Source organism: Suncus etruscus, chromosome 13 (assembly GCF_024139225.1).
Source record: "Suncus etruscus isolate mSunEtr1 chromosome 13, mSunEtr1.pri.cur, whole genome shotgun sequence".
Lineage (NCBI taxonomy): Eukaryota > Metazoa > Chordata > Mammalia > Eulipotyphla > Soricidae > Suncus > Suncus etruscus.
The window spans coordinates 50,177,387-50,249,475 of NC_064860.1; the positions used below are offsets into that span (position 1 = coordinate 50,177,387).

A 72,089-nucleotide genomic window follows, 5' to 3' on the forward strand; every position below is an offset into this window, starting at 1 on the left:
CCTATGGGAATTGCTTCTTAGTAAACTTTATAAAACTCCATAAAAAATGACCAATTTCAGATCCTATCAAGAAAAATTTTGAAGTTGAGTCTATCAACACGCATCAAGGGTATAAAATAAATCCCCACATTCTAAATTCACCCCACACAGACAGTTCTGAAGAGAGGTGGTGGTAAAAAATTAATAAGCCAAGCCAGTAAGGAGAGAGTAATAGAGTTAGTTTTTCTTTTGTTAATATTCTACTCATGGTCTCGCATGGAGTCAAAGCCAGACTGACCTTTCTTTATTCTTCCAGTACAAATTACACAAAGTAGGGGAGGGTAGAGTGATCCAGGTGGGCTTTTACATATAAAAGGGATAGGTTTGAAGAAAGAAGGAAGTTGAGGGAATTTCTTTGTTTTCTTGGTGACAACTTACAATTACACCCTCTGTTCAAAACAAAAATTGAAAAAGGCTACAAAAGTTTTGTTCTACTATTCTCTACCAGAGACAGGGACCCCAGAACAGAACTTAGAAAAGTGGTTTTTATTTTGCACAAACCAGTAAAATCTGGCTGTAAAAGCACCAAATGTTAAATTAATTCTCAAAACAATCAGCTTTTTCCACATATTTGTTACACAGACATATATGAACAAAAACATTAGAACCTTTCTTCAGATATACTTAATTTGAAAAATTCTTAAACATTCTTACACCAAGCACTGTAATATGAGTCTAGAACATCCAAGTTTCTTTTCCATAAACTTCCCTAAACAAAATCACTAGAATATTTCTGCAGATAAATATACAATTTGAAAATAAGTTTGCTAGAACATTCTTATAATGAGAATTGTAATAAGAGTCTATAGTATCCAAGTTTCCCAATGACTCCTGTGGACAAAGACATTAAATTATCTTTGCAGATATAATTTGATAATAAATTGCTAAATTTATTAAACCACTAAAGTTGAATTTACAATTATCTGTTTGCAGTGGGACATAGAAAAAAGAGAGTAGCTATAAATATCTATACAGGTTGAACAACAGTTTAACTAGAAATAAAATGACAAATGCAAATGAAAATGAGAGATAATTTAGAAGAAAGTTGCAGGAGGTTCTGAAAGCATTTTCACTCCAGTTGGGCTTCGGCTGGGCTTGGATTCTTCATCTTTTCCTCCATCTTCACCTTCTGTGGCAGTCTGCTGAATCATTTGAGACAAAAAGGTCTTCAGTACCCGGGCTAGAATCCGGCTGGTGGGGGACTCACTCATCTTCCTGCTGCTGTTCTCCCTCCAATCCAGCTTTCTCTTTGGCTTCTATGCCATCAGTGACCTGCAGGTTAGAGACATAGGTCCTCACACAAAGCACCTTTGGTAGAAGAAAGGTGGTGGGCATCAGCCTCTGGGACATTGTTCAGAGTCTTCAGCTCTCTTTTCTTCATTGCCTGCTTCTGTCCCTCCTGAGAAAGTCTCTGCCACATTCAGAACAGGGGCCATGTGCACCAATGTTCCGGTAAAGGGCACTGCACACTCAGTCCAGTTCAAAGAGTTCATGGTAATAAATCACCAGAGGTTCAAATAACTCACCATGGTTGGGGTCTTCTAGGGTCCTTGGGTTCCAGTTTGGGCACCAGATGGAATGAAAGTTTCATGCCCCAATTCCAGAGGATTAAGGAGACACAAGTCTGAAAGCAAACGCAGACACAGGAAATAATCCACACACGGCTAAGGAGATAATACAGGTTCAGCATTTTACACTGCAAATTTTTCTCTCCTACAAGGCCAACAAGTAGATAGCTCAGTTACGGAAAACCAAAACTGCAAGCAGCTTCTTCCTGTGACCCTGATCTTTATTGAGAAACCAAAGACCACCAGTTGGGGTGGAGAACTGGTAGGCTAAGGGACTAATTCAAAAGGAGCTTCATTCCAAACACTGTTTCCATCCAGTGTTGATAAGCACCAGCAGAGAAGAATTATCCTGAATAGAAGAAAGACTGGTTATTTCAACAAAGGGTACAATTTTCAGGTATTTTCTTGTAAGTTATCCTGTTTTCTTTACCAAAAACTAAAACTAAAACAAAGATGCTACTCTGTGGTTTGTTTGTTTTTTTTTTTTGGTTTGTTACAAATCAAATTCAGAAAACTTGTGCATCCTTCAAATTTATATTTGTTGTTGACACAGAGCTGAATTCTGAATTCAGATCTACTAATTTGGCATTTTTCTAATTATTTGGCCAAAAAAAAAATCTTCGTTTCAAAAATCACTAGTAAACATCATGCAAGACCTGTTTCATACAGACAACAATTTGGAAAACATTATTTCATTTCAAAACCAATCAACTTTCCATTACACCACAGATGTCTTTAACAAGCCATGATTAAACTATATTTAAAACAGTACAGTAATTCAGGCTAGAAAAATTAAATTAGCCTTCACATTCCATACTATTACTTTAGGTGAAGGACACAGTTAAAAGGATTATCTCAGAAATAACCGTATTTTAATATATTTAGCTATTTTTTTCTAAACATATTAGTTTTCATAATTTGATTCAGAAGTTACTAGTTCTTATATATCTAATTTATAAAAATGTCAAAAAAAAAAAAGAAAGTCATCATCTCAAAATTACATCTTTGTTTCCTTAACCATTAAAATCAGATGTTAGGGCTGGCAGCCAAGATGAATATGCATCCTTACAAATGTACACAAGATGGGAAGGAGACAATAGTCAATACTGTAATCTTAGAATAATAGTGTCAGAAAATTAGTTCACAGGGAATATATAAGGAAAACATGAGCACAAATGACTGCTTTTCCATAATAATGACAACACTTATGTAGAGCTAACTACATTTAAGTGCATGCCATTTAGTAATTTATTTAATATCGCCAAGCATTAGGGTAGATTCTATTACTATCACTGCCTTTTTTGAGAACTGAAGTTATTGAGATATGGTATGTTATTACCATGACATGAATGCATTGTAACCAGGAGATTCCTGGTTTGAAAAAAAGCTACCTGAACTCAGAAACTGCTCTGTTGTTTATATGCCACCACATTGCCTTATGGGACCTTCTTTCACACCTTTCTAGTTTAATCACTTCCCTTGCAGTACTAAAGTAGATGGTTTTTGTTCTCAGTCACTCTATTTGCCTTTTTAGGCAGAGAGAAGACTGATCAGCCTAGTTTGGGAAATTTAAATTTGGTATTACTTTTTATGTCACTGATTCTAAATGGCTAAAAGAGTGAACAGAATACAAATAATTTCTCTTTAGCTCCCTGAGGTTTATAGGCAGTGTTTTTACACAGTAAATTCAAAGAATAAGCTGAGATGAAAATACAAACAACAACAATTTATCAAGTTACTTCAGTTTATTTAAATTTCATGTCCTATGTTCCACGAAATGAACTGAAATAATGATTATTACAATCAAAGACACATATTGAAACAATTATTTTAGCAAATTCAGCATTCCTTTTCTGGATAGCATTATCTTAAGGCATATTTGTCATTTATAGTCTAAAGATTAATTTGTTCTTTAGAGAAGCCAAATATTCAATAATCAACTAATTAAATCTAGAAACAGAGGCAGAGAAGGAAAAATTCTTGCTGCAATTTGTGTCAAGATTTTAATGTTATGCTTTTATTTCTTGGTGACTTCAGTTAGAAAGACATGCAGACAAATACACAGTAAAATATTCTCTTCCCCTGAACAATGAATTATGTTCTCTTTATCTCTGAATAATAATAATAATAATAATAATAATAATAATAATAATAATAGGCCACCATCTTGACATCCTTCCCTAATCATGTCTTTTGTTTGTTTGTTGTTTTGGAGTCAGACCCTTCGGTGCTCAGGGCTTACACCTGGCTCTGCTCTCAAAATACGCTCCTGGAAGGCAAGGGGGTCCATATGGGATACTGGGATTTAATTCACTATTTGTCCTGGGTTGGCTGCATGCCAGGCAAACACACTACCATTGTGCTATCTCTCTGGCCCCATCCCAACCATGTCTTTAACATGCTCAATACATTTCTGCTATTATCCATCAAGTACATTGTGCAAACATAAGATTTGTAACAGCAACCAGTAATCACATTCTTCAATTTTTAATTAGATAATTTTTATTTTGACCAAAGTGAATTACAAATCTTCAACAGCAATATTTTAGGTACATAGGGACATTGAATCAGGGGCATACCCACCACCAGTGATGTCCTCCCTCCACCCCCGTTCCCAGCATGCATCCCATATCTCCCTCCTTTGACCCCCAGCTGCTAGTATAAGTGGTCCCCTCTGTCTCTAGCTTGTTATAGATTGGGCTTTGATTCTGTTGTTGTTGGCTTTGGATTTGGTGTTTAAATATGATCATTTTTTATTTCTACTCAATGTACATACAACTGTTTGGTCTTGGTACCCTCCATTATTTTCCCCTCAGTTTATAAGGCAGAACAAGATGGTTCAAGTTACGTGGTTCTGTTTGGAGGGAAACAAAAAGAAAGAGAAAAAAGAAAAAGAAATTGAAAAGAGGGGGGGTAAAAGTCAAATAAGAAAGAAACGGGAGGAATTCTTCTAGAGGTTATACATATCAATTTAAGAAAAAAGGGAAAAAGAAACAAAAACATAAAAACTATTAAAAAAGCAAACAAAAGAACCCGAAAAGCATCACAGCAATAAAGACAACAACCAAACAATAACCACGGTCTTGAAATATTTTGGTACTCTCTGTTTCTGTGCTCTGTTATCTAAATAGATGAGGGCAGATATTTTTAAACTTACTAGCTTGCCTCAGCTCCATGAAAATAAATGATATTATTTCATAAATTGAGAGAAAAAGATTTTTTATTCAAAATGTTTTAAGATGGAATTTATTGGCATTTTGATAATGGATGCTTTGAATATAGAAACTCAATCATCTTAAGTATGAACAACAAATTCATATTACTTTGGTTTTTGTTTCAAGCACCCAAACAAAACAGATAGATCCTTAAAAGACAAGATTTAAAAAAAGCCACACATTTTAAATATGATCACTAATTCAATTCATATGTGATGTCCAAGATTCAGGTCAAATACATTCAGGTATAAATATGTATAATTTTTATAAAAAAAAGCTTGATTTTGAAATAATAAATAATTTCTCCAAAGTCTAATAGCTGCTATTGAACTACTCAGATTCTGAATCTAACATCTTACCACCATCCTTCATTCTCCAAACACTCCTATATGAGATTGAGAACCACCCAGGCTTTCCCTCTGGATGCTCTCTGGAAGCTTGAAATGAGTTTTCATTCACTCTGCTGTCAACTACTCCTCAGTGCCAGGTCAATCTTGTTGCTCTCACGACTTGTGTTATGACTACAACTCCTGCTGCCACCCCAGCAGCCATTCCTGCCAGAGCTCCACAGTGGAAAGAATGTTTCCCTCTGAATGATTTCAGGTCTATACTTACGACTGCCCACATTCCCCACATGTTCATCTAAGGGATATGGATTTCGCAACCACCGTTCTTATAAAAAAAAAAAAAAAAAACATGACTGGCTTCTCAGGGCAAAAAAAAAAAAAATCATAATATTTTTATTGAGTGCTTGCCATATGACATTAGTATGTTTAATCTTCTCAGCAACCCTGTTAAGTTATTTTATAAACCAGAAACAGAGGGTTAAGAAAGAAAGGCAGAGGTGGAATATAACCTTTTTTCATACTCATAAAAGCACCTTTCCACTGACTACAGCCTGGCAGTTTCTGTTAAGAATAACATTCCCGTTTTTCCCTGGGAGGTCAAGTGGTGATGGGAAGAGAGGACCTGGTAATTAAGACATGCCTTCCCAAAATTCTTGTGCTTATTATAAGTTGATCATAGGTTACTTTCTTTATGAATATTAATCTGTATGTCTTAGTAGTCTCCTAAACTTGCCAATAAAATACTTTATAAAATCATCTCTTGGTAATAAAAAAGACAATTAGTCTAATACCCCAGACTATATAAAAGACTACATTTTTCCAGATTGAATGTCCAATTTCTATAAGTCCTTGATAAGACAGAAATTAGAAGCCCAAGTGAAAGTACAATGGGTTAAGTGTTTGTTTTGCACACAGTCAACCCAAGTTTGATTTTGGGTAGAGCCCTGCCAAGAGTGATGCCTAAGTACAGAGCCAGGGGTGAGTCTGGAGTTCTTCCAGGTGCGCCCAAACCACTCACTGCACACACACAAATATACATAGGCCCATACACAGTTTTTGTCTGTTTCATTAAATAACCAAATGCCTTTGCTTTTGTAACTGTATTTACTAACCAATTTTCTGATTTTCAGTTTAATTTTGCAGATACCTTAACTAGGAGAGAAACACTTATATGGTAATTATGAGCACATCAATTACTGAAGATATCTTATCTCATTGGAATTCTATTTTAGAGTTTCCAAAAGCAATTCACTACACATTATGTCCACATATTTTGTCAAATTCATCACTCTTTATTATGTACTTGACATTTCAGTTAAGATTCATTATCACATTTTTAATTTACATAAAGATGAAAAACAACAAAATAAATTCTGGTCAACTACTAAATCATAGTTTATGTAGTAGTTACATTTTCTCATTCATTTTGAATAACTTAATAAAATCTTTTACGTATTTCCTTGTATAAAATCTGAAACCATTTTAGAAATCAATTGACTGCAAATATAGATTACAAGATTGGGTTAAAACCTATGCTTTTCACTAGTCCCTTATGTACTGACTTAATATTAATGCACATTAAGTAGTTAGTGAATTAGAATTACCAAATAACCTCAAATTAATATGGATTTCTTGCTAAAATTGAGTTTAGGATTTCAAATTTTTTGAGATATATTCCTAATGTCAAATCCAATCCTTAAAAAAAGTATTTTTAGGGGCTGGAGGGATGGTGCAAGGGGTAAGGCATCTGTTTTGCCTGTGCTAGCTTAGGATCGATCCCCAGATGTCCCATATGGTCCCCCAAGCTAGGAGTGGTTTCTGAGTGCATAGACAGGAATAACCCCTTAGCGTCACTGGGTGTGGCACAAAAAGCAAAAAAATAAAAATGATCTTTTTCTTCTTAATTTCCTTGACATTTTTTAAAATTTAATTTAAAATTTATAAATGTTTATTAATGTCTCTATTGGAAGAAAAAGTCATCTAACTCTGCTGGAAGTAAAAGTCTTCTAAGCTAACTTGACTTTTTCTTTTCATTTTTAGCCTATCATGTTTTGCATTTTATCTTATAATGTCCAATGACTTACTAGTTAATTAAATCACATATCTATTTTTATAGTCAGTGGAATGTCAATCATTATGTTCAAGATCATCATCTTTAGAAAGGATGTACAATTCAATTATATATAATTACTTAGATTATTATTTAACAAACTATGTCTATACTTAAATTTCATTAACCTAAAGTTATTTCTTTGCAGCATTTAAAATAGTGTGCCTGGCTAGGGAGATAGTTTAAAGGCTATAAAAAGGTTTTACACAGCAGATTCCTAGGTGTAACCCTAAAGCACCACCTGAACATCACCTCAGCACTGATTCAGGAGTAACTTCAGAGCAGCACCAGTTGTGACTTCAAAATAAAATCAAATAAATAAAAGAAGTATGACTTTCTCAATGAAGGCTAGGGACAAGAAAAATACTAGAGGGATTGAGATGTTTGTTTTGCATATAGCTTGTCCTATTAGTACTAATCCTTGAGTACAGAGCCAGAGTAATTCCTGATCATTTCAGGACTATTATTAACACCGATATAAATATTTAAAAGCTTTTATTCCAATTTAATGTATGAGTTTATATGTCAATAATATACCAGTAGTAGATAAATCATAATAATCCCAGATGTTTATATGTGTGTGCGAGAATGTAAATTTAGAACTGAGAATTAAAATCTAGAGTTCATAATATTCCCTTGCCATTTCCCATAACAACACAAGTTTATATAATATTTTCAAGAGTATTTAATTGGCAATCATCATAATTATTCCTGGAACATGTATTCCACATGATTCCCCATTGATATGCTATTGGACATACCTCCAGCTTAATAGATTTTGGGGAAGAAAACAAAATGCTGTAAAAAAAATAGCAGGATCATCATTTTACATGTGGAAAGGATTTTCACCTTTCCTGTTGAGTCACTAAAGCAGATTAATTGAAAACAGAGAACATGTTTTTCAATTCCTAGGAAAATTGAGGGTTGCCATGCTGGTGTTAGAAACCCTAAAGTCAATATCTGATATGAAATACATGCAGTAAGCAGAAATTAAAAGCTATAATATAGACATATGAATCAAATTACCCAATTATAGTCTTTTATGGAGATTTTATAATATCTGACACTGGAGGAGGTTAGTCTTTTTATTTTTGGAAAAATCCCATGATAAGACCTTTGACTACAACATCTTAGTTTAGTAAATATATTTTGAAATTTGTATGACAATCCTTCTAGGGCTCTCCTTCATTCCCAAGAGAATAGACTAGGCTGTGTACTATGAAACTCAAAGGAATCTTTTATATATGAGACCATACTTTTTCTCCATCATCAGACCTACTTCAAATTGTGGACTAGTCAAATCTATATGTTGTATTTTGAGAGGAGTATCTCATAGAGAAACCTAGAAAAGTGGAGATTTTTAAGTAGTTGTAATTGTAAGACATCGAAATAGGCACTGTTTCATTGAAATATCTCTGTTGCTTGGGTTTAAAATAGTTTTGCCTGCCATCAGTCCTTATTTTGCCATTATTCTCTCACTGTTTCATGGGTCATATTAAGAATTTTGATGTTTCATTTGAAATCCAAATGGTTGCCACTCCACCCAGTAGTCTGCTCCCTCTGAACTGCATTACTGTGTTGATAGCCTATTCATGTGATGGGAAACCAATGTGTAAGTATATAATTTTGCTTTGACTTTCCATATGCCACCCACGGACCCAGTTCATGCCTACTCAACCTTCTGGTTGGCTTTCTTTTCTTGCATAGACAGACCTCCCAGAATCCTGACCTCATGCAGACGGGCAAAATTCCTGGATACAAGACCCACCCACAGAACTGGTTGACTTACCCAGTTATGTTTTTTCTTGGAATCTAAAATTCTTGTGCACCCTCTGAAAATCACCCAACACCACAATCTTCAATTCTAAACAATTGTCTCTGGCTAAAATAGGTTTTCTAATCCCAAAGACTCATACCATCCAATCAAAAATGTTTAAAAAATTTTTCATCATCATCATGCAAAGTATTTAGTTTATGTTTAGTGCCAAAAGAATAGAAAAACACATAAAACACACACTCATAAATATAATTCACACAGATCACATTTCTGATCAGTTTTCAGAGGTTCCACATTAAAAGATAATTTCTAGGAAATATGTCTTATTTATTTTTTTAATTTTTATTTTTATTATAAGAACAAAGATGCAAAGAAAGAGGACAAGGTAAAGTTACAGTGGAAGGACAATCACCCAGAAGTCCCCTTGCTGATATCTTAACTTTGAACTTTCAACCAAAGAACATTAAGAAAAATAAAATAGAACCCATTACAATTACTTTGTCCCTCAAGTCCCCAGATTGTAATACATAATATTTCTTAGCAGCACACAAAGCAATGGAAAGCCATAAAACTTATGTAACTCCTTAAACATTGAAGGCAAAGTACTTTTTTACATTTCTATGCACATGCATATTAGTATAAGTTAACCTCAGAAGTTTAAGTGGGTTGTTTTTCTTAAAGATTAGAGTCTAAGGAGTACATTAAAAACGGTGTTAGAGTGGCAATTATTGTTTGCATAGACCCACCAATATATGAGGGACATGGGAAGGAAAAGCCTTGGCCTAAATACAAGGAGACCTTACCCCTGAAGTTTTCTGGCATAAGACCAACTCTAGGCTCCAGGCAAACTAGTTTTTCCAATCCAAGTTATTGTCTATAGTGCCAATACAGTTTTATTTTTCACACAGTGTCTGTTGTTGGTATCATGTTTCTGTATTAAAGATCCTGGAATCTGCATATCCTATATTGCAGTCAGAATGGTGCTGAGTGTCCTCTCATTTCATCTCACAATTAAAGGGCAATGCAGAGAGCCCTGTCCTGTAAGCAGGTCGTTGTTGTTAAGTCTTCTTAGTGCTAAGGGAAGTCTCTTTTGAGCAGGTCGATGTCAGAGCAGTGGTAGGGTCTTCCCTGGTAGAGGATTGATTCCAGGTGTTGTTATAAAAAACCTTGGATGATTCATAGATAGCTTCCCTGGCTCAGGGGTGAATGGAGGATGCCCATTCTTCTGAGGCCTGTGCCAGGTCATTATATCAATGTTCAAAGTGTAAGGTCTCATTGCACTACAAGATTTGTGTGTTCCAATCTCTATTAGATAAGAATTTATTTGTATGTATAGTATTTTTCCAAATGTGCCTGAGCGATTTTGAAAATGAATACTAGTAAGAAAAGAACCCCTGAATGGGGTTCAGTATGCATATGAGAGGAGTTTCTCTCCTTCCCCCTCTCCCCCAGAGCCCGATTTACCAGGCCTGGTCCTGAAGACCAGTCCCCTGGACTAAGTGGTCAGCCCAGGGGTCCTATGGCTAGCTGTCCTGCCCAGAGCCCCCAACATACCAGTCGAAGAGAATCAGAAATGCTGGCATGTTGAGCCCAGCCCCTGCCTCTGTAGTTTGTGTATGCATTGGGGAGGAGTTTCTCTCCCACACCCTCCCCTCAGGGCCTGATTTACCAGGCCTGGCCCTGAAGATCAGTCTTGCGTGGGGGGATCTCAGTCCCCTGGAATAAGTGGTCAGCCCAGGGGTCCTATGGCTAGCTGTCCTACCCAGTCCCCCCAAAATACCAGTCGAAGAGAATAAGAAGTCCTGGCATGTTGGGTCTTCTGAGCCCCTGCCTCTGTAGTTATACATATATATCTTTTAACATCATCCAAAAAATGTTCTTAATTCTTGACTATTTCTAAGGAAAAAAAATGGAATGCCCTAGATTTGAAGGATAACATTATAATAGGTCTCTAAAATCAGTGTATATGTAGACGTGTATATGTGTATATGTGACTTCCTATACAGTGGTCCTCTGTGACTGCCAAGCCTAATCCATAAACAATTCATTTATACAATGTATGTCTTATTTATTTATTTATGTTAATTGAAATAGCTACCCTACAAATTATAAAAATGTTACTTACATTAATATATTGTACTGTATTTCATCTGTATACATAATATGTAATCAATAAATGCAATATAATTATTTTAAATGATTCATATAAAATACTTCAATAGATTAAATAAAATACTACAATGGTTTTAATTTATGAAAAAAAAGGAAATAAAATATGTGATTAACATGTGTGAGTTCTCCTGAGAGTATAATCAATTAAACAGCTTGGGATGTTTGTAACTCCATATAAAACAGTAGATTATGTAGGAGTCATTGCAACTTTTCTGTAAAGGGACAAAGAGCAAATGTTTTAAATTCATTGAATCATAAGGTGTTGGCTACAATGAATGATGTTGTTGCAGTGTAAATAAAGTCATGCAAGGTAAATAAGCAAATGATTTTGGTAATGATTCAATAAAATGACTATGAAAAAGGAATAGACGAGATAGGACAGAGTTTGCTCAATTAAAGCATATACTAAGAAATATTTTATTCTCTTAGCAAAAATATATAAATAAAATGTATTCTATATGTTCCTAATTATATGTTAATTAATTACTAAAATGCATAAAAACCCTTATCAAATGAGAGGTACACATACTTTTCCTAAAATAGATATAATTAAAATGTAGAATTAACTATGAAGCAATGAAGAAAATACATTCTAGAAGCAGTCTGAATAAGCACAATAAGCATTATACTCTTCTAAGTTTTGGAGATTTATTGTTCTATCTCAATGGTAAGAGCCATTAAATTCAAGCCAGTTTCTTCCAAAATGAATAAATAAGTAAATTAATAGGCCATTTCATTAAAATTCAGTGTGCAGTTTCCTTTTCCTTTCTATCTTAAACATTTAAATGGGCTATATGATCTAATTAGCAAATTAAACAAATAATAAAGGCACTCTTCCACTTTTGATTTTAATGGCCCATTTACTGATTTAATTTACTTTTTTCCTTTTATAACTAAGAATAAATTAAATAAGCAGAGCTCAATGGACCAAGTATGAACATGAAGTATGTAATGTGACCATTACATAATACAATTGAAACACTACTACAGCTTGAAGCTTCACATTTGTTGCTTAATATCCCACAGTTTCCATGGTCCTTTCACTCAAGTGTCTGTGCTCCTTAGATTCATTTAGATGTCTTTGAGAAAACCCAAAATGAGATGATAAAGGCAAACTTTTAGTCTCCGTGAAAGACTTGATTATTCCTTTTGTAAATACCTTGATAATATGCAGTGACATGACTCATGGATCAGGAAAACTTTCAATGCACAGAAAATCAGACAAATATGATATATGTATATATATAATTGTGTATATTAGTCTGTGACCCGCTAGGATAGTTCAATTACCTATAAAATCATTAATATTCACAGTAAATTGTGAAAGCTAAATATTAATATTAAGTTTTAGAGTCATGAATCACAATGAGTCACTTTTATTTTTATAAGTCAATATTTTGACTTACCTAATGGGAAGGGAGAGTAGATGCAGCTTGATTATTCTTTCTTATCTAAAATTATTCTCAGAGGATACTGAGGACATTTTTGGATAAAGAAAATGCTCTATAACTTTGTCTTCATTTGTTTGGTAAAATAATAAAAAAGACTGATGAAAGATCAACAAAATTTAGTCAGGAATTTTAACGAATAGAATATAAATAATTGGTTTAGGAATTATCTAATGTGAATAATTATATCTATTAATAATTCTACCTAATAATTATGTCTATAATACCCAATATCAATAATGATCTAATATGAATAATTGGTTTAGGAATAATTACTTTTCCTTGCTGTAAGTTCTTTCCATAAATCTTTGATGTACTTTTTGTTTGAAAACAAGACTATTTCTCACTAAGGCCTGTAATATTGCCTACTTATAGCAATTACTGAGTTATGAAGAAAATATTAAAATGTAATCATCAGCTCTTCATCAGTCATCCCAGACTCATGACTGAAATGTCCTGAAAACAACAGCTCCTATTGAATGCTCTGGTCAGAAGTTCACTTGGAATACCAGAGCTGTGTAGTCTAAATCTAGTGTTTTTAGTAACTACTTCTCTAATGCCTTATAATTTCCTGTCACCGATGTCATGACCTTATTCTGGGACATGAAGAATTTCTATTGCAAGGATTTTTTTTTTTTGGAGTTTATAGAAAACTCTACAAGATGTAGTTTTGTTTTGTTATAAACCACAAATACTCTAGAATCATGTAGTTTACTTAGTCATCTGATGCTTTGGGTAGAACTATCTACAGTGGCAACCAACTTTATTGTTCATCTACTTTTTTAATTCTTGACCTTCCATATATTATTTAATTGTAGGTAGAAGTCATTATTTTAAATATGGACTTGAAGAAATCTATCAATAGTGCTTCTTTTTTAGTGGAAGGAGATACAAAGTTCAGTAAATATTCCTTGACTATGAGAGAGATGTCCTGAGTAGTCCCAGAAAAATAGAGTTTAAAAACACCACTGGAGTAGGCTCTCTCTTTTGGTGTGTGTAAATTCTACATATCAGGGATTAGTATTTTATTTATTTTTTGCAGAGGGGTCAATATGGTGCTCAGTTCTTATTCCTAGCTCAAGAATCATCCTAGTAGGTTGAAGAACCATATGCAATCAAACTCTGGTCAACTACATACAAGGCAAATACCCTACCTACTGTGCTATCTCTCTGGAACCCCTACTTATCAACATGATGTCATCAACATGGCTGACCAATGATGATGACACTATATGAAGTAAAGCCAATTAAAAATTCTTTTTGACCAAGAAAAAAATGTAAGACTTGGAAAATTTTTGTGATATCACTTGTGAACTATTTCTAATTTTATTTTTTTTATCATTTAAAAAAGAAACAGAAAAATTCACACTCTCATTTACAGAATAATGTCTCACCAGAAACAGTTCATTCATTTTACTAAAGAAACTGTCTTTACCACTGAGCTTTAATTTTGCTTACTATTTAAGTTTATTGTCTTACTAATTTCCTGGTTTTAGGGAATGTGGGGAATAAGAAACCAAGAATTTATACTAGCCCTAAAGAGGACTAACATTGTCTTGTAAATCAAGCATGTGAAGGGCTATGGGTGGACTTCAAACAAAAAGTAGAATAAAGATGGGTATTTGTTTGTGCTTAATGGATTCAAGAGAACCTAGAATATCAAGTTTCTTAAAATCCACTTTTTCCGGGTCAGAGTGGTGGTGCAATACATCTGCCTTGGGAGCGCTAGCCTAGGATGGACTGCATTCAGTTCAATCCCCAGTGACCCATATGGTCCTCCAAGCCAGGAGCCATTTCTGAGAGCATAGCCAGGAGTAACCCCTGAGCATCACCAGATGTGTTCACAAAACATAAACAAACAAACAAAAATCCAGTTTTTCCTTATTAGATTCTATACTTTGGCAGAGATTTGATGAACTACTATTCTTTAATTTCTGATGCCCTGCTACTTATGTTTGGTTATTAACTGGTCATTTTACAACCTTTAACAGCACTGAGATCTACATATCTTCTGCCTTTATATTTGATCTCTTGAGCTTGGTATTTTTAAGTTTCAAATAATGATTACTGATTACATAATATTACAATAAATTTAACAACAGTTTCCTAACTACTGTTATATCTCAAACACCCAATGAATTATATCAAGTTCTCCCTTTTTCTATTTAACTGTACAAGTTATGACTGTTAGTACATCACTTCAGAGAATAAAATATCCAACAGTGGGAAAATTAGAAAAACTGTAATATTCAATTCCAGAACCTTGTCCTAGAAACAACTTCTGAGGCCCCTCCTAGTACTGTCTTATATTAAATTTTCTAAAAGAAGGAATTAAAGCAAGCTCTGATTACATACTAACAGATTATTCTTTGGGAGTAAAAGTTGAGAGAAACAATGGAAGAAGGAAGTAAAAGAGCATGGACATCTCAAGTAAAGCCCAACATTGATCTGGGAAGCACTTTTGAGAAAAATATCACTGACTTACCCTTAGCTTCTTTAGTCACCTTTTCTGTTTTATTAAAGGGACAAATATCAGGTTTTATTGTTATAATTTTAATTCTATAAATATAATGTATAGGATTGATATTACAAAATTATTCATACTTTTCATGATCAAGTCATGTTGTTATTTAATTATAAGTAAATAAAGTCTCAAAAATAGATGTTTATTTTAATCTACTTTAATATTTAACCATTAGCTACTATCCTAAACCATATACCATAAGCTTAAAAATAGAATCAAGAGGGATACTATTGTTCAGTGCTATAATGGGAACTTACTGAGAGTTATTAGTATATATATATTAAAATTAATGAGGCAACCTCTAGTATTTTCCTTTAGAAATATATATATGTGTGTATATATATGTATACATATATATGTGTATATATATAGTATATATATACATATAATTAAACATAATGTTTAATTAAGTAGAATGTTTATTTCTTAATTTGATGGTCACCATTTCTGTATCTAATCAGGAAAGTTTTATATCAATAGCCAAAAGATGCTATCTTGATTACAGTGACAGTTTGCTCAAGATATAAAAACTAAATAGCTTATGTTATGACACATTTTTCTGTCCTTCTACAGATGGAGAACAAGATTTTTAATACTTTCTCTAACTCAGTTACTTAAATGAATCAATAATGTAGTTTTATGGAAAAATACATTATAAGAGAATACTGTAACTGTTGTTGGCACTCCTCAACACAGAGCCTTACACATGATTAACACATCAAAATCTTCATGTTTAACAAGAAGGAAACTAATGGAATGTTGGCAGGAATATTTCTCTTCACCCCCCTAAATGCGATTCTAAATTCATATAAAAATGATTCCCAGTGTTCCTAATTCTCACCTCCAAGATGTAAATTGAAGTAATAATAAAACTCAGTTATAAATCATCTGAGGCAATTTCTATTAAAAAAATTAAAAAAAGAATGTGTGGCAAAAATTTATAAATTGTGAATTGATATTTAGAAAATTAGCTTTAGGAAAAGGAATAGCAAACACAGAATATAGCCTTGTTAAAAGAATCAAATACGTAACCTTATATATATATAACCTTATATATAATACGTGTAATAATTTGATTTAAAATAGTATTATTGGTTCTTGTCATAAAGCCAGTCACTTAAAAATTGTATCACCATGAATTATGAATTTATTCTTGAGTTTCATGCATACAATGTTCCAACCTAAATCCTTTTATTAGTGTTCACTTCCCTCCCCCAATATCCCCAATTTCTCTGCCACTTCTCATAGCACCTTGTTGTCAGAAAACTTTTTCTTATATCTTTCCCTCCCCTACATTTTTAGGTCTTGTAGTTGATAATATTGTTACTGATTGGGCTTCACAGATATCACTTTACTTCTTTTCAGGAATTAATTTTAGTCTAGAGTGACTACCTCCTTCTATCATTGTCACAAAGTTCCCTTACTTGATCTATTCTACCTCCCACCCACCTACACTATCCCCAGTGTTAAACTTCCTATTGAAGAAGGGAGGGAGGCAGAAAGAGGAAGAGACTGAAAAAAGAGAGAGAAGAGGGGGTTGGAGGAGGAAAAAAGAGAAAGAAGAAAGGGAAGAAGAAAGGGAAGAAGAAAGAAAGAAAGAAAGAAAGAAAGAAAGAAAGAAAGAAAGAAAGAAAGAAAGAAAGAAAGAAAGAAAGAAAGAAAGAAAGAAAGAAAGAAAGAAAGAAAGAAAGAAAGAAAGAAAGAAAGAAAGAAAGAAAGAAAGAAAGAAAGAAAGAAAGAAAGAAAGAAAGAAAGAAAGAAAGAAAGAAAGAAAGAAAGAAAGAAAGAAAGAAAGAAAGAAAGAAAGAAAGAAAGAAAGAAAGAAAGAAAGAAAGAAAGAAAGAAAGAAAGAAAGAAGAAAGAAAGAAAGAAAGAAAGAAAGAAAGAAGAAAGAAAGAAAGAAAGAAAGAAAGAAAGAAAGAAAGAAAGAAAGAAAGAAAGAAAGAAAGAAAGAAAGAAAGAAAGAAAGGAAGGAAGGAAGGAAGGAAGGAAGGAAGGAAGGAAGGAAGGAAGAAAGAAAGGAAGGAAGAAAGAGAGAGAGAGACAGAGAGAGAGAAAGAGAGAAAGAAAAGAAGGAAGAAAGAGAGAGAGAGAGACAGAAAGAGACAGATGGAAAAGACCCCCAGGGAGCCGGAGAGATAGCACTGTGGTGTTTGCCTTGCAAGCAGCCGACCCAGAACCTAAGGTGGTTGGTTCGAATCCTGGCGTCTCATATGGTCACTCGTGCCTGCCAGGAGCTATTTCTGAGCAGATAGCCAGGAGTAACCCCTGAGCACCACCGGGTGCCCCCTCAAAAAAGAAAAATACCCCCCAAAGAAATTTAAGAAAATTAGGGACCTGTGAGATAGCATAGTTGTAGGGCGTTTTTCATGCGGCTAAGCAAGGAGAGACTGGTTCAATTTCCAGCATCCTATGTTGTCCACCAGCCTACGAGGGGCGATTTCTGAGTGCAGAGCCAGGAGTGGCCCCTGAGCACCTCTGGGGATGGCTCAAAGATCAATCAATCAATCAATCAAATTTATAAAAGAAAAAAAATTAAAACAAAAAATGATGGAACTCAAGTTTAGTGACATATACTTACAAGAGAAAGAGTAGGAAAGATATAATTAAAATTGAGAGAATATAAAAGTATCCACATTTAAATAGAAAAAAATGCAGCACATTTTTGTACTGATAGTGTTCCAATATTATTTAATCTGCATATAGGTAGAAATAGTGAATCATAGATCTATAAAGATTGTCATTAACATGTTTGATAAGTTTTACATCTTTTTTTAACTTCTAATTGCACATGTAGGTGTACTATTATACTAAATCAATATTAGGACTATTTAAAATTAGCTCCAGAATTTAATAAGAAATTTACTTTTTACTTTGACTTTGGATAGAAAGAAACTTAGCTCTAAGATATTCTGTAAAATTTTGCAATGAACAAAATCTCTGTGGAACAAGGAAGTCTAAAGCAAGATAACATGGCTTAACCCAGTTTCAAATGTATACTTGCATGTGGATAAAATTTAGAAGATAATTGTATTTGAAAGTTCTTGCTAGAAAGTATTTCTTACTAAGGAACTACTTTGTAGGAGTATATCTTTTACTGAGTAGCAAACAGATCATGAAGAAATAATAAAGGCATTTATATAGGGAACTCCTACAAATAAAAGTTGTGACCAAGGTATTCAAGCCAGAATTGTTGCCTTTGGAAATATTGGAAGCAGAAAATTACAAATTTGTAAACCAATTGAAAAATAAAAAAAAAACTTAACAAGTTAACTGTTGGGAGTAAAGTAAAACTTGGAGGATATAACCAGAAAGTAGAAATATGTACTAAATCTTATACTGGTCATAAATCTAGATATAATGATTCTTTCTATCTAGTAGCCTCTCTTTTCAATTTATCTTGCAAAGCTAATCTTGAAATTAGTTGAGGTTATTTTGGTTTCTTTGTTCAGAAGCAACATAATTCTAAATATGACCATAACTGAATTCATGCTAAGTTTTAGAATAATCCCTACAATTAAAGAAAGTGGTAAAGCATTCATTCTGACATTATCATACTGTAACTGCTTTTATAAATCAGTGCTCCCAGAAATAGATTTTTACAGTGGAAGATGAGCCCATGAGTTATGCATAAAAGATGCTGTAAAACTTTTACGAAGTCTCTCTCAGAAAGGAAAAGGATATGAAGGAGACAATGATGACCTGTTAATCAATGTCACCTATTTTGAGAAATGTTAAAGGTCAAAATTGTCAAGGGCCACAAAAAAGATGCTAAGACATGGTTCACCTTTATTTGTACTTTTTATAGACCTGTACTTTACTTGAGTGGATCCCACTCATTTTACTTGTACATTTTTTGTTGACATTTCTTATTGTTACTGTGATCAGGAGAAACTGGTGTTTACACAATAAATACATCATGATTTAATATCTGCATGTTTTATATCCAAATAATATTTAAGTAAAACCACTAGTATTTAATTCATTAGATTTTGTTTTCCCACTCTAATAAACTTTTTGTAAAATATTAAACAAATTTGACTTCAAATACCTTCAATGTGCATATAATGCAGTAACTCTTAAAATAGCATACTTCCAAGGCATTTGACAATACAGTTGACCCTTAAACAGTCCAGATTTTAACTGTAGCTGTTCATTTATATTCAGATTCTGTTCAATAATCTGCAGATGCCTGTCTTCTTTCCCTATCACAACACCCCCTCACCTGACTCTGCATCCACTTCACATCAATATTAATCCTTAATGTCCTTTATTTTCATAGCTTATTTAATTAATATATCAAGAAAATAAAACCCTGGTTCATGATCACTTTCAATTAGTTAAAAAAATCAATTCACTTTTTGTATGTTATCAACAGAGTCTAGTTAACAAGAATCTGTTAGTAGTTCATAGACAAAAGTTATACTTTTTTTCCTTATGTGGAAAAGAGCATGCCTTAGATTCACATAGTTCAAATATATACTACCTTTATCAGTTTTCTAAAAGTTGCAAGAAAGCAGTACATAATCACAAGTAATATTAGCAATTAGAGTTAGTATTTTTATATATAAAAATGAATACAAGATAAAAAAATATATTCATAGATAAAAAGATATTAGAGATCATTGTGACCTGAAAGGAACCAGCTCGGTATCAATATTGCAAACCAGGGTGCCTAAAGGAAAAAAGAAGTTAAAAAAAAAGAGAGAGACAATTGGGGCAGGGAGATAGCGTAAAGGTAGGACGTTTACCTTACATGAAGAAGGACAGTGATTTGAATCCAGGCATCCCAGATGGTCCCCTGAGGCACCAAGAGCGATTTCTGAATGTAGAGCAAGGAGTAACAATGCTGGGTGTGATCCTCCCCCAAAAAAAGAGATAAAAAGAAGAAAAGTATTTGCTTAAGAAGCATGCTGGGGGGACTGGAGGAAAAAATGTAGAAATTGATGGCGGGAAATGAACACTGATGATGTGAATGAAGGGTGTTGGAACATCGTATGATTGACACTCAACTATCAACTATGAAAAACTCTGTATCATGATGAGTTGATTTAAAATAATTTTAAATATGTTAGATACAGTCACAAAACTTTTACAGAATTTAAGTATTTAGTATTAGTATCTTTAGCTGATTAAGATATTAACTAGCTAATTAAGACATCTTGATGTGATTGCCCTAGAAGGAATAAGATTTCTTCTTCAGCTGTTGCACAATTCTTTATCATATCTTCTTGGAGGGTCTTCACAATATCCATAACCTGAGGAAATAAACGGACTTTTAAATGACTTCTTTGCTCTCAGAGAATTTACCTATGCAAATGAAAATGTGTCCATTTTCATCTGACATAAGAGAAAAATATTCATAGAAAGGAAAAATTTAAACTATTATTTTATTCAAGAAGACAGTAATACTATGAATCATAAAAGGCAGCAAGCTATTGGGGGTAAGATTGATTAAAAGAAATATTGATGTGGATTAAAAAAAGTTTTATCATAGGTATCTGAATTTTGAGTTACTAGATTTACAGTATTTTAGCCTGGAAAAATAATTTGATTTCTCTGAGTCTTCTTTATTCTCCCAAAAGTTTAAAATAGGGGAGATTTTATCATTTTGTGACATTTTAGTGTAGCATTATAACTTCCTGAATAAATGAGTAGCCCTTTCCTCATGCCAACCAGAATACAGGAGTTTTAATGTTTTAGAATTCTATCTGTCAAAAAATATTCTCCCAGCATTCAAATGTCTAAGTAAAAGCAGATAAATTAGCTAATTTTCAAGTAAGGAAAATTAAACAGAATAGTTATGGCCACGTTTTGAAAATAAAGAGTTTATTTTTAAAAGAAAAGATGCTCTGTTTCTATTTTCTCAATGTAGAGGCATTCTCATTGTAAAACCATAATCATTGAAGGCATGCTGATCAAAACTGTAAGAAGTGTGTACAAATGTTATATTTTGATTTTTATGAAGGAAATAAATATTTATATACTAATATGTTTTCCTTGTTTTATATATGACATGACATGAGTCTGGTATATCATGCTATATTTTTGAGTCAACAGCATGAACAAGGAAACACAGTATCTGAAAATAATGTTGTCATCAAGAAACTGCAGAAAATGAAAACTAGATAAAAGACAATTTCAAAACCTAACATACATAGAGCTCAAACACTAATGTTAGGGAGTATGTGATTGAAGGCTCAGTGGTACATGAATGACTACATGAAAAAAATAAAGCAAAGAGAAAGGAAAATACATAAAAGGAGAAAAGTAGTTAACTTGGAAATAACTTTAAAAAATATAAAATTGCTTACAAATGAAGAGCATCTCCAGAGTCATATTTCTTTTTGTTTGTTTGTTTGTTTTGTCTTGATGCCACACCGGTGACACTCAGGGTTTACTCCTGGCTATGCACTCAGAAATCACTCCTGGCTTGAGGGACCACATGGGACGCCAGTGGATAGAACTGTGGTCCTTCCAAGTTAGCACTTGCAAGGCAAACACCCTACATCTTGTGCCACTGCTCTGGCTCCCAGAAGAATATTTCTTTCCTCAGAATTGTTTCCCTGAACGAGCAAGTCAGAGTCTTAATCTGCTGTTTGCTTGTCTATTACTCATCAAAGATTGCCCCATAGGTGGCAACATCTCTCCCACCTGTTCCAATTTTTAATACAATTACCCTCTGTATGTTGATAAGAATGCCAGGTCTCACTTTTCATAGATTCTTCTGAGTCCAGAAATAGAACATAGCTAATGTAGATGCAATTGTTCAGACTAAGGTCCAGGTACTTAACAGCTCCCATATAAACAGGACACACAATGGGAATAACTAGGAAGACTCATCTCACTCCCCCAATGCAGAGATAAGTGTATAGCGAATGTAAAGATAGGGGAAAAGGATAGGACCAAAGTAAAGCAAAGGCCAGGTGAATTTGCATCAAATTTAAATGATATTTGACAAATTTTTAACTATTAGAATATTCTGTAGCCATATATGTGTCAGAAAATAAAAGCCATTAATTTTTCAGTGATATAATTCTAATGAACAGTGAATGTTCATTAGTCTATTTTGTTTTCCTTCAGCACATTCTATGGCCAATAAAATCTATTCAAAAAGTGATATCAGGGAGAAACTGTGAGTGTTGCTTCTCTGTGTTTGATTCCTGTTCTGTCTTCTGAACCTCTTAGGAGTGGGCCAAAAAGGGCCCAAAAAATTCGCTATCCCAGAGGTTCATTCACGGCCTGGAATGCCAAGGAACTCCTTCCAAACGTGAAAACCAGCTATAAGCAGTATCTCTCAGAAAGCAGGTTCCCTGTTTTTGACTTCAGGCTGGGAAAATCTATGCCTGCCCAGTGGAGCCCGACGGCCAGAAACTGTGAGTGCTCCTGTGGGTGTTTGTCTCCTGTCCTGTCTCCTGAACCTCTTGGGAGTGGGTTGAAAAGGGTCCAGAAAATTTACTCTTTCAGAGGCTCCAGAAGAGCACGGCCATTCCACATAGCTGCATGGCCATGCACTCTTTCTAATGAAAGAACATCACTGCAACAAGAAGAAAAAAATCACACTAAGAAATGTGCTGGATCATGAAAGCCCAGCATTTCTCCTCAGACTGTCTTCTCTGCTGCATGCTCAGGCCTAAAATTTGTTCCTGTGTGAGGCTTCATTCACTGAGGGCTTTCCTTCTTTGGAGGCAAGTCGACCCACCCAGAAAGGGTGGAGCCAGAGGAGCATGGCCTCACACATCATTTAGCCATGAATACCACCATAACACGTAGAAAAACCCACAACACAAGTGTGACAATGTGGAAACAATGCAGGCCAGCATTAGATATAGAAAATGAAGAAGACAATTCTGATGACCAGAAAATGGGCAACCAACTAAACAGTATCTCATATAAATTTAGAGAAGAAATATGAAAGATGCTCAAAGAACTCAAAGAAACCATGGAATGAGTTGAACAGAACACTAATAAGAACAAAGAAAATATGAAGACAGAAATCACAAAACTCTAAACTGAAATAGCAGGTCAAATAATAGGCCTGGAAACTCAGTAAACAAATTGAATGAGAAAATGGATAAGCTCTCCAACATGGTAACAGAAGCTGAGAATAGAATTGGTGCTGTGGAAGATGAGATAAAAAAAGAACCCATACAGCAGGAGAGATTGGAAAAACACTTAAAGCAAATAAACAGACAATGGAAAAATCAGTCAAAGAATGGGAACTGATGAAAATAGAAGTCTATGATAAGCTCAACAGAAACAACTTAAGAATCATTGGAGTCCCAGAGACCAAGGAAGAAAATTTCCAGGAAGAATCAACGGTCAAGAATATCATTAAAGAGAAACTTCCAGAGTTAAAGAATATACGCAATCAAATCCTGCAAGCCCGAAGAGTATCAACCAAAACAGACCCCAGAAAAAATACCCCAAGACTCATCCTAGTTACAGTGACGAATCCCACAGATAGAGACAGAATTCTGAAAACAGCAAGATCAAAAAGGGAAATTACATTCAAGGGAACATCCTTGAGATTTACAGCAGACCTGTCACCAGAAATACGCAAGGCCAGAAAGCAGTGGTGGTACAGAGAAACAAAACTCAATAAAATAAATGCTTCGCCTAGAATACTGTACCCAACAAAACTCACATTTAGGTTTGACGGAAGAATACACGGTATCACAGACAAACAAGAGCTCAGAAATTTACAGATTCAAAACAGTCTTAAAAGAAAAATTGAGAGACCTAATTTAAAACAAGACTGACCAAAAGACACACCAAACTTTGATACAAAGATGGCACTAACTCCCAGGACAATTCTTTCTCTCAATGTCAATGAACTAAATTCACCAGTTAAGAGAAACAGAGTGCTAAATGGATCAAAAAACTCAATCTAACATTCTGCTGCCTACAAGAAAAGCACCTGAATAGTCAGAACAAACATTGACTCAAAATAAAAGTCTGCATTTTACCTTCATACATAATGTTAGCTGGAAGGTCTAAGTTCAATTTTTTGCAAGTGGCTATCTAATTGTGCCAACACCAAATGTTGAAGAGACTTTCCCTGCTCCATTTTGGGTTTCCTGCTCCTTTATCAAAAATTAGGTGATTGTATGTCTGGGGAACATTTTCTGAGTATTCAAGCCTATTCCACTGATCTGAGGGCCTGTCCTTATTCCAATACCATGCTGTTTTGATAAATATTGCTTTGTAGTAAAGTTTAAAGTTGGGGAAAGTAATTCCTCCCATATTCTTTTTCCCAATGATTGCTTTAGCTATTCAAAGGTGTTTATTGTTCCAAATTAATTTCAAAAGTGCCTGATCCACTTCTTTAAAGAACGTCATGAGTATCTTTAGAGGAATAGCATTAAATCTGTATAATGTGTTGGGGAGTATTGCCATTTTGATGAGGTTAATCCTGCCAATCTATGAGCAGGGTATGCATTTCCATTTCCATGTGTCCTCTCTTATTTCTTGGAGCAGAGTTTTATAGTTTTCTTTGTATAGGTCCTTCACATTTTTAGTCAAGTTGATTCCAAGATATTTGAGTTTGTGTGGCATTATTGTGAATGGGGTTGTTTTCTTAATGTCCATTTCATCCTTATTACTATTGGTGTATAGAAAGGCCATTGATTTTTGTGTGTTAATTTTGTAGCCTGCCACCTTGCTATATGAGTCTATTGTTTCTAAAAGCTTTTTGGTAGAGTCTTTAGGGTTTTCTAAGTAGAGTATCATGTCATCTGCAAACAGTGAGAGCTTGACTTCTTCCTTTCCTATCTGGATTCCCTTGATATCTTTTTCTTGGCTAATTGCTATAGCAAGTACTTCCAGTACTATGTTAAATAGGACTGGTGAGAGAGGACAGCCTTGACCTCGATATCATCCCCCAAAAAATAAGATATATAGAACAGCACATAGGCAAAACACACCAGGACTTTACAGGCATCTTCAAGGAGGAAACTGCACTCTCCAAGTAAGTGAAAGCAGAGATTAACATATGGGAATATATTAAACTGCGAAGCTTCTGCACCTCAAAGAAAATAGTGCTCATGATACAAGAGCCACCCACTGAGTGGGAGAAACTATTCACCCAATACCCATCAGATAAGGGGATAATCTCCAAAATATACAAGGCACTGACAGAACTCTACAAGAAAAAAACATTAATCCCATCCAAAAATGGGGAGAAGAAATGAACAGACACTTTGACAGAGAAGAAATACAAATGGCCAAAAGACACATGAAAAAATGCTCCACATCACTAATCATCAGGGAGATGCAAATCAAAACAATGATGAGATACCACCTCACACCACAGAGAATGGCACACATCACAAAGAATTAGAATAAACAGTGTTGGCGAGGATGTGGAGAGAAAGGAACTCTTATCCACTGCTAGTGGGAATGCTGTCTAGTTCAACCTTTATGGAAAGCGATATGGAGATTCCTCCAAAAACTGGAAATCAAGCTCCCATACAATCCAGCTATACCACTCCTAGGAATATACCTTAGGAAAACAAAAATACAATACAAAAAAACCCTTTCTTACACCTATATTCATTGCAGCACTATTTACCATAGCAAGACTCTGGAAACAACCAAGATGCCCTTCAACAGACGAATGGCTAAAGAAACTGTGGTACATATACAAAATGGAATATTATGCAGCTGTCAGGAAAGATGAAGTCATGAAATTTTCCTATACATGGTTGTACAAGGAATCTATTATGCTGAGTGAAATAAATCAGAGAGATAGAGAAAAATGCAGAATGGTCTCACTCATCTATGGGTTTTAAGAAAAATGAAAGACATTCTTGCAATAATAATTTTCAGACACAAAAGAGAAAAGAGCTGGAAGTTCCAGTTCACCTCAGGAAGCTCACCACAAAGAGTGATGAGTTTAGTTAGAGAAATAACTACATTTTGAACTGTCCTAATAATGAGAATGTATGAGGGAAATGGAGAGCCTGTCTAGAGTACAGGCGGGAGTTGGGTGGGGAGGAGGGAGACTTGGGACATTGGTGATGGGAATGTTGCACTGGTGATGGGTGGTGTTCTTTACAGGACTGAAACCCAAACACAATCATTTATGTAATCAAGGTGTTTAAATAAAAATATATAAAAATAAATAAATAAATAAATAAATAGAAGACAATAAAAAATAAATATAAAAGGCAGGAGAAAAATGATTGAAGCAAACAACACCTAAAAATAGCTGAGTGGCCATACTAATATCAGATGATGTAAACTTTATATTCAGGAATGTTGTAACGGACAGAGATAGACATTTTTTATTAATCAAGGGGTCTGTACAGCAGGAAGAAATCACTCCCCTAAACACATATGCACTGAATGAAGGGCCAGCAAAATATTTAATACAATTGTGGACAAATCTGAAAAATAAAATTAATAAAAATACAATAATTTGGGGGGACGTCAACACAGCTTTGTCATCACTGGGTAGGTCAACCAGACTGAAATCCAATAAGAATATACTTGACTTGAGAAGAGAAATTAAATAAAGAGGCCTAGTAGATATATATAGGACACTCCATCTCCAGAAATCTGGATACACATTTTTCTCCAATGGACATGGTACATTCTTCAAGATAGTCTATACATGCTGGCACATAAAACATACCTCGATAATATCAAAAGGATAGAAATTTTGCAGGCTACCTTCACTGACCTCAAGGCTCTGAAATTATATGTGAATTCCAAAGATACAGAAGAAAAACTTTAAAACATGAAAGATAAAAAGCCTCATATTGAATAACCAGTGGGTCCGAGATGAAATAAAAGAGGAAATCAAAACTTTCCTGGAAACAAATGATCACAAAGTCACAAATGATCAGAACTTATGGAACACAGGAAAAGCATTATTGAGAGGACTATTTATAGTTTTGCAAGTACACATCAGGAAGGAAGAAGGGGCCTACCTGAATAACTTAATGATGAAGCTCATAGAATTGAAAGTGCTCAACAAAAGGACCCAAAAATAGGGAGACAGAAGGAAATAACAAAGCTGAGAGCAGAAATCAACAAAATGGAAACCCAAAAATCTATCCGAAAGATCAACAAAAGCAGAGGTTGGTTCTTTGAAAAAATAAATAAGATTAATAGACCACTGGCAAAACTAACAAAGAAAAAGAGAGAGAAACATGATAATTCATATTAAGAATGAAAAAGGAGAGATCACTATTGATATGGCAAGGAGTCAAAGGGTAATCAGAAACTACTTTGAGAAACTCTATGCCTCTAAAAATGAGAACCTATAAGAAATGGATAAATTTTGGACTCTTATAATCTTCCATGGTTGAAGGAAGAGGATGTAGCATATCTAAACACCCACATCAATATTGATGGAATTAAAACGGTAATCAAATGTCTGCCCAAAAACAAAAGCCCAGGCCCAGATGGATTCACTAATGAATTCTTTCAAACTTTCCAAGAAGAACTACTACCAATCCTGGCAAGACTCTTTCATGAAATAGAAAAAACAGGAACACTTCCAAATACCTTTTATGAAGGCAACAACACCTTGATACCTAAACCAGACAGAGATTCTACAAAAAAAGGAAATTACAGACTAATGTCGCTGATGAATGCAGATGCAAAGATCCTTAACAAAATCCTGGCAAATAGGATTCAATACCTCATTAAGAAGATCATCCACTACGATCAAGTAGGTTTCATGCCAGGAATGCAAGAATGGTTTAACATCCATAAATCTATTAACATCATACACAATATCAACAGCAAGAAAAATAAAAATCACATAATCATATCAATAGATGCAGAGAAAGCATTTGATAAGGTCCAACACCCATTCTTGATCAAAACTCTCAGCAAGATGGGAATGAAAGGAACCTTTCTCAATATAGTTAATGCCATCTACCACAAGCCAGTGGTAAATATTATTCTCAATGGAGAAAATCTACAAGCCTTCCCTCTAAATTCTGGCACAAGACAAGGCTGTCCTCTCTCACCAATACTATTCAACATAGCACTGGAAGTACTCACTATAGTGATTAGGCAAGAAAAAGATATCAAGGGAATCCAGATAGGAAAGGAAGAAGTCAAGCTCTCGCTGTTTGCAGATGACTTGGTACTCTACTTAGAAAACCCTAAAGACTCTATCAAAAAGCTTCTAGAAACAATAGACTCTTATAGCATGGTGGCAGGCTACAAAATTAACACACAAAAATCAATGGCCTTTCTATACACCAATAGTAAAAAGGAAGAAATGGGCATTACGAAAACAATCCCATTCACAATAGTGCCACACAAACTCTAATACCTTGGAATCAACTTGACTAAAAATGTGAAGGACCTATACAAAGGAAATTATAAAACTCTACTCCAAGACATAAGAGAGGACACGCGAAAATAGAAACACATACCCTGCTCATGGATTGGCAGGATTAACCTCATCAAAATGGCAATGCTCCCCAATGCATTGTACAGATATAATGTGATCCCTTTAAAGATACCTATGACATTCTTCCAAGAAGTAGATCAGGCACTTTTGAAATTTATTTGGAATAGTAAACACCTAGAATATCTAAAGCAATCATTGGGAAATAGAACATGGGAGAAATTACTTTCCCCAACTTTAAATTTTACTACAAAGCAATAGTTATCCAAAGAGCGTGGTGTTGGAATAAAGACAGGCCCTCAGATCAGTGGAATAGGCTTGAATACTCAGAGAATGTTCCCCAGACATACAATCACCTAATTTTTGATAAAGGAGCAAGAAATCCTTAATGGAGCAAAGAAAGCCTCTTCAACAAGTGGTGGTGGAACAACTGGCTAGCCACTTGCAAAATATTGAACTTAGACCCCCAGTTAACATCATGTACAAAGGTAAAATTCAAATGGATTAAAGACCTGGATATCAGACCCGAAAACATAAGATATATAGAATAACACATAGGCAAAACACTCCAAGACATTGAGACTGCAGGCATATTCAAGGAGGAAACTGCACTCTCCAAGTAAGTGAAAGCAGAGATTAACAGATGGGAATATATTAAGCTGAAAAGCTTCTGCACCTCAAAGAAAATAACGCCCAGGATACAAGAGCCACCCACTGAGTGTGTGAAACTATTCACCCAATACCCATCAGATAAGGGGCTAATCTCCAAAATATACAAGGCACTGACAGAACTTTAGAAGAAAAAAACATTTAATCCCATCAAAAATTGGGGAGAAGAAATGAACAGACACTTTGACAAAGAAGAAATACAAATGGCCAAAAGACAGATGAAAAAAATGCTCCACATCACTAATCATCAGGGAGATGCAAATCAAAACAACGATGAGGTACCACCTCACACCACAGAGATTGGCACACATCATAAAAAATGAGAACATTGTTGGTGGGGATGTGGAGAGAAAGGAACTCTTATCCACTGCTGATGGGAATGCCGTCTATTCCAACACTATGGAAAGCTATATGGAGATTCCTCCAAAAACTGGAAATCGAGCTCCCATACAATCCAGCTATACTGGTCCTAGGAATATACCCTAGGAACACAAAAATACAATACAAAAATCCCTTCCTTACACCTATATTCATTGCAGCACTATTTACCATATCAAGACTCTGGAAACAACCAACATGCCCTTCAACAGATGAATGGCTAAAGAAACTATGGTACTTATACACAATGGAATATTATGCAGCTGTCAGGAGAGATGAAGTCATGACATTTTCCTATACATGGATGTACACGGAATCTATTATGCTGAGTGAAATAAGTCAGAGAGATAGAGAAAAATGCAGAATGGTCTCACTCATTTATAGATTTTAAGAAAAATGAAAGACATTCTTGCAATAATAATTTTTAGACACAAAAGAGAGAAGGGCTAGAAGTTACAGCTCACCTCATGAAGCTCACCACAAATAGGGATGAGTCTAGTTAGAGAAATAACTACATTGTGAACTATCCTAATAATGAGAATATATGAGGGAAATAAAAAGCCTGTCTAGAGTATAGGTGGGGATAGGGGGGGAGGGAGATTTGAGACATTGGTGATGGGAATGTTGGACTGGTGATAGGTGCTGTTTTTTACATGACTGAAACACAAACACAATCATGTATGTAATCAAGGTGTTTAAATAAAATATATATAAAAAAGTGACATCAGGGGGCCAAAGTGGTGGCGAAAGCGGTAAGATGTATGCCTTGCATGCACTAACCTAGGAAGGACCGCAGTTTGATCCCTCTTCATCCTATATGGTCCATCAAGACAGGAGTGATTTCTGAACACATAGCCATGAGTAACACCTGAGCATCACCCAGTGTGGCCCAAAACAAAACAAACAAAATTGACAACAGGAATCAAGTGTCTGAAGAAAAGATGCGCAACAAAGGCAAGCTTGACCTTGTTCCCGAATTCCATAGACAGTATCTTGTTGCTAATACCTGGTTTGAGTTAATAATTCAGCTCCACCTTCTCCTATACATAACAAACCATAAGCGCTAATACAGAAAAATAACTCTCTTTTCTCTATTAGATTTATTTTTATATAAAAGTGAGTAATTGTGGGCCAGAGCAGTGGTGAAAGCTGTTAGGTGTCTTCCTTTCATGCTCAGTTAGATCTCCTGGAGTTCCATATTGTCCCTCAAGCCAGGAAAGATTTCTGAGAGTATAGCCAGGAGTAACCCCTGAGAGTCACCGGGTGTGGCCCAAAAACCAAAATAAATAAAATAATAAAATAAAATAAAATAAAATAGTAAGAGTTGTATGCCTACATCTAAAAAAAGATAAAGAACAATTGTGATTACATGAAAACATTTTGTTTGGTTTTGTTTGTTGTTGTTTTGAGACCACACTTGGTGGTACTTTGGGGTTACTTTTCGCTCTGTGCTCAAAAATCACTTCTGGCTCAGGGACCATAGAGGATCCTGAGATTCAAGCCTGCATCTGTCCTGGGTCAGCCACTTGCAAGGCAAAAGCCCTACTACTGTGCTATCCTTCCTTCAGCCCCTACATGAGAATTTTTTTTATAATACTTTAGTTTAATAATCCATCTCTAAAATGTTTTTATGGCTGCATATAAATCCTTAATTTGAGAGAATTAAAGAAAAAAAACAGTCTATCGAAAGATTAAGTATTAAAAACCAAAGCTAATTTATTAAATGTGCCTAATGTTCATTTTTGTTAATTTGGGAGGCATACACAAAAAATTAATTCTATAGACAATATTCGATTATGTCAAACTTCATAATTCCTAACAGTTTAAAACCTTTTTTCTTATCTCACTGTTTCATAAGTGATAAGAAGTAGAAGAAATAGTCCTATTTTTATAGGTTTCTGAAAAAAATACCTTTGATTTGGGCAGTTAAAACCTGGATAACTTGATATAGAAAGTACATTAATCCTAAGGGCCTGTCTTTAATATATTCCTATTTTCAAGTATTCAAGAAAAGTAGAAGAAATTTTTTATACGAGAGAAAGTAAAAAATAGATCCCAATTCTTTTGGTTCCTGTTTTAACTCTCAAGGTAAAGGGTAGTTGGTGAAATATATGTAAGATATGTATTGATGATAGGCATTGATTTCTAAATTAACAAAGTATGACCTCAAGCAAAGGATTGATCCATTTCCAAGCTACCTATATTCTGATCCTTCTTCTCACAAGAACTAGGCATGCTTTTTGATCTCAGAGCAGGAACTTTTTTCTAAGAAGAGAAAATTTATTTATCAAGGATATATTTTCTTTATTATAGCTTTATATACCAACATATTTGTAATGCAGACTTGTGTTGTGTTTTACTGAAGATAGTATTTATACCAGTACATCACTATAAATTGAAAAAATAAATGATCAATGGAATATTAAGTAGAAGAATGATAGAAGGTAACTTGCTCTAACATGTTCAATACCTGTTAAGTTAGAAGCCATTAATGTAAATGATAATCAGAACAAAAGCAAAAGTAACACTAATAATTAAGGTTGATATTATAGAAGGAAAGTTCATTTCTTAACAGGAATACACTATGTGCTTAACATGCATAACTTTATTCTTTTAAAAATTACTAAGAATCTAAAAAAAAAATAAAAAATATAAAATGTTTCTCTGCAGAGGAGCTATTCAATTTCATCTACACTTGTCAATATTTACTATAACACAGAACAAATTGGTATTCTCTGCTGTGTGGAGCAAAGATAAATAAAATATCATTTCCTGACTGAGCCATCTGCCACCTAGGGTATAGATTAGAGAAACCTGAATATAATTTTGCCACACCCTTAAAATATAGTATTATTATGCAAAATGAATTATCTGACTATAAAATGAAAATTATCTGTAATTACTCTGAAAATAAAGAAAGGGTGAAGGATTCCATTAAAAAAGTTTTAGAAAAATTTCTATTTTAAATAAGAGCATATCTTAACCCCTCCTTAGCCCTTCTTTACTCCAAAAAGGAACCAACATTTTAGAGAAAGTTAAAATTTAGATGTTAATTTATTTTGAAGACATCACTCATTCCATTATCCAAGCAAAGTTTTTCTTTAAAAGCATGAAAAGAAATTTAGAAGACATTAACTTAAAAAAAAAACAAAACAGTTTAAGTTACCATTGTAGGGTATCATGTATCATCTAAAAGACTGGTTTTCAGAAGTTGATGGCTGATAATGATACAGTTGATAAGAATCTCTCAGAAGAACCTTGTTTAATGACACAATAATCCAAGTCTCCAAAGGCAAATTGAAGAGGGCTACAGGATGAAATGTCTGGAGCCATAATTCAAAGTAGATTTGAAAATATCTGAGGAATATGTTTGTGTTCTTAAATATCTAGGAGAATTTTGGCATTCTGTGTTCAGGGCACTAACAGCCACTTGTCAGTTTGGGTAAGAGTCTGTCTAATGTTTGGATTATCACCAAGACCAATGATCTTGTTTCATTACCTCATTGCTTTTGATATTTAAAAGGATGACACCACTTTACCACATTTCAAGCTGATTATTTTAAAGCTGTTTATTTTGTGGGATAAAATAGGAGCACATTATTTAAAAAAAAAAGTTAAGAACAGAAATGGTAACATTACAAGCCTAGTTACTAGGACAGTTTTATTTTTCTTACAAGAAAAATAAATAGGCAGATTTCCTAATTACTTCCATTACTGAATGCTATTATTTTGCACTTTCTTTGAAATTAGCTTGACCAATTGAATTAAAAAACATTCATAAATAAATGCATATTTATCATAGTTAACAGTAAATAGTCAAAGCAGTGGTACTATTTTAAACCAGAGACTTTCAAATTACTAGTAAATTTGTTAGCATTTACCTAATAGTGTCTACCCCAGACTACTGTTTTATAAACTCTTGCAGGTACTATTAGATATCGCTTTTAACAATGTCTGTTGGTCATACAGATGCATGTTAAAGTTTTCTTAGTACTAATAAGTCTCTTAAAGGTGGAACAATTGTTGTAACTGCATAAAATTCAGTGTGTCTGCCGTTGGTTTCTTATCATTTCATGTCCCTATTAAAAACACTTCCATTCTTATTTTGAGGTTCTCTATGTTTGTCAAACAACCCAATTTTCAGTTTAGATTTGGCCTTAAGTTTTGCAACTCTGCTTTTACAGGCTTAAGTACTAAACAGCACAACTTTAAGTCTCTTGCACATGAAAGACCTATTACTTATCATTGATTATCTTGGGAACACCTTGTGAGTTTTTTTTTTTCAGGGGGCCACACCTGGCTTATCTCAAACTTCAAAAGGCTTCTACCTGTCAATTTCTGCCAGACATTGTCTAGGTTTCATACACACAAAGAACATTCTCTAATAGAGAAAATTATGATTCCAAGAGATTGGTGACTAAAAGCATGTGTGAAATGATTCAAATATAACAAACTAATCTTTTAGATATCGCTTTTAAGTCTAAAGAATATGATGAAAAAATGGCCATTTTTGATCGACAATCAAGTGACTTACAAAGCACAAAATTTATAAATCAAGTTATTTCAAATGTCTTAGCAAAATATATGATTAATAAAAGAAGTAAGAAGTATTTCAATATGGTAATGGTAGAGTGGAGGCTATTTAAGCACAGAGCCCTCAGTGACAATCCATGACACTGTCTATAAAGTCAACTTCCATTCAAAGATCTCTCCTTACCCTCCTGTGAATATTTTTTACTTTGGTATCTTGAAAATGAAGAAATTAAATCTAAGAATTGTAGAAAGAAAACTAAGAAGAGCAAGTTTACACTAGGTGATAGAATTGAAAAAGATTAATCAAGCTTAGGAAGATTCCAAGAATATTGGTGAACATTAAATGTGTCTATTATGTTTGTATATAAAGACTTTGCTCTCAGTTATAGTTATATAAAAGCAACCAATGCTAAAATTTTAATAAGGACATGAACTTTCTCAAGCATTTCTATAATAGATATAAATTAATAATGCATTCTATTATGAATTATATTTAATAATAAAATTAATAAGTTATGTTTTTATTTAAATCTAGAAATTTATAGAATTTAATCTAGACTTTTATAATCCACAGGGATGACATAGACAATTTTGCTGGAGACACTGATTTTCCATTTTTCTGGTATTATTACATAAACATGGCATTTAGGAAGAAAATCATGCACAAGGACTATCTTTTAAGAAGGCAGAATAAGTATTTGCTTATTTATAAGATTAATCAAAATATTTTCAAGATAACTTTAGTTTGGGGACCAAGAAAATAGTTCAAAGTTTTGGAACACATGCTTAGCATACACAAGGCTCCACAGTTAATTCCTGGCACCACATTTCTCAGTCATTACTGCATTCTAGCCCCAGTGGTCCTTACCCCTGCTGGGGAGGTTACCCCTAAAAGTCTCTTGTTTGCCTCAATGTGAGACAAAGCTTTGCCTGTTACATGAAGTGCCTTTTACTGTGAACTATGAATTCAATTTAGTCACTACGTTGCCAACAAATGTTCCTGACTATATGCTGTGTCAGAGCAAAATATTTAAGTATTAAGCAAATCAGTGATTTCACAAGAGTAGTTCATGGATCTCAAGACAAAATCCAAACAGCTTATGGTGGTTTATGGATACTTTTAGAAGTACTCATTTTTTTCTTTCATCTATTTCATCACATTCTATCTCTTGTGGATGTTTCTTTGGATACACTATTTTGAAACAGGTCAAATCATGTGCTCCTCAATTCTTCATCTAGCTGGCTTTTAGCCCACTTACAAGCCTAAGCAGAAAAATATTTCAGTGAGATATCACTGTCTTTCCTATCTAATCAAATACCCCTATCACCTACCTTCCCATCACAATTTCTTCACTCTCCATGAACACCTACAATGAATACATCAGTCTCTTCACTAGCCATGATCCCTGGTTATCTCTCTCTTAGCAATCAACACAACCAAGAATTCTCTTATTTTTATTTGACAGTTTATTTATTTAATAATCTTGCTAAGATTTAAGGATTTTAATGGACAAGGCTCTACCATCTTTTGTTTTGATGCCTCCTTATTGTCAAGCCCCAAATAGAAATTGGATATCCCAAATGCTAAGTTAAATTAAGTGCATGTTAATGGTGCCTGGGAAAAGAAAGATAAAAGGAAAATCATAAAAATGAAATGAGAGAGGGAAACAAATAATGTGCATTCTGAGCTGGTATTTTGTAATGGAGGATGTGTCTCAGTTGGTGGAGTGTAGATTTTTAAAGAACATTATACAAAGGCCAGAAAGAGAAGTTAAGGGCTTAATGCACGTGCTTTCATGCAGTCAATCTTGTTTTGATCCCTAGCACTACATATGATCTTCTAGTCCTTCTAGGAATTGGTCCAACCTCTCCCAGAAAACATATAAAACATAATAGAAAAAAATAACAAAAAATATATAAAATAATACAAAAGTCGGGAATACACAAACATAACATGTGACTTAGGAGAAAATGAACTTAAGAAAAGACAATTCAGAGACAACTAAATGACTTGATCTTCCTTACAGTGTTTTCATAATATAGTTTTATTTAAGCATAAAGGAAAAAATCAGTTTTAAGAGTGCTGGTCATTGACTCAATATTTGAAAAATCAAAGAACACCCTATAAGGAAGACAGAGAAAATACTGAGATGAGTGGGCTGAGGCTAGCAAAACCTACACTCAAATCAAGTTGTAAGCAAAGCTTTCAGACCTAGAAAGCATTAAGAAGTTGGATTATTCAGTGATTTTCCAGAAGAGAATTTTATCAGGGTCATATTTCAAAAGCAAAAATAACTCATTCTTCATTCACCTCAATGACACTCCATGAGGACTTTGGAAAAGTGCTTTTGAGAAGAAGCTTTCCTTGTTTAGTCACAGCTTGGGGCAATTTTATTTTTAGTTTTGACCTAAATCAAATAATGTTGAAATATGGTATTTTGGAAAGTTGAAGGGGGAGGGGTGATAATCCTCCCTATTTTTAGAAACCTGAACTCTGTGTGCACTCAGGAAAACAACACTGAGAAGAACCTGAACAGGCAAAATTCAATCTTGGCAATGTGCATGCAAGATGAAGGAAAAAGAAATCAAAGCCAAAGTCAATGAAAACTGTCTTTTTCTTTAAGTCATTCAGATTTAAATAGCATGTCTTGACAGGAGAGGGAGTGCATTTTCCTTCATATGTTAAAAAATAGATTACCTATGCGTATAGAGTGAGTTGTAATGTACCTCGGAGCTTGGTTTAGGAAGCCATAACTCTAGCATCCCGTTGGCATTCAACAAGGGCAACTTTTAGTTACCTTAACTGTAATTCTTTTCCCATGAACAACACATAATTCATTCTAATTTTGACTTTGCTTCTTGAAATCTGACATCAACGATCAGAATCCTTAAAATAATCACTTCATGGAATGGATTTTGGAAAAAATATGCTCAAAATATACATGTTGTTATCTTGTTATTGGGAAATGTTCTAGGAGTCAGTAACTGAATTTTTTTCTTGGTTTTTTTTTTTTTTGGGGGGGGGGGAGTTTTGTTTGTTTTTGAGCCACTCCTGGTAGTACTCAGAGTTGTTCTTGGCTCTACACTCAGGAATCACTCCTGAAGGACCATATGGGATGGGATGGTCAACCCAACCTGGGTTGACTACATACAAGGCAAACTATCTTTCCAGGCACAAGTGACTTACTTTTTAATTCCTCTTTTATTCAATAGCTTATATATTTATATTCTACGTACAATAAGAAAATCAGCAAAAGAATGAACAGAGTTCTTTCCATAAGTGAGAAGGCAATGTAATTTGTTAAACTGAACTGAATACTTAAAAATATATCTTATAACTGATATGAGGGAACATTCCCTTTCAGTTAAATGTGGACATTCTGGTGAGCTTTATAATCATAATGATTAGCTACTTCATTAATCCTATCTCAAGTTACAAATGAGGCTTTAAATCTGGGACAGGCACGGTGGTTCCTCTGATGATGTTTTGATCCCAATTCATTTGGTCCTTAACTTGAAGTTTTGGTTAATGTTGGAATCTCTTACTCTCCCAGTTGACAGTAACTATAAAAGTCATAATATATTCAAATTTTTTTAGTAAAATTTAGAGGATTTCTGTATGGTAGCTACCAATATAATTATTATTCTTTTGCTCTTTTTTTTTTTTTTTTTTTTTTTTTTTTTTTTGTGGTTTTTGGGTCACACCCGGCAGTGCTCAGGGGTTATTCCTGGCTCCAGGCTCAGAAATTGCTCCTGGCAGGCACGGGAGGACCATATATGGGACGCCGGGATTCGAACCGATGACCTCCTGCATGAGAGGCAAACGCCTTACCTCCATGCTATCTCTCCGGCCCCAAGATTTGTGATAGGTTTTTTTTTTTTTTTTTTTTTTTTTTTTTTTTTTTGGTTTTTGGGTCACACCCGGTGGTGCTCAGGGGTTACTCCTGGCTGTCTGCTCAGAAATAGCTCCTGGCAGGCACAGGGGACCATATGGGACACCGGGATTCGAACCAACCACCTTAGGTCCTGGATTGGCTGCTTGCAAGGCAAACACCGCTGTGCTATCTCTCCGGGCTCTTTTGCTCTTTTGGCATTAGACATTTGTTATGAATTTTCTTTGAAAATAAGAAAATAGTGTAAAAGCACAATTTTGACATGTTTAATCATATGTAAAACGATTAAGATTGTTTACAACTCAATTAAAATTACATGACACAATGATAATGCTTGATATAACAGATAAAAATTCAAGAAATTTATGTCAAACATAGAATGAGCTCCTACTTACTATATCTTTTTTATACATTCTAATATAACTGGAAGAACTAAACAATTTTAATAGCACTAATAGAAAAATTGTATCCTTAAATTTATTTTGCATTTAAAATAAATTAAAATGCTTTTACAAATTATATTTGCTGAAAAAATATTAAATAGTGCTACATGTGATAAAATAAATTTTATTTGGTAAAACAAAATAAGAATATATATATGATCACACATTTGCTATTTTATCTTTAACTATTTGCACTTGAATATAAATATAATACTATATTTAATCATTATTTTACTATTGTTAATATTTTAAATGTGCTGTGATTTTAAATTCAAAGTTGTCTACAATTAACAAAACATGAATGACAGATATTTCAGTTTGACAAGGTGAAATGGTGCTTTGGTAGAATGTAATAAAAGACATGGTGATAGAATGACTGGAAAGAAGGTTTCCAACTCTCTCCACCATTACGTATAACACAAAGTTTCTAGAAGATTTGTCAGAATCATTAACATCTCTTTCTTTGCAAAAGATTAAAACATGGTACAAATAATTGACTGCCAACATCTGTCCAAGTTTTTTACTTTCCAAAACATCTTATAGTGCACTTTATTGTCTGTCTTTATAAACCTTATTTACTGAACATGACCCAGAGACTCTTTGTCCATAACATTCTTGAAAAAATCATGAAGAAAATGCAAATATTCTTTTCACATTTTTTGGTGAGCCATAGAAATACAAACCAAAAGTAATAAATATAACTTTTTAGACATAGAATCTGTTTTTTTTTCCTGTAAATAAACTTTGCTATTCCCAATCATAAAATTTAAGACCATTTTGACTTGCTCCATCACCTGGCATAAGATAATGCTAGCAGTTTATGTAGAAATAACCAGACAAGTATTAACATTTCCCTGAAGTCCACTAGTTCTATTCATGGTGTTGGTTGCCTTAGTAAAACAAAGGCAGTGGTGACTGTGTCACCAAACAATCATATTTATTTTTATGGTAAATTAGACACTCACATACATGATACAAATCAAAAAAAATTTGGTGGTTATACAACTGTTCTTCTTTTGCTTTTATTTTATTCCTAGAGGCTGGAAATACCTTTATTTTTTGTGTGTTACTACACTATTTATCATAACTGTATGGTTTACTTCCAAGGGTGAATGGAAACTTGATTATTTATAATATTTTAATGATAAATTAATTACCTAGGAAAAAAGTATATGCCTCAATTTGAGGTATTAAATTATATATAAAATTTTATATAAATATAAAACTATATCAAAATTACTTTAGTTATACACACATATATACAATTTTCCTTTGAGTAAATTCTTAATTCAGTGCTTTAATTATATATCATTTTAAAAGTCAATTTTCAAACATTTATCATAATTAAAATAATATAAGACCTTTACTCATTTTATTCAATACTGACATGCCATTCCACTATCATGAATGTTCCTTCAATGAACTTCACGGAACCATTAATTCTTACATATTTTTATCCAAACATCACCTTATAAAAAAAGACCTTTTATTCCCCCACTAAAAATAGAAATTATACAGTCACTTCAACTCTGATTCTCTATTTTGAGTTATTCTGTTCTTTCTAGTACTTATAACATGCAACAAAGGATTCATTCCCATCTTTGTGGACAGCCATTCTGAAAGCAGCACACTAGAAAATAAGCATTATCATATATGCACTTTGGCTTTATTCATTTTTATACACATTAACTTTATTGTATCATCACTTTAAGCTTGATTTTATAAAACATGTAAACGTATTCTGAAGTGTTCTGAACCATATGAATTCAAGCAATTAAGATATACGTAGCTTTGTAGGATCTGGTTACATAAGTTAAAATCAAATAGCTGGAATTTTTATGAATGTAGAAAATACACCAGAAATACCAGACAAAAAGATCTAACAGGAGAATATTGCTTTCCTTACAGATCAGATCCTCATTATTTACTCTAGGATCCAAAGAGTCTGAATATTCAAAGTTCTTTTGCTGCATTTTTTATTTATTTTCTTCTTCAATACTTAGTTTGGAGTCAAGCAAATTGACCAAGAGGACCAAGATGCCCAATTAGGAAAGCATTCAGCTTAACAGTAAACAAATTTTTTTAATTTATTTTTGATCATAGTGGCTTACATATTGTTGACAATGATATTTTAGGTACATATTTACATAAAATCAGGGGGAATTCCCATCACCAAATTGTCCTCCCTACACCTCCGTTTTTGTCCTACCACCCATATCCTCTTCCCTCACCCCCAGGGTAGCTAGGATGTGTGGTCTCCTCTGTATCTAGCCTACTGCATAGTAGTCTTGCACCTATTTGGTCCTGGTGTCTCCCTTGTTTCCCCCTCTAATTGGGGGGGCAGGACTAGCTAGTTCAAGTTACGTGGTTTTGTTTAAAGGAGAGAAAAGTAATAAACTGGGGTAAAAGTCTAATATGCCGAAAATAAGTGGAATTCTTCCAGAGGCTCTCAACATCGGTTTGAGAAATGAAGGAGAGAAAAAAGGTGAAACATTCCACCAGTACAAAAAGAAGTGTCAAATATCCCGTGAGGACTCCAACAATAAGCACAAGCACCAAAAACAAAACAAAACAAAACAAACAAAAAAAAAACAAAAAAAATAAAAACCCACCAAAACAAACACAAAACAAAACAAGCAAACAAACAAAAAAATGTCATGGTCTTGATATAGGAAACATGGCATAGCATACAATTTTATAACTACAGTTACCACCTTCCAAAGGAATTGACACCTGAAAGCTGAGAATCTGCAGGTTCTTTCTGGAAACAATGTGCAATAAATTTATATGTCAATTTTATGGAAAATCAAACAGGTATCCCCCAAAAAGAAACAATGACATACAGTTCAGTTAAAGTATAATTTATGTTTTCCCCCATCTAAAAATTAACCAATGAAATAAAACATCAACTGTAGTTGACTTGGTTTCAGGAAAACCACTCTTTATTTATTTATTTATTTATTTTTAGGTTTTAGTTTTGGGACAGTATTCATATTACTCCTTGCTTTGCACCCAGGAATCGCTCCTGGCAGACTCAGGGGACCATATGAGATACCAGGGATTGAACTTGGATATGTCCTTGGTAGGCCACATGCAAGGCAAACACCCTACCGCTGTGCTATCACTCCAGCCCCAGGAAAACCACTCTTGAGAATGATAAATACATACTTGTTTTTAATATGGCTTCCATCGTTGACAGGAATCTTGTATGCCACTGTGCTGTTGACTTTATGGATTGTAGTAGTGAATGAGCCAAGACGAACTTTCTCAAAATTGGTAATGAACTGCTGTTTTGACATTTGCCACTTTTCAAGTACAAACAAATCTTTATGTAGATCAGCAGATTAAATGAACAAGAAATTCAAAAGTGTCTGATCCACTTCTTTGAAGAATGTCATGGGTATCTTTAGAGGGATGGCATTAAATCTGTATAATGCCTTGGGGAGTATTGACATTTTGATGATGTTAATCCTGCCAATCCATGAGCAGGGTATGCGTTTCCATTTCCGTGTGTCCTCTCTTATTTCTTGGAGCAGAGTTTTATAGTTTTCTTTGTATAGGTCCTTCACATATTTAGTCAAGTTGATTCCAAGATACTTGAGTTTGTGTGGCACTATTGTGAATGGGGTTGTTTTCTTAATGTCCATTTCATCCTTATTACTATTGGTATATAGAAAGGCCATTGATTTTTGTGTGTTAATTTTGTAGCCTGCCACCTTGCTATATGAGTCTATTGTTTCTAGAAGCTTTTTGATAGAGTCTTTAGGGTTTTCTAAGTAGAGTATCATGTCATCTGCAAACAGTGAGAGCTTCACTTCTTCCTTTCCTATCTGGATTCCCTTGATATCCTTTTCTTGCCTAATCGCTATAGCAAGTACTTCCAGTGCTATGTTGAATAGGAGTGGTGAGAGAGGACAGCCTTGTCTTGTGCCAGAATTTAGAGGGAAGGCTTTCAGTTTTTCTCCATTGAGGATAATATTTGCCACTGGCTTGTGGTAGACGGCCTTCACTATATTGAGAAAGGTTCCCTCCATTCCCATCTTGCTGAGAGTTTTGATCAAGAATGGGTGTTGGACCTTATCAAATGCTTTCTCTGCATCTATTGATATGATCATGTGGTTTTTATTTTTCTTGTTATTGATGTTGTGTATTATGTTGATAGATTTACGGATGTTAAACCAGCCTTGCATTCCTGGGATGAAACCTACTTGATCGTAGTGGATGATCTTCTTAACGAGGCATTGAATCCTATTTGCCAGGATTTTGTTGAGGATCTTTGCATCTGCATTCATCAGTGATATTGGTCTGTAATTTTCTTTTTTGGTAGCGTCTCTGTCTGGTTTAGGTATCAAGGTGATGTTGGCTTCATAAAAGCTATTTGTGAGTGTTTCTGTTTGTTCAATTTCATGAAAAAGTCTTGCCAAGATTGGCAGTAGTTCCTCTTGGAAAGTTTGATAGAATTCATTAGTGAATCCATCTGGACCTGGGCTTTTGTTTTTCGGCAGACATTTGATTACTGTTTTAATTTCATCAATGGTGATGGGGGTGTTTAGATATGCTACATCCCCTTCCTTCAACCGTGGAAGATTATAAGAGTCCAAGAATTTATCCATTTCTTCCAGGTTCTCATTTTTAGTGGCGTAGAGTTTTTCAAAGTAGTTTCTGATTACCCTTTGAATCTCTGTCATATCAGTAGTGATCTCTCCTTTATCATTCCTGATACGAGTTATCAAGTTTCTCTCTCTCTCTTTCTTTGTTAGGTTTGCCAGTGGTCTATCAATCTTGTTTATTTTTTCAAAGAACCAACTTTTGCTTTCGTTGATCTTTCGGATTGTTTTTTGAGTTTCCACTTCGTTGATTTCTGCTCTCAGCTTTGTTATTTCCTTCTGTCTTCCTATTCTTGGGTCCTTTTGTTGAGCATTTTCTAGTTCTATTAGCTGTGTCATTAAGCTACTCAGGTAAGCTCCTTCTTCCTTCCTGATGTGTGCTTGCAAAGCTATAAATTTTCCTCTCAGTACTGCTTTTGCTGTGTCCCATAAGTTCTGAGAGTTTGTGTCTTTATTGTCATTTGTTTCCAGGAACCTTTTTATTTCCTCCTTGATTTCATCTCGGACCCACTGGTTATTGAGCATGAGGCTGTTTAACTTCCAGGTGTTAAAGTGTTTCTTCTGAGTCCCTTTGGAATTCACAAATAATTCATTTGGAACAATAAACACCCTCGAATAGCTAAAGCAATCATTGGAAAAAGAATATGGGAGGAATTACTTTTCCCAACTTTAAACTGTACTACAAAGCAACAGTTATCAAAACAGCATGGTATTGGAATAAGGATAGGTCCTCAGATCAGTGGAATAGGCTTGAATACTCAGAAAATGTTCCCCAGAGATACAACCATCTAATTTTTGATAAAGGAGCAGGAAATCCTAAATGGAGCAGGGAAAGCCTCTTCAACAAGTGGTGATGGCACAATTGGATAGCCACTTGCAAAAAATTAAACTTAGACCCCCAGCTAACATCATGTACAAAGGTAAAATCCAAATGGATTAAAGACCTCGATATCAGCCCCAAAACCATAAGATATATAGAACAGCACATAGGCAAAACACTCCAGGATATTACAGGCATCTTCAAGCTGGAAACTGCACTCTCCAAGCAAGTGAAAGCAGAGATTAACAGATGGGAATATATTAAGCTGAGAAGCTTCTGCACCTCAAAGGAAATAGTGCCCAGGATACAAGAGCCACCCACTGAATGGGAGAAACTATTCACCCAATACCCATCAGATAAGGGGCTAATCTCCAAAATATACAAGGCACTGACAGAACTCTACAAGAAAAAAACATCTAACCCCATCAAAAAATGGGGAGAAGAAATGAACAGACACTTTGACAAAGAAGAAATACACATGGCCAAAAGACACATGAAAAAATGTTCCACATCACTAATCATCAGGGAGATGCAAATCAAAACAATGATGAGATACCACCTCACACCCCAGAGAATGGCACACATCACAAAGAATGAGAATAAACAGTGTTGGCGGGGATGTGGAGAGAAAGGAACTCTTATCCACTGCTGGTGGGAATGCTGTCTAGTTCAACCTTTATGGAAAGCGATATGGAGATTCCTCCAAAAACTGGAAATCGAGCTCCCATACGATCCAGCTATACCACTCCTAGGAATATACCCTAGGAACACAAAAATACAATACAAAAACCCCTTCCTTACACCTATATTCATTGCAGCTCTATTTACCATAGCAAGACTCTGGAAACAAACAAGATGCCCTTCAACAGACGAATGGCTAAAGAAACTGTGGTACATATACACAATGGAATATTATGCAGCTGTCAGGAGAGATGAAGTCATGAAATTTTCCTATACATGGATGTACATGGAATCTATTATGCTGAGTGAAATAAGTCAGAGAGAGAGAGAAAAACGCAGAATGGTCTCACTCATCTATGGGTTTTAAGAAAAATGAAAGACACCCTTGTAATAATAATTTTCAGACACAAAAGAGAAAAGAGTTGGAAGTTCCAGCTCACCTCAGGAAGCTCACCACAAAGAGTGATGAGTTTAGTTAGAGAAATAACTACATTTTGAACTGTCCTAATATTGAGAATGTACGAGGGAAATGTAGAGCCTGTTTAGGGTACAGGCAGGGGTTGGGTGGGGAGGAGGGAGATTTGGGACTTGGGTGATGGGAATGTTGCACTGGTGATGGGTGGTGTAAAAAAAAAAATAAAAATAAATAAATGAACAAGAAAATTTCAGTAATGGCAAAACTATCACTGTGACTGTGATCTGCCTGATCAGTGAATGGATTTTGTCCTGGATGACTTTCTCAGACTTTTCTCCGGGGGCACTGTTCTCTTTTGCAGTCTTATCATACTCACTGGTTAGGTTACACCTTATTTTACCTAAAACAATGACATTCTCTGGTTCCTTTGTATGTTTATTTACAACTTGAATTTACCCCAAAACAGAAATGATCTTCCTTGTAACCTGGGTGGGACTGACTCAGGATAACCTGAGCTATCTGTCCTTACTGCCCCATCCAGGAATGGTTTCAATAATAAAAGTGGCAGATCTGGCAGGCAATTTGCTCTCCATACAAGGTAGAAGACTGCCAGACTACAGCTGTTTCACCCTCAGCCTGGTTTGGATTATTTCATTAGCGACCCTGATTCAGATTCGTTCACCTGAGGTTGGAGATATGGTCTGTGGGGTGAGTTTACAACTCAGCATCAACCTGCCACCTTTTGGACTGGAGAGATAACACAGCCATAGGGCGTTTGCCTTTCACGCAGCCAACACAGGTGGGGCTCAGATTTGATTCCTGCCATTCCATATGCCCCCACCTCCAGCCTGCCAGGAGCGATTTACTGAGAGCAAAACCAGGAGTATCTCCTGAGCACCTCAGGGTGTGACCCAAAAACGAAAAACAACAACAACAACAACAACAACAACAACAACAACAAAAACTGCCACCTTTCAAGTACCTCACCACTTTCAATATTCGAGATGACAACCACTAGCTTCTGCAGCCAGTCTTTCCGTTTGTCCACAACATTATTCAGATGTATTACTAAATTTATTTATTTATTTATTAACAAAATAATTGATCTAATTATTTTAATTGATTATGATTTAATTATTTTAATTAAAGTAATTATTCATTATTTTATGAGCTCAGGATCAGTTGTCACAAGCAAGATGAGGCCATATTTTTGCAGTCAAGTAAAAGTTTCTGACAGATAAATGCCACTCTGGTATAATATGCTGTTGATACCAAAAGAGAAGAACTTAGCCTCGATATCTTTGCTGTCATGCAGTACCAGTGATGTCTTGATCAAGAGGTAGTTGATGCACCATGATTCAGGTCCACAGCAAACCCAGAGACCAGAAATGTCTGCCTTTATTCACTGTTTTATTTTAAATCGTAGAACAATTTTGGGCATAAACATACTCAACTAGGCTTTGCTGAATAAGTGATTTAAGAGAAATATTTAAATTGGGTTTCTAAAAAATTATAACCTCCTCATCTGGTGGGTGATATGTACTTAGCACTTAATTTTCCAAGAAACTAAAGCAATAATCAAAGTTTCACACTTTCTACCCAAGTATGGTATACATGTGAGTTCTACTACATTCCATTAGGCCACTATTTATTAATCAAGGAGATTTTAGTGATTATGTTATAATCCAATATGACAGTCCCTACTTCACATTTCCTTGTGTAGATACCATTGATAAAAGTGGACATGGTTACTAAGCAAGACTCTGTAGAAACAACAGCAGATTAAAAACATGATCTCTCTTGATGTGGTTAAACTTTACAGTTAAACTAGTTCTGATAGATTTATTTTAATCAAATCGCTAGCCTGCTGTGAGAAAATCCAATGAAGCCTAGAAAACAGCACATAAAAGGTAAAATCTCAAGTTAAATTCTAGAATCTTGATTTTCTGTAGATCACCATAAGCAGTAAAAGAGTTTTCAACAAATTCTGGGACTAAATAAATTAGCACTTCATTCCTGGGCTGAAAAATAATCAAATATGACTTCACTTTTAATACTGATTCCAGTAGTTTTTCTTTTCTGTGGTAAAAAAACAGACAATGTCTCTCTTTTAACATGGGTGTGACTTTCCCTCAACTTGTTATTAGTCATAGTTCCAGGTCAAAAAATTAGGTCTGTTCTCAATGGGGATATCAAGATTAAGGGTATTATTTTGTGGAGAAAAGATCTTTGAAAACAGCATCTGACATAGCCAACTGAATGATACATTGTGAGACAGAATCTATTTCTATGTGATCAAACTATTCTTGGAATTTTATTTAATCTTTTTCTAACTTAAGAGTTACAAAAATGGATAAAAATGATTATGTTCCTTCTTTGGTAATAAGATAATAATATCAGAGGCTTTATGTCCAGTAACAAACACAGAAGGTATGAGGCAATAAACTCAATTTAACTGAATCTTTTAGAAATCAAAATGAACAGAAGAGTTTCATAAAAATAAATATGTAATTCCTCAACAGATAAATTTATTAGAAAAGATGTCTTGACCAGACTGGAACACCAAACAGAAAAGATACCCAACCTATAACAAGTTGTAAGGTGGAGACCAGTTGCACTAGGATTCTGGGGGGTAAAGGAGGGATATGTGGGAGACCTGCTGGGAACAGGAGTGGAGGGAGGACAACATTGGTGGTGGGAATGCCCTTCATTCATTGTCACTATGTACCATAAATAATTCTGTGTACTGAACTTCAGTCACAATAAAAAAAAAATAAGATGTCTTGATGCAAAATTTTTGCTTTATTACTTTTCTGAAGGACATTAAGGTACAGGTACTGCTAGCCTTGTCTCTAAGACATATTTATCTGTTTTATTTTCCTTTAGGTAATTGAATGAATTTGTAAACAAGCTATATCTCCAAACAATAGGCATGTTTGAACAGCATAATGATTCTATCATATATCATCCACATTGAACCTCCCAAATAATCAAAGCTAATATCTTAACCTTTAGATTGAAACATTATTTAGATCTGTAAATATTTTATTTATTCAAAATGAGGACACTAAACTGAACCTTAATCCACTTTAACTGAGTCCATAGAATCAGCATACATGGACATTAAAATGTATAGAGGGAAGAAAATAGGAATATTAGGGAAACTAAAGTCATAGATAAGACCAGAGGAAAGATATTTTTCTTTTGTCCTTCATAAAAAAACCAACCCTACTGATAGTTTAATACATGATTTTTAGCTTTCAAAACATTAGTCTTTTTGTTTTCTTAGCCACTCAGTTTGCAATACCTTGTCCAGGCAGTCTTAAATATATAAATGCACATAATCTTCTGCAGACCCTTCAAATCTCATTAGAGGCCATCATCTAATGTCCTTTGTTTTGTGTCTATAAACACATTTTTCTGCAAACTACAGGAAGAATTTCATTTCCTTTAGACTAAGGAACAAGTTGTTGCATCACTGAAACAACATTATTTGTCTTCCTACCCACCCTCTACCCTTGCAGTAGACCACTATTATTATTTCTAAACCACTAGGTACAAGCAGAACCAAACTGAGATGCTTTCGTTCCCAAAGTGTCCACTCACAAAAGTGAGTAAAATCATTCTATGTCTATCCCTCTCCCTCTGACTTATTTCACTCTGCATGAAACTCTCCATATTCACTCACGTGCAAGCAAATTTCATGATTATTTTTTCTTAATAGCTGTCTCAAATTCCATTATGTAGAGGAGGGAAAGAAAAGCCACTCCACTTTGTTTTCAAATTACAGTGATGCACTGATACAAATAATAAAAGAATAAATCTCAAAACTTTCTGAGATAAGGACTAGAGAATTAACACTGAAAGTAAGTCCTTATTATGCTTATGGTTGCTTTGACCCAAGTCTGATTCAGTCCCCAGCACTGCATATAGTGACCTGATAACAGTCAGGGCTGATTGCAGGATCTTGGCAAAGGCAAAAGATCTTGGCAAAAAAATGTGGTCATCAACACAAATTCATAAAAAGTAGACAAATAATTGGAAAAAACAGGTCATTAACATTCAAGCAATATTTTTGATTTTCTCAATCTTTTGTGTCACCATCATAACTTATTGAACCATCATGTATTTTTCAGATCTGATGCATCAGTAGTTAAACTAAAGCACCACATGATATTCTGTTTGAGAATCAGTTAATCCTTTATTCATTTATATATATTCTAAGCACTGCCAGATTCGGCTTCCAAAAAATTGGCTGAAAATAATTTAAAAGCTGAATTTAAAGTACTAAAACCTTAAAATTTTGCAAAGATTGTTGAGTATATTTCTTATCCAATCTTCCTTCCAAAATCTTGTATAAGGATGATACTATGTAGACTAAACCTTGTGGATTAAGAGGACAAGCCCTCCAAGGGCTATATTTCCCTGTTTCATCAGTTAGCAACCTCCCCTTTCTAAAATTAGATGCCCCATTATTTTACTACATTAACTTCTTTTCACTACACAGGTCAGAGGATTCTCTAGGAGTTGAGTTCACAGTCACCCGAACTATCTGCTCCTTTCCTTGCAAATAAATTTCTTTCTCTGCTGTCCTTATCTCTCACTTGGTTGCCCACCCTCCCCCAGAGTCAGTGGTGCTGAACTTTTGTGGTCACAATATTACCACTGCTAAGCATGGAATTAATTTTCTTCCCCTTTGAAAGGCTAGAAGACACTTGTTTTTCTTCAGTATTTTTGAAACTTTCAATTTATGCGTTCCCAAAACTCTTGACTAGAACATATGCTAGCTGTTTGCTTATGCAGGTGCTTATCTTGAATTTAAGTTATGTTCATTCCATCCCTGCCATAAATCATTTTTATCAGATAAATTTTTAGAAAAATGAGAGCTGTTTCTGCTTTGTAATCCATAGTATTGTAATACTGGACACTGTAAATTTATCTTTCTCTTGTTCATCATATTTTTACAATGGGAAAAATATTGTTTGCATGGGAGCATTCTTTTCCCCTTCCAGACTTTCTTAATGCGTAAAGCATATATAGTCTTGGTTGTTCCAAGTGGATGGATTGTTCACTCAAGTTCAATGTGAGGCTGTAGAAGAATCTCAGGCACTGTACACATGTTTAGAAGAGTCAACTATATTTCTAGAAAAACCAACAAAAACGTCTCTTCCATGATCATGTCCTCTTATCCAGTACTGTAGATTCTTTGTAGTCTCTGAAGAGATAAAAAAAAAAAAAAAGATAGAAGCTTTAAAAAAATCATGGGTACACTGACTTGGCAGTTAAAAACTGGGGTAACTGTCTGGAAGTATAGAGGCAAGTCCTCATCCTGGCAGTTGTGCATATAACCCAGAATTGCTACCACATATTTGGCACAACTACATTGCTTTAACACTTATTATTGCCTGGAAGCCTAAAAGACTAAAACATCAGATTTGCAGATATTTTAACTGTGATCTCCAGGGTCTTTTTTTGAGTGAATGCAGGCAGGCTCTCTCCACCTTTTTATACTTTTGGAAGCCCTGGAAACCAAATAAACACCCCATAGCTACCATGTATGCTCTGCAGAAGTTGTAATTCCTGGAATATGGAAAATTTCCAACTTTTCAATACTGACACTCAATATAAACACAAAATTACATGTCAGAGTATCATAGAAGCCACCTAAAATTAACAAATTAAACTAGTAACAGTATGATCAAGTAGCAACAAACATTTTAGTAAACTTTCAAACAATGTCTTATTGAGCATATTGCAAGATAAAATAATTTCACAAATTGTTTTCTAGTTATTTTTCAATAATTCCATTACCACATTAATTGCAAATAAGAATATAAAATAAATTACCGTATTTTATGCCTGCCAAGGGGGGCAGGATTCAGGTGGAGTGGGAATCCAGGGGCAATGGTGGAGGAAATTTTACACTGTTAATAAGATCGGTGTTGGAACATAGAATGTCAGAAACAAGGGCAGAGTGATAGCACAAAGTTAGGGGATTTGCCTTATATGCAGGCAGAGATCCAGGACAGACCTGGGTTTGATTCTGCAAGCCTGGCAGGAACAGTTCTGAGCTCAGTGTCAGGAGTAGCCCCTTGGGTGTGGCCCCAAAACAAACAAAAAACAAAAACAAAATAATAAACAAAGAAAAAGAATGGCAGAAACAAATGGATTATGAGCAACCATATAAACTATAAACCATGGTGTTTAAATAAAGTAAATTTTTAAAAGAATATATATTCTTGTCCATAATATTTTACATATGAATATATGTATACTTATAGTAACTTATATCAATCTTTGCTTATCTTATTAAAACAGTTCCAAAAATATTAAAAACTGAACACAATATTAAAATACAGCATTAAAAGTGCAGCATACAGGCCTATGCCATCGTAGCAGTCCCAGTTCCATATTTTAGACACTATGCTTGCTTCTCCAACATTTAATGTGAGGATAACTTTTCCCAAGGGCCTATTTTGTAAATGGCAGCAGGTTTCTTTCCCTTAAAGCTGTGTCTCCTTCAGTCTCCATGCCGTGTCTGACCTCTGCATCTTAGCAGACCTATGATATCTCAGCTGACTTTCATGTTCTCTGAATCTCCACATGTCCTGGAAGCTCTACTCCTCCCACTTACATCACTCATTCTAACATTTCCTGTCACTGAGTTAAGAGATACAAGGAAGGAAAGAGCAATGTCCAGTCTTAACTTTCAGAGACTCCCAGGGGTGACAAACTACAAAGATTCACTGTCAACATGGCAGGAGCATACCAGATAGAATAAAGAAGTTTCATAGAAGTCCACCAAGTTTGATGAATGAAAATAACAGCACAGAAGCCTCTACTCGACAAACTGAAAAACTGACCATTTTGAGCATGTTTAATGAGCTAAAAAAAATGTCACAGGTAGTCAACAAAGCACAAATATTAGAAAAAGATAGGAAAAAATTTTAATCAGAATTTTTTGAAATAAATAATATAGTTAGTAATTTAAAAAATAAAACCTTAATAAAATGTCTTAGTACCAGAATAAAAGCACCTGAAAAAAGATCAGAGAGCTCAAAGATGAGACACAGGAAACGTCTAAAAAATAAATTTTTGGAAAAAAAAAAGTCTATGGGATGAGTTTAAGAGGAAAAATATATGACTCATCAGAGTCCCTGAAGTACAGGAAGGGAAATTTAATGAAGAACCATTAGTTGAAGAAATCATGGATCGGTTCCCATAGTTGAGGAATGCAGTCATTCAGATTCAAGAGTCACAAGGGTCCCAGCAGAAATTCTTCAAGATACCTTATAATCAGAATCACAGAAAGCAAAGACAGAAATAGAATATGAAAAGCAGCAAGATCCCAAAAACTTATATATGCAAGGGACTGCAAAAAATTTCTACAAACATGCTTCCAAAATAGAGAAACTTCTCTTGCTTTATATGAACCCTTTTCTTATCACAATCAGGTGATAAGAAGATAAGATCTATGTTCTTTGAGAATATGAGTCCACCATTTACCAACCTGCCTACCTTCTTGGAACTGGAGCCATAGCACAGTGAGTAGAGCATTTGCCTTGCAAGCTGTTGATCCTGGTTCAGTCCCCTGAGCCTGCCAGGAGTGATTTCTGAGTGCAGAGCCATGAGTAAATCCTGAGTGCCACCTGGAGTGACCCAAAAAACTAAAATAATAATAATGCACTTTATTAACTGTCACGTGTGTCATTTGATGAATTGTCTAAAGTAGTTGGAACTAAATCTTTTGTGAACATACCCAGAGAAAGTATAGACAAAGTTCTCATTAAATACTTCACCCTCCACCCTCAGTGTGGATTCTAACACACATGGTCCCAACATTCTTTTATCTCTTCCTCACCCTGTTATTCCCCTTCTACCCTAACTATTTGGGGTTAGAAGAAAATCCTAAAATAGACAAGCCTGAGGCTCATTGTTTGCAGGATTGATAACTCCTTGTGAGAAAAGCTACCCATGGCCTTTGATTAATGCCCTGTGCCAGACTGCTCCAGCCAATAAAGACTGCACAGTGGAATCCTTCACCATCTCTTGTCTCCTTGCCCTCCACAAACATATGGATAAGTATCATACCATGATATTTCTCTATTATTTTTTGTGCATTCAGTGTTTGCTACTGGTGGGTATTCCTGGATAACTTAGCTCAAGAAGAAAGGAGAGACATGGCAACCTCGAGAAGGGAGTCTGCCACTTTCTCTCTATTCACCTTTATCACCAGGGAACCACTAGGACTAAGGTTCTCTTAGAGTCAGAGAAGCCTGAGACAAAAATGAAAGAGGAGCAGTCTGCCAAATAATATTTGGGACAGTGTTTTTGCTTCAACGAATATGTACCTATCAATGTTGCATGGCTTTTCTTCTGCAGGGGGACAGATCTTTATCTAGGTAGACCTGGTGGCCCAGTCATCCTGACATGGGTGTTTTTACAAACTCTAGCTCTAAGAGCTTTTTAGTTTGGAGGTCCCATGTCTAAGGGGATATTCAGACTAGTGAAAAGGGGTTAGAGGTATAGAAAGCCAGGAAAGAAGAAAAGACAGGACAGTGAGTTGAGAATCCGGGTGCCAACCCCACCAATCAGAGAGAAAAACAACCAGTCAGTAATGCAATTAGCAATCGGGGTCTGACAGTCCCCAGTTGTCTGTGGACCCCGAGTGCCAATCACCTACAGCTTTTTTTGTTTTTGAGATATTACATACATCATTCAATAAATCATTAAGAGAAAATGGAGTAATTCTAAACAATACTTGCTTCAACTTTTAGCTAAAAACATCCTTTCCCATCTCACCTGAATTGTGTATATGTCAGTTTATTTCCCCTTCAACTATTTTCATGTTTGTTTCAAAGCATACCTAGGACAATACTTAGTTTAAAGAAAATGACAAAGGTAAGGCATTCTTAGCTGCCTAGGTTATGCCCTTTGTTTGGGCTGGTAGGCTGGGATTGCCTTTCCATTGTTCTGGCTTTGGGGCTCTAGTTAAACTTTAATCAAATCCCATGAGCATTAATATGATTCACAGAAGCAGCTGTATGATTAATATATTTCAATTTTATCATTTATATTTTATTTTTAACAGGTCTTGTTCCCTACAAACAGGGCAAGTCAGTCATAGACCTTTCTCAGGCCTTCCCAGGTAAGAATTTCTTCTGTAAAAGAATTTCAGAAGACTAAGAGTAAAGTAAAAGTAGGTTATATTTAGAAATTTTGAAGAAGAGGAAAAGAAAAGAAGAGAGTGAAAGAGAGACAGAGGAAGTGACAGAGAGACAAAGCCATGCAGAGAAAAATGAGTTTTAGACAAAGAGAGCTGAACCAGACTGGAGAGGCAGCTCCAGTACACATCTCAATGATGCAGGATCAGTGATGTGTGTCTCAGTGGTGGTCCATTTTTCCCAGATTCTTTAATATGTTCAAGAGTAAAAATAATAAATAGTAATGATGCTGAAACTCACAGATAGAGTATAGAAGAGTTTATTGGAAAGCAAAGGAGAAGGAAAGAAGACTCTGTGTGAGGCTCTTAGTATAGAATTCTGTAAGTTAAATATGGCTCATTTTTAGGGTGGGAGTTGTTCGTAGGAAAATTAAATCTTTGTGTAGGTCTTAAGGGGTCATTTGCATTCCTTATTAATTGATAAGAGCATTAACAAGCATGCAAGGATTCTGCAGAGTGGTTTGGCTGGTGTGAGTCCCTTGATTTTGACCATTTGCCTTAAGCATTGTCTACTATCTTATCATTTCTAATAGGCAGAATTCTATGGTCCAGTTAGAATGTTTATAGTATTAGCCATATCCTGTGGGATGGGGTGTCTATTAGGTCAAGGAGAACAAGAAACTACTGGCAAGAAGTGACTGAAGATTCATCTTTCATTAAGAGGTGACATGCACATGCAAGCACCATGTGCATGGGCTAGCAAAACACATGTGCACTCTCATTTGGTCTAAATCAACTTTTATAGGGTCTCTTCCAAGCTGTCCACATGGGGTTTTCTACCCATGCTGCTAGGATGGTTGCCAGGGGGTCAAAATTACAGTCAGTGGAATGGTCTCTTTGACATTCCTTCCCTAATTTTTGCTTTGGTGGTGGTGGTGGTGGTGGTGTGTGTGTGTGTGTGTGTGTGTGTGTGTGTGTGTGTGTGTGTCTGGTGTGTATGTGTGTGTGTTTGTGTGTGTTTTGGGGAGGGAAGGGGATCCAGCTTTCTCTAGACCTGGAGTGGCGCCAGGTAAAACCTTTCAAGGTCTTAGTCATTCTGACCACCAGATGGGTCCTGGCTGTAATGCTTTTAGCAGCTTAAGGCAGTGACAAAGTAATTTCTTCAAATCCCATCACTTGGTTTTATTGTACCCCAATAACTTTTATTATGTCCCAAGAAATCATTGCCATGGGGGAGGGTCTTTCCTACCTGCCTGCCTGCTTCATGTTCTAAAAGTATGCTCCTCAGTTGTGCAAGCTCCTGTTTGACATTGTCTCTCATACATATGTATGAATTTCCTGGAAAAAAAAAACTTACTAGAACACATAAAAGTGTTTATAACTCTTTCTCTGCTGAACAAAAAAAACATAGTCACTTTAATTAAAACTTTTATCCAGCCATAAGAGTACATATCCTTCTGAGCTTAAGATTTAAGCTATTTTTGTTACCAAATTGCCTCTCTTTCCTATCCAATTGTCCCTAAGGTGTTCTAGAGTGACAATGCTACTCACAATAAAAGAAAGTTTTACATTAAATTAATCTTAAGAGAATAAAGCATTTGTCTTTGATGAGCATGTGGCAATTTTGAGCAAGCAAGATGAGCAAGAAAAGGTGATTATTTCTGAGGCAGAAACCATGGTAGTTGCTAACAAAGGCAAATTAAGAGAAAAATAATATTTGTAACCTTTGAGGTTAGGTGACCTTGGGCTCTGGTTTTTACAGCTACTGAAAACCAGCCTCAGTTTCCTCTTGCCAGCTACAGTGTTTTTAATGTTTCTGAGAAATTCTGGACTCTTTCTGATAAACAGGGAGTTAACTTTTCCCCAAGACCATAAAATTCCGCCTTAGAGCTTAGTCTCACAGAGAAACTAAGATAAGCAATACCTAAAGCAAATGACCCAGCAACATAATTTGAAGCAGCTAGACCTCTCTGTAGAATTCTTGCACTCTTTGTAACATTCTGATCAATTGATAAGTAATGTAAGAGCCTTATATAGCCCCCACAAAGACTCAGTTTTCCTATAAACCCTCCCAAAAAAGATCCATATTTAATTTTCTTATGCTAAGTTCCTCCCCACTTGCGGAGTTTCTTCTTTCTCCTCTATTTTCCAATAAATGCCTCTACCAGTCTCACCCTGAGTCTGAACATGATTCTTACTCAATATTATCATTCTTGAAAATATTTAGGATCCTGGGAACCTTATACCAGGACAGAAATGCTGCAGTCTCGGCTCCTGCTTCACTGGAGATTTTAGTAAGGGCCAGAGTTTTGATACACTGGTTGCTTAGGACATTCTCATAGCTTCTCTTATGAATGACTGAAAAATTCACTGCCAATTCACCTACTTTGCAGAAGTTTATGAGTCATCAGCATAAGAAGAGAAAAAAATGCTTTTTTCTTCTTTTTTTCCAACTGTGAAAAACCTTGGTATGCTCTCCCACCCACATTCCAGCCTGTACTTCTTAAAGACAGGGGTAACCAACTATAGCAAATAGGAATAAAGCATCATGGAGTTAAAATTCTTCTATGAAATCTCTTAGGGTGCCTTTTCTCATACTTCAAATGGTTCCTGCTTCAGATAATGATCTCAGAAATTAAAAGAAGCATTTTTGTTTTCAAAAGAAGCATTCTAGGCCAGGATTAGAAATGACCATCTGGGGCCGGAGAGATAGCATGGAGGTAAGGCATTTGCCTTTCATGCAGGAGGTCATCGGTTCGAATCCCGGTGCCCCATATGGTCCCCTGTGCCTGCCAGGAGCAATTTCTGAGCCTGGAGCCAGAAATAATCCCTGAGCACTGCCGGGTGTGACCCAAAAACCACAAAAAAAAAAAAAAAAAAGAAATGACCATCTACTCTTGGTCGACAACATTTTGTTTGGGAAAATGTTAATGTTACTTTGAAAATGTTATTGTGATGTAAATTTTCTTCAGATGAAAATGATCAGTTTTTTCCAAAAACTTGCAGGATGTAACCAGCTCTCTAGAACTGGGGATGTGGAGACTCTTCCTCAGTGTTTTTGATCTTCCTCCAGACAGGCCAAGCTTCTTCTTCCAGGTAGCCCTAAATTTAAACTCTGGAAATTAAAGTTTGCTTACTTGCTTCCAGGCAGAGTTGATATTTTATTTTAGTCAAGACTACTCTGTTGTTTTATATACATTTCATTATAGAAATAACACATAAAATACTCAACTCCCTTTAATTCAGGGTTATAATTTCTGTTATTCAAGTTAACATAGATCATTTATAAGTTTATCTCATTTCTAGAGACATTTTCCTTCTCAGAATTTCCTGCTATGGGACTACTTTATTCTAAACATTTTAAAACCTACCTTTCAAAAGTCAATGACAACAGAATAAATACCCAATCTACAGTAAGCTGTACAAGGGGGAACAGTTGCACTAGCGTTATGGGGGTAAAGGAGGGAGATGTGGGATGCATGCTGGGAACAGGGGTGGAGAGAGGACAACAATGGTGGTTGGGCACACCCCTCATTCATTGTCACTATGTGCCTCAAATATTTCTATGAAAGAATTGTAATTCACTTTGACCACAATAAAATTAAAAAAAAAGTTGCTTTTGGGGGCCACAATATTAGTATACTATGTAGGACATTTGCTTTGGGTACACCCACACCAGATTTCATCCCTGGCACCACATTTGATTCCTTTGAGTCACCCAGGATCTCTAAACACAAAGTCAGCATTAAGCTCTGAAGATAAGATTAAGTCCTGAGCACTCCAAGAATAAACCAAAACAAAACAGAACATAAGTTTATTTGTTGAAATGCTTTAGAATTAAAATTATGATTGCCTGTTCATTATTTTTTATCAGGAATGCATCATCTATTTCTATCAGTTGGTTAAAAATTCAAAATAAGTTATATCATGTCTTTGTCTCAATTTTTGTCTCCACATTTTATTCTGGATTTGTTCTTTCACTCTTATGTTCTATTGTAAGTTTCTGTAGGAGTGATTGATCAAACTCATAGCTCTTGGGTAGAAGAAGACTTTGATGAAATCACTTTAGCCAATAGGTATAGTACCCAAATTAATCAGCAGATATGCTTTGCCCTATAATGATACAAAAGCAATACTACTTTACAAACACTATTTGAATGTGTGTTCAAACTCAGCAAAGAGGATACTTTTAACTATCTTGTAGGACAGGGACTTTGCCTAGTGAACTGGTTCTCAGTCTAATTCTTTCTGTTCAAAAAAGAAAGTTTTCCCAGGTGCATCATCTTTCAGTAAAAGCTTCCAACACTCGAGTTTTCAATGGACTATGAAGTCACTCATCAAAGAGTTCAGGTGCCCTGATGAAATTCTTTAGTGAACCTGGTGACCTAACACTTACCTTGGGAGTATAGACCAGTCAAAGAATATGAGCAGTGTAAAAAAAAAAATGCCTGACTTAAGTAATGGGAAAGAAATGATCTCACTTCTATGGAAAGACAGTGGCTGAAATGAGTTAGAATAGGAAAATAAAATAGCCAATGTTTCAATAGAGTGAAATTAATACTAAGAAACAGCAAAGAAATAAAAAAGAATGTGTATAGATTTCCAAAGTATGGGAAAATATCAGTACATTTGCTAAAGATAGTTGAAGTAAGTCCAAAGATCATTTTCAGGCAAGTTTTTCTGAGTTCCTTCCCATAAGAGAATAATTGGTAGTATATTCCAAATCCACATCATTTAATCTACCATTATCAATTGATTATCCACAATAAAGGACCTGATTATCTTACACATTCTAGAAAAAGCATGTTATTTCCATGTGTGTGTGTCTGTATTATCTGTTTGTGTGTCTGTGTATATATATGTTTGTGTAGTGGGGAGAGCGGCAAAATAGTGTGTTGGACCATTCCTGGATGTGCTTCATTCAGATCTTACTGCTATATTCTGTGCTCAGTGCCAGAGCAGAGGTGGGTTGGTCACATGAAAGACCAGCACCTTTCCTCATATACTAACACTCTAGCCCTAATATATTTTTCTTTCTTTATGTGGAGTTTAATTTTTGTTGATTACCCTATTATCTATATATGAAAGGATTCTGGGGATATCAGAGCAAGTGACTAAAATACAAAACATATCTTTGAATATTACCTTTATCCAAAAGTTATTCATATGTAAGCTCAACTTCCTATAAACTTCTACCTACATAAGTTTTAGTTTAAAATACTAACAAAAATAATGTGAGCAAGAACATATCTCAATTCCCAATAAAAAAATTCTGTCAACATTTGTTTGCCTACTGGTGACATTTAAAGAATGTGATCATTAAAAGTAATAATTCAATCATTTACTTGCAATATTTTCATATTGTCCTTTCCTATTACCAATACAAATTGGTGTTATAGGGTCAGAAGAAACAAACAGAATCACAACCTTCTGAAAAGGAAGTCTGGAACATTCTTGTGCTTTTTCATAACTTTGTACATGAGTAGACCAAAGCAGAGACATTAGGGATGATGGACTTTATAAAAATGACCATCCTGGGGCTGGCATAGTGGGTATGGTATCTGCCTTGCATGTAGAAAACCCTAGTTTGACCCCTGTTATTCCACATGGTTCCTAAAGCCTGCCAGGAGTAGTTTTTGAGTGCAGAGCCAGGACTAACCCCAAGCACTGTCAGGTGTGGCCCCAAACAAAAACAAATAAACATCAACAACAATCCACCCTGCAAAGAAAGTTTATTTTCTACTCAGTGTTGAATCCTAGTATAAGAAAGCAGAAAAAGAAGACAAAGTGAAAGGCTTAAAATTTGAAAGAATTACTCTAAACTTCAAAGAAAATATTGAAAAAGACTAACTTTTTCAAGAGAACAATTAAGAATCTAAGAAAAATCATGCAATTGCGTAGTTCAGGTTTCTGTGTTTCCTTTTCCTTATATCCACATTTATTATGATGCATGTGCATTTTTTTTGTTTGTTTTCTTTTTAGGGGGTCACGCCCTGCAGTGCTAAACGGTTACTCCTGGCTCCATGCTCAGAACGCCTCACCTGCCTTATCCACTGTTCTATTGCTTCAACCCCAGGATACATGCACTCTTAAATAATCTGTTTTTAAGTCACAATTGATACTCTTGGCTAGATGTGCTGAAGAAGAAATCCATCAACTCTAAAAGCTTAATACTAAGGTTAGAATCCTGAAATCAAATGTGTGATATATTAACAAATAAACCTATGTGGTAAATAATCTTATTTATCTGTATTGATCGTATGAGTCAATACAACTATAAAAAGAATACATTTTGTTAATTTATCATTATCACATAAGTATATTGAGGTTTTTTTTTTTTTTTTTTTTTTTTTTTGGTTTTTGGGCCACACCTGGTGGTGCTCAGGGGTTACTCCTGGCTGTCTGCTCAGAAGTAGCTCCTGGCAGGCACGGGGGACCATATGGGACACCGGGATTCGAACCAACCACCTTTGGTCCTGGATTGGCTGCTTGCAAGGCAAACGCCGCTGTGCTATCTCTCCGGGCCCGTATATTGAGTTTTTTTTAGAAATATTCAAGTGTCTATACCCTACTCACACTACTTTATTTCACATTCCTTCTATTTTACCATGACCACAACCACCACCATTGTCAAATTATCATCCTCCAAAAAGAAACTTAGAAAATAGATTTACTCAATAATTGTTCTTATTTCTAAAAATTAGTAGAGGAAATATAGAGATTTGGTCTCCTGAGATTGTAAATAGTTGCTCAATGATAGTGAAATTCTCAAATAAAGATATACATCATTTTCTGCTTTTCGTAATTAAAAACCAGATTTACTGATAGATAGATTCAATCAAGTTTTCAAAATTAAGTTATTTTATAAATGTATATATTCTACCTAGTAATTTCAAGCCAGATGAATACTGAACTCTCAGTATTAAGTTTTTAAGAATTTGTATACTCCAAGATCAAAGACATTTCATGAGGATTAAGATGGTTTCTTGAAAACAGCCAATTTAAGTTTAATTCCTGACACCACATATGGTCTCCTGAGCATCTGTAGAAGTGAACCCTGATCACAGAGTAAAAAGTAAACTTGCACAGTATTGGGTATACCTACCATTACTTCCTCACAGAAAAGAATTTACACAAATTCTGATCCTAGAGAATTAGCTTAAATTTTCCAAAGTAATTCATCTTGAAACTGTCCCAATTGAAAATACAAAAAGACACATTTTCAAGCACTATAGCAAGACTTAAAAACTCAGGATCTTATCATTTGTACTTTACCAAGCCTTCATATTTTTTTCCCTAGGGGTTAGCAGGTAGTAGTTAGGCATTATTCCTGACTCTGCTTAGAAATCACTCCTGGCAAGCTCAAGGGACATATGGGATGTCAGGAATTGGACCCGATTGGCAGTGTGCAAGGCAAATACTCTATCCACTGTCCTATTTCTCTTTTCCCAAGGTTTCCAGTCTTACGTTTCAAAATTACCCATAGATAATTCTCCTATAATGCTACAATTTAAGATTAAGTATACTTTAATACCTCAAGAATACGTAAATTCAAAAATGGGAAAGATAAAAAAGCAAAATGAATATCAACACCAATAAATTATTATAATTTATACCCTAACCATTTTAACTTGTTTTTTATTCCATATGATTTTTCAATTACCTATATTTTAGATTCTGTATTCTTGGGATATAGATAATTTTTTAATTACCTGAAAATTATTTCTCAGGAAGAGATCTTTGTTTTCTAGATGCAGGTATGATCAAGATAATAAAACTAGGGTTTGCTACATCAATATTGTGCTATTCAAGTGTCTCATTTAAAATTCTCTCCTGGTCCTACTTAGTCATCAGATATAGCATTGCCACTAGTTGTCCTGCTGTCCATGACTGCTTCTGAGTGACAGACGACATTGACTAGTGTGACAGAAACCATACGGTTCATTAACTTGGGTACATTTATTATCTATCTCACCCTGTAGAGAAAAGAGTTTGCTGACAGGACCAAAACACATCCAAGAACACTGTCTAATTACATTTCATATTTTTTCTCTTAAGAGAAAAACAAAAGTACTTTCCTAGCCTAAAGTAAATTGGTACAAGATTTGGATTCCAGAAGAATGAAATTAAATACTCCATTAAGTTTCTGGCTATTTATAACAGACCTGGGTGGATACTATTGACCATGTACACCCTGTTCTATTTTAATGACATGAGTAATTTCAGCTCTGCTCTGGGTGATTAGACCCTGTTCATTTCAAAGAGAATTGCTGATGTTTTGATAAAAAGTCTATATTTCCATTTGAAACTACCTATTGAAATATCATCAAACCATGTTTATCCTACCCTTAAGCAAATTAGCATGGTGGACTTTATAGATAACTGATTCACATTTTGCTAAGACCTCAAAAAATATGTCAACAAAGAATTACACCCCTCACCCAGAGTGATATATTCACAACTATTAAAATGAGTGGTTATCGAAATTTGAGAAGTTGGAGAACATGCAGTCAAGAGCTAAGTGAATTAATCGTCCACAGAAGGCAGACACCTAAACAAGCAGCATGAAATCTCTCAGCAGATAAAATCCAGAAAGCTTCAGAATCTGAAGCCACAGATAAATGAAAGACTTCAAGAGACAGCTATCAACTGGGATTTTATTTCAGTGATACTATAGGAACATAATATGTAAAACTTGCTACGAATTGCATGATTAAGGAGGTATGGACTGCTCTGACATCAACAAATGATACTGTGACTTTTATTTCATTTATATTACACATATGTATGCTAGTGTGTTTATGTGTGTGTGTTTGGAGGAAGTTGGGTTATACCTGGTTGTGCTCATGGTTTGCACTTGGCTCTGTGCTTAGAATGCTATATATGGTACTGGGAAATCAAACCCAGTTGAGTTGTGAGTAAAGCCAGTGCTTTACTCATGGTACTGTCTCATCAACCCTAATTTCTGAGGCCGACATCTAGAAATATTACTTTAAAATTGTTGCCCACCATGAAATAAGCTTTTTTTTTTTTTGAGTCAACACAGTGATTCCTGAGTGCAGAGTTAAGAATAATAGCCTCTGAGTTGAAATGATCTCAAAATCAAACAAACAAAAAAGGAGAAAACAAGCTGAAAAAAAAATAACCCTCTTCTTTTTAAACATAGGTGTACCTATGTCAGGTATCAGACTCAATCTCAGATACTTATCTCTGCTTTCTTAATCCTCTGTTCTGCATGACCAGGCATCACTTTTGTGAGTCAGTAATAAACCACTTGTACATTTGTCTGTATATAATATGTGCTTTCGATATTATCTCCATTTTACATGTATTATTTATTTATTCTTATTAAATCACTGTGAGGTGCAGAGTTAAAAAGTTATTAATAGCTGAGTTTCAATCATAAGATATTCCAAAATTTAGTCTTCACCAATGTTCATTTCTCACCACCGATTTCCCAAGTTTGCTTTCAATACCCTACTACCATGTCTAGCCTGCCTTTATGGCACTTTTCTTTCCTTCTTTCCTTCCTTCCTTCCTTCCTTCCTTCCTTCCTTCCTTCCTTCCTTCCTTCTATCCTGCATTCCTTCCTTCCTTCCTTCCTTCCTTCCTTCCTTCCTTCCTTCCTTCCTTCTATCCTGCATTCCTTCACTTTTCTTTTTTCTTTCGTCTTTCTTCCTTCTTTTTCTTTCTTTCTTTTCTTTCTTTCTTTCTTTCTTTCTTTCTTTCTTTCTTTCTTTCTTTCTTTCTTTCTTTCTTTCTTTCTTTCTTTCTTTCTTTCTTTCTTTCTTTCTTTCTTTCTTTTCTCTTCATTTCTTTCTTTTTCTTTATCCTTCCTTCCTTCCTTCCTTCCTTCCTTCCTTCCTTCCTTCCTTCCTTCCTTCCTTCCTTCCTTCCTTCCTTCCTTCCTTCCTTCCTTCCTTCCTTCCTTTCTTTCTTTCTTTCTTTCTTTCTTTCTTTGTTGGTTTTTTTGGGCCACACCCAGCACTGCTCAGGGGTTACTCCCTGCTGTCTGCTCAGAAATAGCTCCTGGAAGGCACCGGGGACCATATGGGACACCGGGATTCGAACCAACCACCTTTGGTCCTGGATCGGCTGCTTGCAAGGCAAATGCCACTGTGCTATCTCTCCGGGCCCACTTTCTTTCTTTCTTCTTTCTTTCTTTCTTTTTCTTCTTTCTTTCTTTTTCTTCTTTTTCTTTTTTTTTTTCTTACATTCTTTCTTCTTTCTTTCGTCTTCTTTTGGTTCTTTCTTTCTTTCTTTTTTGGTTACTTTTTCTTCTTCCTCTCTCATTCCCCTATTTTCATTTTAGACACTATAGTTTGCAATACTTTTACTGAAGGGTCATCATGTATATCACTTTACTTCCTTTCAGTTCCCAGTTCTTGTCCAAAATGATCATTTTCACCTATTTATTTTCTTAGTGGTCCCTTCTTTATCCTAAGTGCACTCCTACCCCATTGTTTCTACTGTGTTTTGGTATTTTTCTTATACTTTATTGTTTTACATACGAAAAGTATATATATGAAGGTATATATAATCCCCTGCAGATGTGTGCAATAATTCTATGTATGTTCCTCTCTTTTTGATTCATTTCATTCAGCATGATATTCAGCATGATACTATACATGTCTATCCATGTATAAGTAAGTGTCATGACTTTATTCATTCTAATAGATGCATAATATTTCATGGTATAGTTGTACCACAGTTTCTTTATCTACTTATCTTTTCTCAGACACTTGTGTTTTTTCCAGATTCTGACTATTGACAATAGTTCTGCAAGGAACATATGTGTGTAGAAGCATTATGTATTTTGGACCCCTACACTATGTATTCCCAGGACAGTACTGCTGGGTCAAACTAAGTTGACTTGTACACATGAAAAAATACAATAAATACAATACAATACAATACAAAATACATAATACAAAAGCAAACCATTAAAGCCATTCTCTTTAACAACATTATTTTTTTCCTTTTAGTCTTCACTTAGAGTGAGGAGACCATTTAAGATTTTTATCAGGGGTAGTGTTTCTGATGTGTGAACCCTCTCTTGAAGTTAAACATTTCAGAAGTTTTGTGAACTACATGGTCTGAAGATCCAGGTTATGCTATTCTAATATTATTATGAGAATCACATTTCAAAGTTAAATGGAATCCCAGAACCTATACAATCTATATGTAAACAATTTACAACAAAAAAATAAGACTTAAAGTCCAATTCATGGCTGCATTTTCCTAGGATGGAATCTAATTTCATAGTAAATAATCCCTAAATCTTTCCAGAAGACTATTAAATTGATAACTGTCATGCCAAGTGGAGAGAAACATCTGAGGGCTGGAGGGTGGAATGTAAAGGAAAACTTCACAGTCTAAATTCAAAAACAACCCTGCTGGTTCTTTTGCTAAATTCTCAGTGATTGCCTCACAGTGATATATGTGTGTGTGTGTGTGTGTGTGTGTGTGTGTGTGTGTGTGTGTGTGTGTGTGTGTGTGTGTGTATTTGTCTAGTCGGGTGAATACGTCAATTCACTTTCCATCATTTGTTTCCTTTTTCCATCCGTGGCCACACAATTCCCACTTCTGACCTGATTCTTACATGTAGGTGTCAGATCTGTGGCCATAAAATAGTTTCACTATATCTCAAGCAATCCAGCCCGCTAGAGAGGAAGCACAATCTGGTTCCATGTAAAGCAATACCTAATGTAAAAAGTCAATTTGGATCAATCTCTATAAACCATAAGAACAAATTAACACAAAACAACTCAGCGAGTGAACAACAAGGTCTTTTGCTTACAGCACTGTTTCTAAACATGTTTAAGAAAATCTTGCTCCATACAGCATCGTTTTAATCAATGAAGATAAGAGAAAACGATGTTTTCTCTGAGCTGAAAGGAAATTGACCCAGAAGTGAACTATAGCAAGAAACTTGATTTGGCACTTAGAAAAGAAGCTTTGCTGACTGCTCAGCCAGGCCCTGTATTTTCATTGCCAGATTAAAAATTAAAAGTATCAGAAGAGTTACACAGGTGCTGCTGGTGGCCTAATTATAAGTGCCAAGTCATGTGAGTCTCTTTTGGCTTCATATTGCTTCAATTTTATCATGCCTTGACACAGTTATAAAAACACAGCCCTCTGTTAGCAGGAATGTTGTGCAAAATGTGGGATTCAATGCTAGATAGAGCTTAACTTGTTTGACATTTTTCAGTTAATTTTGTACTTTCCCAAATTAGATACCATTATTAATTATTAAGATTCAGGGATCCAGACAGTAATCTACCTTGAAAAAAGTCTCATCAATCTAAACAAGTTTTCTTAGTCTCAACACACTAATAAGATTTATGAAACAGGCATGGTGCATGGTGTTCTCCTGTGTTCCAATCATCATTGTAACAGCCCAAGATTTTTATCTCACAGAAGTCAAGAGTTTCCTACCCGTTATGATATTTAAAGTGACCAGACATTGCCAGTGTCCATAAGGCTGAGAATCGTTCTGATTGAAAATCTCTATACTAAAATCTGCATGACTCACAGGTATTCTTACAAAATTTCTAAGTTCAGATGTTAAAGAGTATGTTGTCCTCTTGTTAACAATATTAAAACTTCTAAGAATGCTACATCAAAGTATTAAACCCAAAAATGAACCTTTTTGTTTGGTTTTGGTTTTGAAGACCTACTTAGCAACACTCAGAAATTACTACTAGTTCTGTGCTCAGGGATCACTCCTGTGGTGCTAAGGGAATAATATGTGGAGCTTGAAGTCAAATCAGCATCAACTGCATACAACCAAGTGCCTTACTCCTTTGTTATCTTTCAGCACCAGTGCCAAGTCTTTCACACATTCAGTCTTCTGCAGCTACAAAGGTTTTGGCTCTTGATAATGGCCTTAGTAATATATCAGTACACTCTGCTCTTATCAAATTGCTAATAACTCACACATATATAAGATTTTGTTTTGTTGGAACAATACCTGGAGATTCTATGTCCAATGTTGGTTTTCAAAGTCACCCCTGGCAGTGCATAGATGACCATGCAATGCCAGGAATTAAAGCTGGAGTTCTATATACAAAGTGTATGCTCCAGCCTTTTGAGTCATCTCCCTGGCATCCAGTTTTTAACAGTTACTGAGTTTACAGTGGTCAACACTCCACTGACTTCCTCAGTCATATATCATTAGTTGCTTTCATCAACACTTTAGTTCAACATTGTTTATTCACATTCTGGCCTACTTACTCTGCTCCTAAGCAATAATATCTTATGTTCCCTCTCATTTCTTTACTCATGTGTTCATTGGAACAGGACAATAACTAACTTAATGCGTAGTTTTCTCTCTACCAGGAGACAGCAACCAACACTCCTGTTATTACCAAGCAAATAGTGGGCTATCTTGAGCAACTATGGTGTTCTCCTCCCACCTTCCACAAAAGACTACTTACATGGCTATACTTCTATCACAACACTGCCCAGGGGAATGTGGAAACTGCAAAATAACAGGTACCAAAATAAGTCTAAAGAATTCCGCTAGTGTGACCTTTTTGTTATGACTTAAAGCAGCCAATCACTAAGATTTTTCTCAGGTATAGATTGTAATGCTTGGCCTTGTATGACTCAGATGGTGACAACAAAGCTCTGAGAAATATAAAATGAGAACTAGAGTCTGCACAACAAAACATAATGAAATTTAAGATTCACATTCATATCTCTTTAATTATAAAACTATGAATCTTAACTATGACCCTAACTTCTCCTTATTGTTCTCCTCACCAGTGAGTGATTTTGATTATGATTTCTCCCCATCACATTTATTCTCTCTGGCAAAGCCCCCACAAAGGAATGCCATTACAAAATATTTTGTCATTATATTAGGATGTGACTTTATGACTTTATAATCTGACATTCATTGATACTCTCATGTTTTATCATTTCTCAAAATTAAAGGCCAGGGATCTTAAGATTATCTTCTTAAGAGACATTACTACATGTTAGTTTTCTTTTAATAAAAAAACTTGTTTCTATTCCATAAAACTTCAGCATTAAATTTTCTCCCAAGTACAGGTTGTAATGAGTTTTCACCTATGTAAACAGAAACTTACAGTGAAAGAGAATTTGATTTAAAAAGTGTTTATAATTTCCAAGGTTTTTTAATTATTTTATTAAATCTATTATCTTATCTATATTTTTACATTTTCTACATTTTACTAAAATAAGGAACTTCTCTTAGTAATTTCAACTTCCAAATTCTTTATACTTCCAAAGGGTTAGAGACAAAGTATAAAGGCTAAGGTGCATGCCTGGTAGTACAGGTTTAATCCTCAGCACCACATGCTCTGTGGAGCATCATTAGAGTCATCTAGATAATAATATCCAGCACAGCAGGCCCCTAGTATCACTATATTCTGGATGAATCATGGATATCTTTTTTCATGGCCTACCAGTAGTACCACATGCAACATTGCACACCAAATGCAAAAGAAAATTTTAAGAAAAAGAAAAAGAAAAAAATCACCATATAGCCAAATAAAATCTTTACTGCTAAAATTTATGATGACTGTGCCTAATACATAAATGGTTTTTCAGAAGTCCATTCCATGGAAATAAATTTGTGTGCTAATGTTCTAGGCCACCAAACATTTGTGGTAAATACAACTGACTTCTAAACTTAGCCCTCATAGAACAATCCTACAAAAGACCGGAAAACATAGAATAATACAATAATGAACATCTTTGTGTTTCTTCCAACTTATTGAATCTGCCACAGTCATCTGTAGGTCACAGGCCTTCCACGGGAAAAACACTCCATGATCCAAGAATGTGTGAGAAAGTAAAGCCATTCAATCTCCAATGTCAAGAGTTACTTGTTTCAGGCACATAGCCATTCCAAAGGCTTGAGATGTTAAGGAACAATCTAAGAAGAAAAGAAATTCTTTTGTGCTTTGAAACTTCTCAAATGAGAGTAGAGTTTTCAGGCTCACAATGGAAAGATGTAAGCTCCTATGTCTCTCCAGAAGAAAAATCTCACAGTTGTTCATGTAGAAATAAAAATTTGGAGACAAGTGACCATGTAATTGCTTTTAATTTTTTCCATAAATTGCTGTGAAGAATAAAAATGTAATCCAATCTATAGTCTTCCATGCTTAGGAATTATGAGGAAGACAAAAGAAAGAACATCCAAATTACCCAAAGTTATTCAGGGATCCTTTTAAATAAAGTGGAACAGAGGGAAAATTTAGTATTCCTCTTAAAATGGGTATGCTATGTTATTCACTTCTGAGCACTTTATCTACTTCCATTTATCATTAATTGTTAATATTCTCCTTAAAGCAGAAATTCTATATTTATTGCATATTATTTGTTATGGTTCTGCTATTCTATTCAATTATATACAAGTGAAAGTATAGGAAAATGTCTGTAAAAAGTACTTTGGTTTCACTGCATTTTTTGTTTGTTTGTTTGTAGGCTACATCCAACTTTGTTTAGGGCTTTCTCCTCCTCTGGCTCAAACATTCCTTCTGGTAAGACTAAGGGAACCATGAGGTTTTGGAGATCAAACCCAGTAAAACTCCAGGAAAAAAATAGATAAATTTACCTGCTATCAAATCTCTCTAGCATTGTTTCACTTTTTATTTTGTTTCTTTGTTTTGGGGCCATCCTAGATAATGTTCAATGTTTATTGTGAGCACTGTGCCCAGGGATTACTTTTGAAGGGCTTCAGAGACTAATTTGAGCTCCAGGGATTAAACTGGGATTGACAGCATGCAAGGCAAGCTGTTTTATTTCTTTGACCCCATCCCAGTTTGACTTTTTTTAAAAGTCTCATACCTGGGAAGGTATGGGTGGTACTTTCTTGAATCACCTGAAACACCTATGCATTGGTGAACACAGTGAGATCACATTAGAAAGCCAAGTATGACACAAGATCTTATCTTCTAAGAATAAGAACTCACACTTTTTATAGAAGGGTGCCTCCCTTCCTGGACATATGTCATGTGGATACAACTTAGTCTCCATGAGATTGGACAGTGTTAGTTCATTCTCAAAACCCAGATTCCAGATGTAGAGCTGAAACAAACCCATGCAACAGCACCAGGAACTAAGTTGCCTTGGGAGATATACTTGCCAGTGTTAATATGACAACGAGGACAGCGAGGAAATGACAACTTGACCTAAGACCAGGAGGTCCTATCACATCACCTAACACTAAGTGGAAATCAGAAGATGTATCGTTCTTTGAACTATGAAAAATAAGAGCGCTAACTACAGAAAACTGACTTTGACAACTGTGACTGGGCAGAATGTACCTTGAGACCATTAAGGAAAACCCTACCCTAGGCTATAGCCCAGGTCTTTCACAAAAATAAAGTCTTCTTAGTATAGAGGCCCAATTCTGACAACAGAGACTGAGCAGAACCATTCGAACCATAATTTCCTAGACCCCAGTTTAGGGAATGAGCAAAAACATGAGCACATGATACAGAAAACTGAACACACAAACAATAGAGGAACAGTACCTCTAGAACCTTAAAGACTCTATCCTAGGCCCTGTCCTAGAACCTGCACAAATACCAAGATTGCTTGCTATAGTGGCCTTATATTCTCATCCACAACAGAGAAGAAAGGTTCCTGACACCACAAAAAAAATAAAATAAAATAAAAAAAAATAAAAAAATAAAAAAAAAAAACCTGGGATACAGCAATGAGAAGGTATGGAGCCAGAGGTTGTTCCCATGACAATATGCTTCAAGAGTGGAGAAACCGGGCCGGGAAGGTGGCGCTAGAGGTAAGGTGTCTGCCTTACAAGCGCTAGCCAAGGAACGGACCGAGGTTCGATCCCCCGGCGTCCCATATGGTCCCCCAAGCCAGGGGCGATTTCTGAGCACAGCCAGGAGTAACCCCTGAGCGTCAAACGGGTGTGGCCCAAAAAAAACAAAAAAAAAACAAAAAAAAAAAAAAAGAGTGGAGAAACCCTGAATCTCTTTGGCCATAGGAATTTCCTTTCTTCCCCAATACTTGCTGTGCCTATACAAAAAAAAAAAAAAAAAAAAAAAAAAAAAAAAAGTGGGATAACACAAACCCTGCCACTGCAGCACTTTTTCTGGTTTTGTTTTGTTTTATTTTTTGTTTGTTTTTTGATATTATTTCCCTTCTCTTTTTTCTCCCACTTTTTTCTTTCTTTTACACTTTTGTGGATATTATTCAGTGATTTTTTTTTAGTAGTTGATACCAATTTTTTTCTCCTCTTTTCCTTAACCTTTTTATCTCCAACAAAATAGCATAATTTGAATCATTCAACCTAATAAATTGATGGGGGAAAAGAATGATACCAGGCCCAGTAATATGAACTTGCAGTGTAAATAAAAAAATGACCAGACTGGAACACCAAACAGAATAGATACCCAACCTATAACAAGCTGGAAGGCGGAGACCATTTGCACTAGCATTCTGGGGGGTAAAGGAGGGAGATGAGGGAGATATGCTGGGAACAAGAGTGGAGGGAAGACAATATTGGTGGTGGGAATGCCCTTCATTCATTGTCACTATGTATAGTAAATAATTCTGTGTAATGAACTTCAGTCACAATAAAAAATCATATTAAAAAATTCTATTACATTATTTTTTTTTTAATTTTTTTTTTATTTAAACACCTTGATTACATACATGATTGTGTTTGGGTTTCAGTCATAAAAGGAACATCACCCATCACCAGTGCAACATTCCCATCACCCAAGTCCCAAATCACCCTCCTCCCCACCCAACCCCCGCCTGTACCCTAAACAGGCTCTACATTTCCCTCATACATTCTCAATATTAGGACAGTTCAAAATGTAGTTATTTCTCTAACTAAACTCATCACTCTTTGTGGTGAGCTTCCTGAGGTGAGCTGGAACTTCCAGCTCTTTTCTCTTTTGTGT

At 35.1% G+C, this 72,089-nt stretch overlaps 1 pseudogene; it reads right to left on the reverse strand.

Annotated features, from left to right (window-relative positions):
• Positions 1-1,580: 1,580 nt before the first annotated feature.
• LOC126025824 (mitotic spindle assembly checkpoint protein MAD2A-like) lies at positions 1,581-46,369 on the reverse strand (annotated as a pseudogene).
• Between the last annotated feature and the right edge of the window lie 25,720 nt (positions 46,370-72,089).